Source organism: Gorilla gorilla, chromosome 20 (genome assembly GCF_029281585.2).
Source record: "Gorilla gorilla gorilla isolate KB3781 chromosome 20, NHGRI_mGorGor1-v2.1_pri, whole genome shotgun sequence".
Taxonomy (NCBI): Eukaryota; Metazoa; Chordata; class Mammalia; order Primates; family Hominidae; genus Gorilla; species Gorilla gorilla.
Window position 1 is genome coordinate 42,996,584 of NC_073244.2, and position 69,615 is coordinate 43,066,198.

At 56.5% G+C, this 69,615-nt stretch overlaps 11 pseudogenes; 5 read left to right on the forward strand and 6 right to left on the reverse strand.

The window, feature by feature from the left end:
• The first annotated feature begins 401 nt into the window (after positions 1–401).
• LOC129528762 (neurotrophin-4-like) lies at positions 402–1,267 on the forward strand (annotated as a pseudogene).
• Positions 1,268–6,562: 5,295 nt separating this feature from the next.
• On the forward strand, positions 6,563–7,428 carry LOC129528727 (neurotrophin-4-like; annotated as a pseudogene).
• Positions 7,429–12,729: 5,301 nt separating this feature from the next.
• LOC129528757 (neurotrophin-4-like) lies at positions 12,730–13,595 on the forward strand (annotated as a pseudogene).
• A 5,295-nt stretch (positions 13,596–18,890) lies between these two features.
• LOC129528758 (neurotrophin-4-like) lies at positions 18,891–19,756 on the forward strand (annotated as a pseudogene).
• Positions 19,757–25,051: 5,295 nt separating this feature from the next.
• On the forward strand, positions 25,052–25,917 carry LOC129528763 (neurotrophin-4-like; annotated as a pseudogene).
• A 6,911-nt stretch (positions 25,918–32,828) lies between these two features.
• LOC129528772 (neurotrophin-4-like) lies at positions 32,829–33,437 on the reverse strand (annotated as a pseudogene).
• A 5,301-nt stretch (positions 33,438–38,738) lies between these two features.
• On the reverse strand, positions 38,739–39,604 carry LOC129528765 (neurotrophin-4-like; annotated as a pseudogene).
• A 5,313-nt stretch (positions 39,605–44,917) lies between these two features.
• Positions 44,918–45,783, reverse strand: LOC129528766 (neurotrophin-4-like; annotated as a pseudogene).
• A 5,284-nt stretch (positions 45,784–51,067) lies between these two features.
• On the reverse strand, positions 51,068–51,933 carry LOC129528768 (neurotrophin-4-like; annotated as a pseudogene).
• A 5,300-nt stretch (positions 51,934–57,233) lies between these two features.
• On the reverse strand, positions 57,234–58,099 carry LOC129528767 (neurotrophin-4-like; annotated as a pseudogene).
• Positions 58,100–63,411: 5,312 nt separating this feature from the next.
• On the reverse strand, positions 63,412–64,277 carry LOC129528770 (neurotrophin-4-like; annotated as a pseudogene).
• Between the last annotated feature and the right edge of the window lie 5,338 nt (positions 64,278–69,615).

Consider the following 69,615-nt stretch of genomic DNA (forward strand, 5'->3'; position numbering starts at 1 on the left):
GGGATTACAGGAGCGCAGCACCACGCCCAGCTAATTTTGGTATTATCAGTAGAGATGTGATTTCACAGTGTTGGCCAGGCTGCTCTCGAACTCCTGACCTCAAGTCATCCACCCGCCTCAGCCTCCCAAAGTGCTGGGACTACAGGTGTGAGCCATAGTGCCTGACCTGTAGTTGTTGAATATTTATTCTTAATCTACAAGTTGGGTGTGATGCAAGTCCTGTACATGGAGTCCCCCAAACTTCTAGAGCAAGGGCTTCCCCATAATCCTGGCAGGCAGGCCTCCCCTGGGGTTCCAAACTTCTGTCCCCACTGAAGTGTTTATCCTCTTCTCTAATCCCAGCCTCCTTTTCCCTGTTTCCATGTGCTCTGAGAGATGCTCCCGCTCCCCCAGGCTCCCTCTGCATCCCCCTCATTTTCTTCCTCCCCGCTGTGTCAATGGAGTCCTAACCCCCACCCTTGACATTGTCCCCTTTTCCTACTACAAAGTGGGACCTTCTTTTCCCCCGAGTGGTCCTGTCTAGGGGTGCCGCTGCCGGGCCCCCTCTGCTCTTCCTGCTGGAGACTGGGGCCTTTCGGGAGTCAGCAGGCACCCGGGCCAACCGCAGCCAGCGAGGGGTCAGCGATACTTCGCCGGCGAGTCATCAGGGTGAGCTGGCCGTGTGCGATGCAGTCACTGGCTGGGTGACAGACCCCCGGACCGCTGTGGACTTGGTTGTGCTCGAGGTGGAGGTGTTGGGCGAGGTGCCTGCAGCTGGCGGCAGTTCCCTCCGCCAACACTTCTTTGTCACCTGCTTCGAGGCCGATAACTCTGAAGAAGGTGGCCCAGGGGTAGGTGGAGAGGCTGCCGCCGGGGTGTGGACCGGGGGGCACTGGGTGTCTGAGTGCAAGGCCAAGCAGTCCTATGTGCGGGCATTGACCGCTGATGCCCAGGGCCGTGTGGACTGGCGATGGATTCAAACTGGCACTGCCTGTGTCTGCACACTCCTCAGCCGGACTGGCCGGGCCTGAGACTTATACCCAGGAACTGGTCAGGCAGAAAAAGAACAGAGCTGGATGCTGAGAGACGTCAGGGTTGGCCCAGCTGCTCTACGGACGGACCCCAGTTGGGGAACTCATCAAATCATGGCAAAATCACAACTCTCTGAATTTGAGCTCAATCTCTGTAGGATGGGTGCACCAACGTGGGGTTTTGAAGGTTGAATAGGAGCTCTCCCGGGGGAACTTGAGGGTAATCATGATGATGATGATAATAATAATAATAGCCACTATTTACTGAGTGTTTACTCTTTCGTAGCCCTAATACATAACTCCTCGGATCAACTCTCATGGATTTGATCATTGGTGACCTTTGGTGTTAAGTTGCTGACTGCTCTGTCACAGAGGACACCACCTTGCTCATCCTGGGGAGTGGGAGGGCACATTTCACGATGTGCATGGGGGAGGAGAGAAACTGGAACATGCAAGCAGATGGCCAGGGGACCTTGAGGACATGGTCTACGGAAGGCCTTTAAGTATCTGGGAGCTGGGGTTCAAATGAGAAATCTTACTTGGTGAGAGCAGGCAGGGGTTGGCTTCGAATATTCTGTTTTGAGATAAAGAGCTACCGATCACACGGGGAGTATAAGCAAGGTTGAATGAGAAGCGATCAGGATGCTGGAGAGTTCAGCCCTGGGCGGGGAGCTCAAGTCAGGTTTCTAGCCCTCTTCCCTGTGCCAACCTATACCCTACATTGGGAAAGAAACAGACCTTAAAATTGTCCAGCTTGATGGCATCGCGGGAAAGGGACTAAGTCCAGATAATGTCCTCCGAGGCTGCGGCCTCGGGGGCAGGACACACCTCCTGCGGGCCTATTCAATGATCAGTTAAATCACCTGAAGCACACGCATTTCCGGGGAGCGCTCCGGGCATCCTGGCTTGAGGGTAGAGTGGGCGGAGGTCCCTAAGGGAGAGGTGGGGCTCGGGCTGAATCCCTCGTTGGGGGCACCAGGGTCAAGTGGCTAACCTGGCAGCACAGTCACGGGGAGGCCCTCTCTCATTGGGCAGAAACTAAGTCCGAAGCCGCGCCCCTCCTGGGCGAGGAGGTTCCACCTCCTAGGTTCCTGTGATTCTCCTGCCTCAGCCCGAGTAGTGGGACATCCCACTTGCTCCCGCCATTCTGTTTACCACAGGTGACAACCGCCATGGCTGAGAGGCAGGGAGGTCCCCCGAGGACCGAGCGAGGCTCGGTCTCCCAAAAAAAAAAAAAGATACATTGAAGTAATTTAAAAACACTTAGGAAGATGTCATTTCTTCCTATCAAGGCGTCCTCCCTTTATGGTTTGTTGTTATATAGGGAACGATAAAAAGAAAGTTTTTTTGGAGGAGGTCGGCCTCGAACTCGAGGCTCTCGCACCCTCGCCTCCCTGAGGGCCCGAAGGCCGGCACAATGGGCCAGAGCCACAGTGGCTCCTGGGGTCGGGGGTTGTCCTTTCTTCCCTTTGACCTTACGCAGGGTGAGGGAGCCAATCACAAGAGGCTCACCCCTGACGTCACCCAGTCCCCAGGGCCAGTGAGGGCCCTGTGTTCCCTGGCGCCCCCTGGAGGGAGGAAGGGGAACTGTATCTGAGAGAGAGCAGCCCATTGGGTCCGCTGACTCCGGCCGGGTTCCCGTGCCGCGTCCAACACCCCTCACTCCCTGTCTCACTCCCCCACGGAGACTCAATTTACTTTCCATGTCCACATTCCCAGTGCTTGCGGAAGATATCCCGCTAAGAGAGAGACATGTCAAAGGTAGGGTAGATCCACATTTCCAGGCACCAAAGATGGAGATGTTCCAGGAAAGACTGCAGGGCCCCTGGGCACCTTCCACCTCCTTCCAGGCCATCACTGGCATGAGAAGGGGCAGACCAGTGTGAGCTGTGGAAGGAGGCCTCTTTCTGGAGGAGCGTGACCCCCAGTAAGCTTCAGGTGGGGCAGTTCCTGAGGGTGGGGATCTGAAATGTTGGGGTATCTCAGGTCCTCTGGGCTGTGGGGTGGGCTCTGAAAGGCAGGTGTCGGGGTGGTGGGTCCTGAATAGGAGATGCCGGGAAGGGTCTCTGGGTCTTTGTGGGTGGTGTACCACGCGGGATGGGAAGGCCAGGACTCGGGGCTGCGGTCTCAGACCCGGGTGAAGCAGTGTCCTTGCCCCAGGGGCTGCTGCTGTTGCTGCTGCTGAGCATGGGCGGGACATGGGCATCCAAGGAGCCGCTTCGGCCACGGTGCCGCCCCATCAATTGCCACCCTGGCTGTCGAGAAGGAGGGCTGCCCCGTGTGCATCACCGTCAACACCACCATCTGTGCCGGCTACTGCCCCACCATGGTGAGCTGCCCGGAGCCGGGGCAGGTGCTGCCACCTCAGGGCCAGACCCACAGAGGCAGCCGGGGAGGAAGGGTGGTCTGCCTCTCTGGTCAGGGGCTGCGGAATGGGGTGTGGGAGGGCAGGAACAGAGGGCTTCCTGGACTCCTGAGTCTGAGACCTGTGGGGGCAGCTGGGGAGCTCAGCTGAGGCGCCGGCCCCAGGCACAAGCTCATTCCCCCACTCACACGGCTTCCAGACCCGCGTGCTGCAGGGGGTCCTGCCGCCCCTGCCTCAGGTGGTGTGCAACTACCGCGATGTGCGCTTCGAGTCCATCCGGCTCCCTGGCTGCCCGCGCGGCGTGAACCCCGTGGTCTCCTACGCCGTGGCTCTCAGCTGTCAATGTGCACGCTGCCGCCGCGGCACCACTGACTGCGGGGGTCCCAAGGACCACCCCTTGACCTGCGATGACCCCCGCTTCCAGGCCTCCTCTTCCTCAAAGGCCCCTCCCCCCAGCCTTCCAAGCCCATCCCGACTCCCGGGGCCCTCAGACACCCCGATCCTCCCACAACAAAGGCTTCTCAATCCGCACTCTGGAGGTGTCTTTCTGTGGGCTCAGGGCAACCACACACACACAGGGTGGGTCCAGCTTCCAAACCATTTTCTACAGAGTCACAGTACAGAACTCTGGTAGAAAACAGGGTGGACGGCTGGGCGCGGTGGCTCACGCCTGTAATTGTCGGAGGCTGCGGTGGGTGGATCAGCTGAGGTGAGGGGTTCCAGACCAGCCTGACCAACATGGAGAAACCCCATCTCTACTAAAAATACAAAATATCGTCGGGCGTGGTGGTGCATGCCTATACTCCCAGGTACTTGGGAGGCTTAGGCAGGAGAATCTCTTGATCCTAGGAGGCGGAGGTTGCAGTGAGCAAGATCCCGCCATTGCGCTTCAGCCTGGGCAACAAAAACAAAGCTCCATCTCAAAAAGTAATAATAATAATAATAATAATAATAATAATAATAATAATAATATAAACATTAAAAATGTTCGGCCAGGCGCAGTGGCTCATGCCTGCAATCCCAGCACTTTGGGAGGCCGAGGCGGGTGCATCACCTGAGTTCAGGACTTCGAGACCAGCCTGGCCAACATGGTGAAACCCTGTCTCTACTAAAAAAAAAAAAAAAAATTAGCTGGGTGTGGTGGTGCGCGCCTGTAGTCCCAGCTACTCAGGAAGCTGAGGCAGGAGAATCGCTTGAACCCGGGAAGCATAGGTGCAGTGAGCCGAGATCACGCCACTGCACTCCAGCCTGGGTGACAGGGCGAGACTCCGTCTCAAAAAAAAAAAATAAAATAAAATAAAATAAAAATAAAAATAGAAAATAGTCAACTACTATTACTCAATAGCAACAGATGGTAAAATACAGGCTCAGAGAAATTAATGATTTGTGCCTGGTCACACAGCCAACAAATGGCAGAGATGGGACTTCAACTCTGGGCAACTGCACTCTGCCATCCTTCCTGTAGAACTCTGAGGAACTGAGAGTCTTGCATCTTGGAGGATGTTCCAATCAATTTTTTTTTTTTTTTTTTTTTTGAGACGGAGTCTCGCTCTGTTGTTGAGACTGGACTGCAGTGGCGCGATCTCGGCTCACTGCAAGATCCGCCTCCCGGGTTCCTGCCATTCTCCTGCCTCGGCCTCCCAAGTAGCTGGGACTACAGGCGCCCACCAGGACGCCTGGCTAATTTGTTGTACTTTTTAGTAGAGACGGGGTTTCCCCGTGTTAGCCAGGATAGTCTTGATCTCCTGACTTTGTGATCCGCCCGTCTCGGCTTCCCAAAGTGCTGGGATTACAGGCATGAACCACTGCGCCAGGCCCAATTTTGTTTGTTTGTTTTGTTTTGTTTTGTTGTTTTGGGAAAGGGTGGCGTGGAGAAGACTGGGAAACAACCAGTGGTCACCAGAGCTGTAGCACCTCCTTCACCTCTGAGCTCTGGGGCTGGGAACCCCAGGCTTCGGGGACCACTGTGGAGGACGCAGGTGGCCCCCTCTTTCCTGACATCTCAGGAGAGGGAGCGGCAACCGGTTAGGGGAAGAAAAGAACAGGAAGGTTATACAGCCAGGTGGGGAAGGGGCCAACTCCCTGAAAAACCCCTTCCCAGAGTTCTTCTTCAAGCGCAGGGTACCCAAGAGTCAAGGCCCCGCCCCCTTTCCAGTGGCCCCTTTTCTACTTAGGTGACCGCTCCTGGCTGGGATGGGAGGTAGATGGACCGGGGGGTGGGGGTGGGTGGGGGGAGGAGGGGAAGGGAGAGGCAGTGGATGAAGGAGAATGGAAGAGATGACATCCCCCTTGGCCCATTCATCCCATTCAGGTCCCCAAGCCGCGCCCCCCTCCGCCCCACCTGCACTGCCAGTGCCAACGTCAGAGGGAGGAAGAGGGAGCTCGGCTTAGAAGGCTGAGGCCCTGCCACCTGGGCCACACAGATCATGTGGCCTTCCTTCTCCCCACAGAAGGCCAGACCATGGACACCCCCTGAGCTGGAGGTCATCCTCCATCTCCACCCTGTTTTCTTTTTCTTTCTTTTTTTTTTTTTTTTTGCGATGGAGTCTCGCTCTGTCGTGGAGGCTGGAGTGCAGTGGCGCAATCTCTGCTCACTGCAAGCTCCCCCTCCTAGGTTCACTCCATTCTCCTGTCTCAGCCTCCCAAGTAGCTTGGACTACAGGGGCCCGCGACCAAGCCCAGATAAGTTTTTGTATTTTTAGTAGAGACGGGGTTTCACCGTGTTAGCCAGGAAGGTCTCGATCCCCTGACCACATGATCCGCCCGCCTCGGCCTCCCAAAGTGGTGGGATTACAGGAGCGCAGCACCACGCCCAGCTAATTTTGGTATTATCAGTAGAGATGTGATTTCACAGTGTTGGCCAGGCTGCTCTCGAACTCCTGACCTCAAGTCATCCACCCGCCTCAGCCTCCCAAAGTGCTGGGACTACAGGTGTGAGCCATAGTGCCTGACCTGTAGTTGTTGAATATTTATTCTTAATCTACAAGTTGGGTGTGATGCAAGTCCTGTACATGGAGTCCCCCAAACTTCTAGAGCAAGGGCTTCCCCATAATCCTGGCAGGCAGGCCTCCCCTGGGGTTCCAAACTTCTGTCCCCACTGAAGTGTTTATCCTCTTCTCTAATCCCAGCCTCCTTTTCCCTGTTTCCATGTGCTCTGAGAGATGCTCCCGCTCCCCCAGGCTCCCTCTGCATCCCCCTCATTTTCTTCCTCCCCGCTGTGTCAATGGAGTCCTAACCCCCACCCTTGACATTGTCCCCTTTTCCTACTACAAAGTGGGACCTTCTTTTCCCCCGAGTGGTCCTGTCTAGGGGTGCCGCTGCCGGGCCCCCTCTGCTCTTCCTGCTGGAGACTGGGGCCTTTCGGGAGTCAGCAGGCACCCGGGCCAACCGCAGCCAGCGAGGGGTCAGCGATACTTCGCCGGCGAGTCATCAGGGTGAGCTGGCCGTGTGCGATGCAGTCACTGGCTGGGTGACAGACCCCCGGACCGCTGTGGACTTGGTTGTGCTCGAGGTGGAGGTGTTGGGCGAGGTGCCTGCAGCTGGCGGCAGTTCCCTCCGCCAACACTTCTTTGTCACCTGCTTCGAGGCCGATAACTCTGAAGAAGGTGGCCCAGGGGTAGGTGGAGAGGCTGCCGCCGGGGTGTGGACCGGGGGGCACTGGGTGTCTGAGTGCAAGGCCAAGCAGTCCTATGTGCGGGCATTGACCGCTGATGCCCAGGGCCGTGTGGACTGGCGATGGATTCAAACTGGCACTGCCTGTGTCTGCACACTCCTCAGCCGGACTGGCCGGGCCTGAGACTTATACCCAGGAACTGGTCAGGCAGAAAAAGAACAGAGCTGGATGCTGAGAGACGTCAGGGTTGGCCCAGCTGCTCTACGGACGGACCCCAGTTGGGGAACTCATCAAATCATGGCAAAATCACAACTCTCTGAATTTGAGCTCAATCTCTGTAGGATGGGTGCACCAACGTGGGGTTTTGAAGGTTGAATAGGAGCTCTCCCGGGGGAACTTGAGGGTAATCATGATGATGATGATAATAATAATAATAGCCACTATTTACTGAGTGTTTACTCTTTCGTAGCCCTAATACATAACTCCTCGGATCAACTCTCATGGATTTGATCATTGGTGACCTTTGGTGTTAAGTTGCTGACTGCTCTGTCACAGAGGACACCACCTTGCTCATCCTGGGGAGTGGGAGGGCACATTTCACGATGTGCATGGGGGAGGAGAGAAACTGGAACATGCAAGCAGATGGCCAGGGGACCTTGAGGACATGGTCTACGGAAGGCCTTTAAGTATCTGGGAGCTGGGGTTCAAATGAGAAATCTTACTTGGTGAGAGCAGGCAGGGGTTGGCTTCGAATATTCTGTTTTGAGATAAAGAGCTACCGATCACACGGGGAGTATAAGCAAGGTTGAATGAGAAGCGATCAGGATGCTGGAGAGTTCAGCCCTGGGCGGGGAGCTCAAGTCAGGTTTCTAGCCCTCTTCCCTGTGCCAACCTATACCCTACATTGGGAAAGAAACAGACCTTAAAATTGTCCAGCTTGATGGCATCGCGGGAAAGGGACTAAGTCCAGATAATGTCCTCCGAGGCTGCGGCCTCGGGGGCAGGACACACCTCCTGCGGGCCTATTCAATGATCAGTTAAATCACCTGAAGCACACGCATTTCCGGGGAGCGCTCCGGGCATCCTGGCTTGAGGGTAGAGTGGGCGGAGGTCCCTAAGGGAGAGGTGGGGCTCGGGCTGAATCCCTCGTTGGGGGCACCAGGGTCAAGTGGCTAACCTGGCAGCACAGTCACGGGGAGGCCCTCTCTCATTGGGCAGAAACTAAGTCCGAAGCCGCGCCCCTCCTGGGCGAGGAGGTTCCACCTCCTAGGTTCCTGTGATTCTCCTGCCTCAGCCCGAGTAGTGGGACATCCCACTTGCTCCCGCCATTCTGTTTACCACAGGTGACAACCGCCATGGCTGAGAGGCAGGGAGGTCCCCCGAGGACCGAGCGAGGCTCGGTCTCCCAAAAAAAAAAAAAAGATACATTGAAGTAATTTAAAAACACTTAGGAAGATGTCATTTCTTCCTATCAAGGCGTCCTCCCTTTATGGTTTGTTGTTATATAGGGAACGATAAAAAGAAAGTTTTTTTGGAGGAGGTCGGCCTCGAACTCGAGGCTCTCGCACCCTCGCCTCCCTGAGGGCCCGAAGGCCGGCGCAATGGGCCAGAGCCACAGTGGCTCCTGGGGTCGGGGGTTGTCCTTTCTTCCCTTTGACCTTACGCAGGGTGAGGGAGCCAATCACAAGAGGCTCACCCCTGACGTCACCCAGTCCCCAGGGCCAGTGAGGGCCCTGTGTTCCCTGGCGCCCCCTGGAGGGAGGAAGGGGAACTGTATCTGAGAGAGAGCAGCCCATTGGGTCCGCTGACTCCGGCCGGGTTCCCGTGCCGCGTCCAACACCCCTCACTCCCTGTCTCACTCCCCCACGGAGACTCAATTTACTTTCCATGTCCACATTCCCAGTGCTTGCGGAAGATATCCCGCTAAGAGAGAGACATGTCAAAGGTAGGGTAGATCCACATTTCCAGGCACCAAAGATGGAGATGTTCCAGGAAAGACTGCAGGGCCCCTGGGCACCTTCCACCTCCTTCCAGGCCATCACTGGCATGAGAAGGGGCAGACCAGTGTGAGCTGTGGAAGGAGGCCTCTTTCTGGAGGAGCGTGACCCCCAGTAAGCTTCAGGTGGGGCAGTTCCTGAGGGTGGGGATCTGAAATGTTGGGGTATCTCAGGTCCTCTGGGCTGTGGGGTGGGCTCTGAAAGGCAGGTGTCGGGGTGGTGGGTCCTGAATAGGAGATGCCGGGAAGGGTCTCTGGGTCTTTGTGGGTGGTGTACCACGCGGGATGGGAAGGCCAGGACTCGGGGCTGCGGTCTCAGACCCGGGTGAAGCAGTGTCCTTGCCCCAGGGGCTGCTGCTGTTGCTGCTGCTGAGCATGGGCGGGACATGGGCATCCAAGGAGCCGCTTCGGCCACGGTGCCGCCCCATCAATTGCCACCCTGGCTGTCGAGAAGGAGGGCTGCCCCGTGTGCATCACCGTCAACACCACCATCTGTGCCGGCTACTGCCCCACCATGGTGAGCTGCCCGGAGCCGGGGCAGGTGCTGCCACCTCAGGGCCAGACCCACAGAGGCAGCCGGGGAGGAAGGGTGGTCTGCCTCTCTGGTCAGGGGCTGCGGAATGGGGTGTGGGAGGGCAGGAACAGAGGGCTTCCTGGACTCCTGAGTCTGAGACCTGTGGGGGCAGCTGGGGAGCTCAGCTGAGGCGCCGGCCCCAGGCACAAGCTCATTCCCCCACTCACACGGCTTCCAGACCCGCGTGCTGCAGGGGGTCCTGCCGCCCCTGCCTCAGGTGGTGTGCAACTACCGCGATGTGCGCTTCGAGTCCATCCGGCTCCCTGGCTGCCCGCGCGGCGTGAACCCCGTGGTCTCCTACGCCGTGGCTCTCAGCTGTCAATGTGCACGCTGCCGCCGCGGCACCACTGACTGCGGGGGTCCCAAGGACCACCCCTTGACCTGCGATGACCCCCGCTTCCAGGCCTCCTCTTCCTCAAAGGCCCCTCCCCCCAGCCTTCCAAGCCCATCCCGACTCCCGGGGCCCTCAGACACCCCGATCCTCCCACAACAAAGGCTTCTCAATCCGCACTCTGGAGGTGTCTTTCTGTGGGCTCAGGGCAACCACACACACACAGGGTGGGTCCAGCTTCCAAACCATTTTCTACAGAGTCACAGTACAGAACTCTGGTAGAAAACAGGGTGGACGGCTGGGCGCGGTGGCTCACGCCTGTAATTGTCGGAGGCTGCGGTGGGTGGATCAGCTGAGGTGAGGGGTTCCAGACCAGCCTGACCAACATGGAGAAACCCCATCTCTACTAAAAATACAAAATATCGTCGGGCGTGGTGGTGCATGCCTATACTCCCAGGTACTTGGGAGGCTTAGGCAGGAGAATCTCTTGATCCTAGGAGGCGGAGGTTGCAGTGAGCAAGATCCCGCCATTGCGCTTCAGCCTGGGCAACAAAAACAAAGCTCCATCTCAAAAAGTAATAATAATAATAATAATAATAATAATAATAATAATAATAATATAAACATTAAAAATGTTCGGCCAGGCGCAGTGGCTCATGCCTGCAATCCCAGCACTTTGGGAGGCCGAGGCGGGTGCATCACCTGAGTTCAGGACTTCGAGACCAGCCTGGCCAACATGGTGAAACCCTGTCTCTACTAAAAAAAAAAAAAAAAATTAGCTGGGTGTGGTGGTGCGCGCCTGTAGTCCCAGCTACTCAGGAAGCTGAGGCAGGAGAATCGCTTGAACCCGGGAAGCATAGGTGCAGTGAGCCGAGATCACGCCACTGCACTCCAGCCTGGGTGACAGGGCGAGACTCCGTCTCAAAAAAAAAAAATAAATAAATAAAAATAAAAATAAAAATAGAAAATAGTCAACTACTATTACTCAATAGCAACAGATGGTAAAATACAGGCTCAGAGAAATTAATGATTTGTGCCTGGTCACACAGCCAACAAATGGCAGAGATGGGACTTCAACTCTGGGCAACTGCACTCTGCCATCCTTCCTGTAGAACTCTGAGGAACTGAGAGTCTTGCATCTTGGAGGATGTTCCAATCAATTTTTTTTTTTTTTTTTTTTTTTTGAGACGGAGTCTCGCTCTGTTGTTGAGACTGGACTGCAGTGGCGCGATCTCGGCTCACTGCAAGATCCGCCTCCCGGGTTCCTGCCATTCTCCTGCCTCGGCCTCCCAAGTAGCTGGGACTACAGGCGCCCACCAGGACGCCTGGCTAATTTGTTGTATTTTTTAGTAGAGACGGGGTTTCCCCGTGTTAGCCAGGATAGTCTTGATCTCCTGACTTTGTGATCCGCCCGTCTCGGCTTCCCAAAGTGCTGGGATTACAGGCATGAACCACTGCGCCAGGCCCAATTTTGTTTGTTTGTTTTGTTTTGTTTTGTTGTTTTGGGAAAGGGTGGCGTGGAGAAGACTGGGAAACAACCAGTGGTCACCAGAGCTGTAGCACCTCCTTCACCTCTGAGCTCTGGGGCTGGGAACCCCAGGCTTCGGGGACCACTGTGGAGGACGCAGGTGGCCCCCTCTTTCCTGACATCTCAGGAGAGGGAGCGGCAACCGGTTAGGGGAAGAAAAGAACAGGAAGGTTATACAGCCAGGTGGGGAAGGGGCCAACTCCCTGAAAAACCCCTTCCCAGAGTTCTTCTTCAAGCGCAGGGTACCCAAGAGTCAAGGCCCCGCCCCCTTTCCAGTGGCCCCTTTTCTACTTAGGTGACCGCTCCTGGCTGGGATGGGAGGTAGATGGACCGGGGGGTGGGGGTGGGGGGGGGGGGAGGAGGGGAAGGGAGAGGCAGTGGATGAAGGAGAATGGAAGAGATGACATCCCCCTTGGCCCATTCATCCCATTCAGGTCCCCAAGCCGCGCCCCCCTCCGCCCCACCTGCACTGCCAGTGCCAACGTCAGAGGGAGGAAGAGGGAGCTCGGCTTAGAAGGCTGAGGCCCTGCCACCTGGGCCACACAGATCATGTGGCCTTCCTTCTCCCCACAGAAGGCCAGACCATGGACACCCCCTGAGCTGGAGGTCATCCTCCATCTCCACCCTGTTTTCTTTTTCTTTCTTTTTTTTTTTTTTTTTTTGCGATGGAGTCTCGCTCTGTCGTGGAGGCTGGAGTGCAGTGGCGCAATCTCTGCTCACTGCAAGCTCCCCCTCCTAGGTTCACTCCATTCTCCTGTCTCAGCCTCCCAAGTAGCTTGGACTACAGGGGCCCGCGACCAAGCCCAGATAAGTTTTTGTATTTTTAGTAGAGACGGGGTTTCACCGTGTTAGCCAGGAAGGTCTCGATCCCCTGACCACATGATCCGCCCGCCTCGGCCTCCCAAAGTGGTGGGATTACAGGAGCGCAGCACCACGCCCAGCTAATTTTGGTATTATCAGTAGAGATGTGATTTCACAGTGTTGGCCAGGCTGCTCTCGAACTCCTGACCTCAAGTCATCCACCCGCCTCAGCCTCCCAAAGTGCTGGGACTACAGGTGTGAGCCATAGTGCCTGACCTGTAGTTGTTGAATATTTATTCTTAATCTACAAGTTGGGTGTGATGCAAGTCCTGTACATGGAGTCCCCCAAACTTCTAGAGCAAGGGCTTCCCCATAATCCTGGCAGGCAGGCCTCCCCTGGGGTTCCAAACTTCTGTCCCCACTGAAGTGTTTATCCTCTTCTCTAATCCCAGCCTCCTTTTCCCTGTTTCCATGTGCTCTGAGAGATGCTCCCGCTCCCCCAGGCTCCCTCTGCATCCCCCTCATTTTCTTCCTCCCCGCTGTGTCAATGGAGTCCTAACCCCCACCCTTGACATTGTCCCCTTTTCCTACTACAAAGTGGGACCTTCTTTTCCCCCGAGTGGTCCTGTCTAGGGGTGCCGCTGCCGGGCCCCCTCTGCTCTTCCTGCTGGAGACTGGGGCCTTTCGGGAGTCAGCAGGCACCCGGGCCAACCGCAGCCAGCGAGGGGTCAGCGATACTTCGCCGGCGAGTCATCAGGGTGAGCTGGCCGTGTGCGATGCAGTCACTGGCTGGGTGACAGACCCCCGGACCGCTGTGGACTTGGTTGTGCTCGAGGTGGAGGTGTTGGGCGAGGTGCCTGCAGCTGGCGGCAGTTCCCTCCGCCAACACTTCTTTGTCACCTGCTTCGAGGCCGATAACTCTGAAGAAGGTGGCCCAGGGGTAGGTGGAGAGGCTGCCGCCGGGGTGTGGACCGGGGGGCACTGGGTGTCTGAGTGCAAGGCCAAGCAGTCCTATGTGCGGGCATTGACCGCTGATGCCCAGGGCCGTGTGGACTGGCGATGGATTCAAACTGGCACTGCCTGTGTCTGCACACTCCTCAGCCGGACTGGCCGGGCCTGAGACTTATACCCAGGAACTGGTCAGGCAGAAAAAGAACAGAGCTGGATGCTGAGAGACGTCAGGGTTGGCCCAGCTGCTCTACGGACGGACCCCAGTTGGGGAACTCATCAAATCATGGCAAAATCACAACTCTCTGAATTTGAGCTCAATCTCTGTAGGATGGGTGCACCAACGTGGGGTTTTGAAGGTTGAATAGGAGCTCTCCCGGGGGAACTTGAGGGTAATCATGATGATGATGATAATAATAATAATAGCCACTATTTACTGAGTGTTTACTCTTTCGTAGCCCTAATACATAACTCCTCGGATCAACTCTCATGGATTTGATCATTGGTGACCTTTGGTGTTAAGTTGCTGACTGCTCTGTCACAGAGGACACCACCTTGCTCATCCTGGGGAGTGGGAGGGCACATTTCACGATGTGCATGGGGGAGGAGAGAAACTGGAACATGCAAGCAGATGGCCAGGGGACCTTGAGGACATGGTCTACGGAAGGCCTTTAAGTATCTGGGAGCTGGGGTTCAAATGAGAAATCTTACTTGGTGAGAGCAGGCAGGGGTTGGCTTCGAATATTCTGTTTTGAGATAAAGAGCTACCGATCACACGGGGAGTATAAGCAAGGTTGAATGAGAAGCGATCAGGATGCTGGAGAGTTCAGCCCTGGGCGGGGAGCTCAAGTCAGGTTTCTAGCCCTCTTCCCTGTGCCAACCTATACCCTACATTGGGAAAGAAACAGACCTTAAAATTGTCCAGCTTGATGGCATCGCGGGAAAGGGACTAAGTCCAGATAATGTCCTCCGAGGCTGCGGCCTCGGGGGCAGGACACACCTCCTGCGGGCCTATTCAATGATCAGTTAAATCACCTGAAGCACACGCATTTCCGGGGAGCGCTCCGGGCATCCTGGCTTGAGGGTAGAGTGGGCGGAGGTCCCTAAGGGAGAGGTGGGGCTCGGGCTGAATCCCTCGTTGGGGGCACCAGGGTCAAGTGGCTAACCTGGCAGCACAGTCACGGGGAGGCCCTCTCTCATTGGGCAGAAACTAAGTCCGAAGCCGCGCCCCTCCTGGGCGAGGAGGTTCCACCTCCTAGGTTCCTGTGATTCTCCTGCCTCAGCCCGAGTAGTGGGACATCCCACTTGCTCCCGCCATTCTGTTTACCACAGGTGACAACCGCCATGGCTGAGAGGCAGGGAGGTCCCCCGAGGACCGAGCGAGGCTCGGTCTCCCAAAAAAAAAAAAAAGATACATTGAAGTAATTTAAAAACACTTAGGAAGATGTCATTTCTTCCTATCAAGGCGTCCTCCCTTTATGGTTTGTTGTTATATAGGGAACGATAAAAAGAAAGTTTTTTTGGAGGAGGTCGGCCTCGAACTCGAGGCTCTCGCACCCTCGCCTCCCTGAGGGCCCGAAGGCCGGCACAATGGGCCAGAGCCACAGTGGCTCCTGGGGTCGGGGGTTGTCCTTTCTTCCCTTTGACCTTACGCAGGGTGAGGGAGCCAATCACAAGAGGCTCACCCCTGACGTCACCCAGTCCCCAGGGCCAGTGAGGGCCCTGTGTTCCCTGGCGCCCCCTGGAGGGAGGAAGGGGAACTGTATCTGAGAGAGAGCAGCCCATTGGGTCCGCTGACTCCGGCCGGGTTCCCGTGCCGCGTCCAACACCCCTCACTCCCTGTCTCACTCCCCCACGGAGACTCAATTTACTTTCCATGTCCACATTCCCAGTGCTTGCGGAAGATATCCCGCTAAGAGAGAGACATGTCAAAGGTAGGGTAGATCCACATTTCCAGGCACCAAAGATGGAGATGTTCCAGGAAAGACTGCAGGGCCCCTGGGCACCTTCCACCTCCTTCCAGGCCATCACTGGCATGAGAAGGGGCAGACCAGTGTGAGCTGTGGAAGGAGGCCTCTTTCTGGAGGAGCGTGACCCCCAGTAAGCTTCAGGTGGGGCAGTTCCTGAGGGTGGGGATCTGAAATGTTGGGGTATCTCAGGTCCTCTGGGCTGTGGGGTGGGCTCTGAAAGGCAGGTGTCGGGGTGGTGGGTCCTGAATAGGAGATGCCGGGAAGGGTCTCTGGGTCTTTGTGGGTGGTGTACCACGCGGGATGGGAAGGCCAGGACTCGGGGCTGCGGTCTCAGACCCGGGTGAAGCAGTGTCCTTGCCCCAGGGGCTGCTGCTGTTGCTGCTGCTGAGCATGGGCGGGACATGGGCATCCAAGGAGCCGCTTCGGCCACGGTGCCGCCCCATCAATTGCCACCCTGGCTGTCGAGAAGGAGGGCTGCCCCGTGTGCATCACCGTCAACACCACCATCTGTGCCGGCTACTGCCCCACCATGGTGAGCTGCCCGGAGCCGGGGCAGGTGCTGCCACCTCAGGGCCAGACCCACAGAGGCAGCCGGGGAGGAAGGGTGGTCTGCCTCTCTGGTCAGGGGCTGCGGAATGGGGTGTGGGAGGGCAGGAACAGAGGGCTTCCTGGACTCCTGAGTCTGAGACCTGTGGGGGCAGCTGGGGAGCTCAGCTGAGGCGCCGGCCCCAGGCACAAGCTCATTCCCCCACTCACACGGCTTCCAGACCCGCGTGCTGCAGGGGGTCCTGCCGCCCCTGCCTCAGGTGGTGTGCAACTACCGCGATGTGCGCTTCGAGTCCATCCGGCTCCCTGGCTGCCCGCGCGGCGTGAACCCCGTGGTCTCCTACGCCGTGGCTCTCAGCTGTCAATGTGCACGCTGCCGCCGCGGCACCACTGACTGCGGGGGTCCCAAGGACCACCCCTTGACCTGCGATGACCCCCGCTTCCAGGCCTCCTCTTCCTCAAAGGCCCCTCCCCCCAGCCTTCCAAGCCCATCCCGACTCCCGGGGCCCTCAGACACCCCGATCCTCCCACAACAAAGGCTTCTCAATCCGCACTCTGGAGGTGTCTTTCTGTGGGCTCAGGGCAACCACACACACACAGGGTGGGTCCAGCTTCCAAACCATTTTCTACAGAGTCACAGTACAGAACTCTGGTAGAAAACAGGGTGGACGGCTGGGCGCGGTGGCTCACGCCTGTAATTGTCGGAGGCTGCGGTGGGTGGATCAGCTGAGGTGAGGGGTTCCAGACCAGCCTGACCAACATGGAGAAACCCCATCTCTACTAAAAATACAAAATATCGTCGGGCGTGGTGGTGCATGCCTATACTCCCAGGTACTTGGGAGGCTTAGGCAGGAGAATCTCTTGATCCTAGGAGGCGGAGGTTGCAGTGAGCAAGATCCCGCCATTGCGCTTCAGCCTGGGCAACAAAAACAAAGCTCCATCTCAAAAAGTAATAATAATAATAATAATAATAATAATAATAATAATAATAATATAAACATTAAAAATGTTCGGCCAGGCGCAGTGGCTCATGCCTGCAATCCCAGCACTTTGGGAGGCCGAGGCGGGTGCATCACCTGAGTTCAGGACTTCGAGACCAGCCTGGCCAACATGGTGAAACCCTGTCTCTACTAAAAAAAAAAAAAAAAATTAGCTGGGTGTGGTGGTGCGCGCCTGTAGTCCCAGCTACTCAGGAAGCTGAGGCAGGAGAATCGCTTGAACCCGGGAAGCATAGGTGCAGTGAGCCGAGATCACGCCACTGCACTCCAGCCTGGGTGACAGGGCGAGACTCCGTCTCAAAAAAAAAAAATAAAATAAAATAAAATAAAAATAAAAATAGAAAATAGTCAACTACTATTACTCAATAGCAACAGATGGTAAAATACAGGCTCAGAGAAATTAATGATTTGTGCCTGGTCACACAGCCAACAAATGGCAGAGATGGGACTTCAACTCTGGGCAACTGCACTCTGCCATCCTTCCTGTAGAACTCTGAGGAACTGAGAGTCTTGCATCTTGGAGGATGTTCCAATCAATTTTTTTTTTTTTTTTTTTTTTGAGACGGAGTCTCGCTCTGTTGTTGAGACTGGACTGCAGTGGCGCGATCTCGGCTCACTGCAAGATCCGCCTCCCGGGTTCCTGCCATTCTCCTGCCTCGGCCTCCCAAGTAGCTGGGACTACAGGCGCCCACCAGGACGCCTGGCTAATTTGTTGTACTTTTTAGTAGAGACGGGGTTTCCCCGTGTTAGCCAGGATAGTCTTGATCTCCTGACTTTGTGATCCGCCCGTCTCGGCTTCCCAAAGTGCTGGGATTACAGGCATGAACCACTGCGCCAGGCCCAATTTTGTTTGTTTGTTTTGTTTTGTTTTGTTGTTTTGGGAAAGGGTGGCGTGGAGAAGACTGGGAAACAACCAGTGGTCACCAGAGCTGTAGCACCTCCTTCACCTCTGAGCTCTGGGGCTGGGAACCCCAGGCTTCGGGGACCACTGTGGAGGACGCAGGTGGCCCCCTCTTTCCTGACATCTCAGGAGAGGGAGCGGCAACCGGTTAGGGGAAGAAAAGAACAGGAAGGTTATACAGCCAGGTGGGGAAGGGGCCAACTCCCTGAAAAACCCCTTCCCAGAGTTCTTCTTCAAGCGCAGGGTACCCAAGAGTCAAGGCCCCGCCCCCTTTCCAGTGGCCCCTTTTCTACTTAGGTGACCGCTCCTGGCTGGGATGGGAGGTAGATGGACCGGGGGGTGGGGGTGGGGGGGGGGAGGAGGGGAAGGGAGAGGCAGTGGATGAAGGAGAATGGAAGAGATGACATCCCCCTTGGCCCATTCATCCCATTCAGGTCCCCAAGCCGCGCCCCCCTCCGCCCCACCTGCACTGCCAGTGCCAACGTCAGAGGGAGGAAGAGGGAGCTCGGCTTAGAAGGCTGAGGCCCTGCCACCTGGGCCACACAGATCATGTGGCCTTCCTTCTCCCCACAGAAGGCCAGACCATGGACACCCCCTGAGCTGGAGGTCATCCTCCATCTCCACCCTGTTTTCTTTTTCTTTCTTTTTTTTTTTTTTTTGCGATGGAGTCTCGCTCTGTCGTGGAGGCTGGAGTGCAGTGGCGCAATCTCTGCTCACTGCAAGCTCCCCCTCCTAGGTTCACTCCATTCTCCTGTCTCAGCCTCCCAAGTAGCTTGGACTACAGGGGCCCGCGACCAAGCCCAGATAAGTTTTTGTATTTTTAGTAGAGACGGGGTTTCACCGTGTTAGCCAGGAAGGTCTCGATCCCCTGACCACATGATCCGCCCGCCTCGGCCTCCCAAAGTGGTGGGATTACAGGAGCGCAGCACCACGCCCAGCTAATTTTGGTATTATCAGTAGAGATGTGATTTCACAGTGTTGGCCAGGCTGCTCTCGAACTCCTGACCTCAAGTCATCCACCCGCCTCAGCCTCCCAAAGTGCTGGGACTACAGGTGTGAGCCATAGTGCCTGACCTGTAGTTGTTGAATATTTATTCTTAATCTACAAGTTGGGTGTGATGCAAGTCCTGTACATGGAGTCCCCCAAACTTCTAGAGCAAGGGCTTCCCCATAATCCTGGCAGGCAGGCCTCCCCTGGGGTTCCAAACTTCTGTCCCCACTGAAGTGTTTATCCTCTTCTCTAATCCCAGCCTCCTTTTCCCTGTTTCCATGTGCTCTGAGAGATGCTCCCGCTCCCCCAGGCTCCCTCTGCATCCCCCTCATTTTCTTCCTCCCCGCTGTGTCAATGGAGTCCTAACCCCCACCCTTGACATTGTCCCCTTTTCCTACTACAAAGTGGGACCTTCTTTTCCCCCGAGTGGTCCTGTCTAGGGGTGCCGCTGCCGGGCCCCCTCTGCTCTTCCTGCTGGAGACTGGGGCCTTTCGGGAGTCAGCAGGCACCCGGGCCAACCGCAGCCAGCGAGGGGTCAGCGATACTTCGCCGGCGAGTCATCAGGGTGAGCTGGCCGTGTGCGATGCAGTCACTGGCTGGGTGACAGACCCCCGGACCGCTGTGGACTTGGTTGTGCTCGAGGTGGAGGTGTTGGGCGAGGTGCCTGCAGCTGGCGGCAGTTCCCTCCGCCAACACTTCTTTGTCACCTGCTTCGAGGCCGATAACTCTGAAGAAGGTGGCCCAGGGGTAGGTGGAGAGGCTGCCGCCGGGGTGTGGACCGGGGGGCACTGGGTGTCTGAGTGCAAGGCCAAGCAGTCCTATGTGCGGGCATTGACCGCTGATGCCCAGGGCCGTGTGGACTGGCGATGGATTCAAACTGGCACTGCCTGTGTCTGCACACTCCTCAGCCGGACTGGCCGGGCCTGAGACTTATACCCAGGAACTGGTCAGGCAGAAAAAGAACAGAGCTGGATGCTGAGAGACGTCAGGGTTGGCCCAGCTGCTCTACGGACGGACCCCAGTTGGGGAACTCATCAAATCATGGCAAAATCACAACTCTCTGAATTTGAGCTCAATCTCTGTAGGATGGGTGCACCAACGTGGGGTTTTGAAGGTTGAATAGGAGCTCTCCCGGGGGAACTTGAGGGTAATCATGATGATGATGATAATAATAATAATAGCCACTATTTACTGAGTGTTTACTCTTTCGTAGCCCTAATACATAACTCCTCGGATCAACTCTCATGGATTTGATCATTGGTGACCTTTGGTGTTAAGTTGCTGACTGCTCTGTCACAGAGGACACCACCTTGCTCATCCTGGGGAGTGGGAGGGCACATTTCACGATGTGCATGGGGGAGGAGAGAAACTGGAACATGCAAGCAGATGGCCAGGGGACCTTGAGGACATGGTCTACGGAAGGCCTTTAAGTATCTGGGAGCTGGGGTTCAAATGAGAAATCTTACTTGGTGAGAGCAGGCAGGGGTTGGCTTCGAATATTCTGTTTTGAGATAAAGAGCTACCGATCACACGGGGAGTATAAGCAAGGTTGAATGAGAAGCGATCAGGATGCTGGAGAGTTCAGCCCTGGGCGGGGAGCTCAAGTCAGGTTTCTAGCCCTCTTCCCTGTGCCAACCTATACCCTACATTGGGAAAGAAACAGACCTTAAAATTGTCCAGCTTGATGGCATCGCGGGAAAGGGACTAAGTCCAGATAATGTCCTCCGAGGCTGCGGCCTCGGGGGCAGGACACACCTCCTGCGGGCCTATTCAATGATCAGTTAAATCACCTGAAGCACACGCATTTCCGGGGAGCGCTCCGGGCATCCTGGCTTGAGGGTAGAGTGGGCGGAGGTCCCTAAGGGAGAGGTGGGGCTCGGGCTGAATCCCTCGTTGGGGGCACCAGGGTCAAGTGGCTAACCTGGCAGCACAGTCACGGGGAGGCCCTCTCTCATTGGGCAGAAACTAAGTCCGAAGCCGCGCCCCTCCTGGGCGAGGAGGTTCCACCTCCTAGGTTCCTGTGATTCTCCTGCCTCAGCCCGAGTAGTGGGACATCCCACTTGCTCCCGCCATTCTGTTTACCACAGGTGACAACCGCCATGGCTGAGAGGCAGGGAGGTCCCCCGAGGACCGAGCGAGGCTCGGTCTCCCAAAAAAAAAAAAAGATACATTGAAGTAATTTAAAAACACTTAGGAAGATGTCATTTCTTCCTATCAAGGCGTCCTCCCTTTATGGTTTGTTGTTATATAGGGAACGATAAAAAGAAAGTTTTTTTGGAGGAGGTCGGCCTCGAACTCGAGGCTCTCGCACCCTCGCCTCCCTGAGGGCCCGAAGGCCGGCGCAATGGGCCAGAGCCACAGTGGCTCCTGGGGTCGGGGGTTGTCCTTTCTTCCCTTTGACCTTACGCAGGGTGAGGGAGCCAATCACAAGAGGCTCACCCCTGACGTCACCCAGTCCCCAGGGCCAGTGAGGGCCCTGTGTTCCCTGGCGCCCCCTGGAGGGAGGAAGGGGAACTGTATCTGAGAGAGAGCAGCCCATTGGGTCCGCTGACTCCGGCCGGGTTCCCGTGCCGCGTCCAACACCCCTCACTCCCTGTCTCACTCCCCCACGGAGACTCAATTTACTTTCCATGTCCACATTCCCAGTGCTTGCGGAAGATATCCCGCTAAGAGAGAGACATGTCAAAGGTAGGGTAGATCCACATTTCCAGGCACCAAAGATGGAGATGTTCCAGGAAAGACTGCAGGGCCCCTGGGCACCTTCCACCTCCTTCCAGGCCATCACTGGCATGAGAAGGGGCAGACCAGTGTGAGCTGTGGAAGGAGGCCTCTTTCTGGAGGAGCGTGACCCCCAGTAAGCTTCAGGTGGGGCAGTTCCTGAGGGTGGGGATCTGAAATGTTGGGGTATCTCAGGTCCTCTGGGCTGTGGGGTGGGCTCTGAAAGGCAGGTGTCGGGGTGGTGGGTCCTGAATAGGAGATGCCGGGAAGGGTCTCTGGGTCTTTGTGGGTGGTGTACCACGCGGGATGGGAAGGCCAGGACTCGGGGCTGCGGTCTCAGACCCGGGTGAAGCAGTGTCCTTGCCCCAGGGGCTGCTGCTGTTGCTGCTGCTGAGCATGGGCGGGACATGGGCATCCAAGGAGCCGCTTCGGCCACGGTGCCGCCCCATCAATTGCCACCCTGGCTGTCGAGAAGGAGGGCTGCCCCGTGTGCATCACCGTCAACACCACCATCTGTGCCGGCTACTGCCCCACCATGGTGAGCTGCCCGGAGCCGGGGCAGGTGCTGCCACCTCAGGGCCAGACCCACAGAGGCAGCCGGGGAGGAAGGGTGGTCTGCCTCTCTGGTCAGGGGCTGCGGAATGGGGTGTGGGAGGGCAGGAACAGAGGGCTTCCTGGACTCCTGAGTCTGAGACCTGTGGGGGCAGCTGGGGAGCTCAGCTGAGGCGCCGGCCCCAGGCACAAGCTCATTCCCCCACTCACACGGCTTCCAGACCCGCGTGCTGCAGGGGGTCCTGCCGCCCCTGCCTCAGGTGGTGTGCAACTACCGCGATGTGCGCTTCGAGTCCATCCGGCTCCCTGGCTGCCCGCGCGGCGTGAACCCCGTGGTCTCCTACGCCGTGGCTCTCAGCTGTCAATGTGCACGCTGCCGCCGCGGCACCACTGACTGCGGGGGTCCCAAGGACCACCCCTTGACCTGCGATGACCCCCGCTTCCAGGCCTCCTCTTCCTCAAAGGCCCCTCCCCCCAGCCTTCCAAGCCCATCCCGACTCCCGGGGCCCTCAGACACCCCGATCCTCCCACAACAAAGGCTTCTCAATCCGCACTCTGGAGGTGTCTTTCTGTGGGCTCAGGGCAACCACACACACACAGGGTGGGTCCAGCTTCCAAACCATTTTCTACAGAGTCACAGTACAGAACTCTGGTAGAAAACAGGGTGGACGGCTGGGCGCGGTGGCTCACGCCTGTAATTGTCGGAGGCTGCGGTGGGTGGATCAGCTGAGGTGAGGGGTTCCAGACCAGCCTGACCAACATGGAGAAACCCCATCTCTACTAAAAATACAAAATATCGTCGGGCGTGGTGGTGCATGCCTATACTCCCAGGTACTTGGGAGGCTTAGGCAGGAGAATCTCTTGATCCTAGGAGGCGGAGGTTGCAGTGAGCAAGATCCCGCCATTGCGCTTCAGCCTGGGCAACAAAAACAAAGCTCCATCTCAAAAAGTAATAATAATAATAATAATAATAATAATAATATAAACATTAAAAATGTTCGGCCAGGCGCAGTGGCTCATGCCTGCAATCCCAGCACTTTGGGAGGCCGAGGCGGGTGCATCACCTGAGTTCAGGACTTCGAGACCAGCCTGGCCAACATGGTGAAACCCTGTCTCTACTAAAAAAAAAAAAAAAATTAGCTGGGTGTGGTGGTGCGCGCCTGTAGTCCCAGCTACTCAGGAAGCTGAGGCAGGAGAATCGCTTGAACCCGGGAAGCATAGGTGCAGTGAGCCGAGATCACGCCACTGCACTCCAGCCTGGGTGACAGGGCGAGACTCCGTCTCAAAAAAAAAAAAAAAATGAAATAAAATAAAATAAAAATAAAAATAGAAAATAGTCAACTACTATTACTCAATAGCAACAGATGGTAAAATACAGGCTCAGAGAAATTAATGATTTGTGCCTGGTCACACAGCCAACAAATGGCAGAGATGGGACTTCAACTCTGGGCAACTGCACTCTGCCATCCTTCCTGTAGAACTCTGAGGAACTGAGAGTCTTGCATCTTGGAGGATGTTCCAATCAATTTTTTTTTTTTTTTTTTTTTTTTTTGAGACGGAGTCTCGCTCTGTTGTTGAGACTGGACTGCAGTGGCGCGATCTCGGCTCACTGCAAGATCCGCCTCCCGGGTTCCTGCCATTCTCCTGCCTCGGCCTCCCAAGTAGCTGGGACTACAGGCGCCCACCAGGACGCCTGGCTAATTTGTTGTATTTTTTAGTAGAGACGGGGTTTCCCCGTGTTAGCCAGGATAGTCTTGATCTCCTGACTTTGTGATCCGCCCGTCTCGGCTTCCCAAAGTGCTGGGATTACAGGCATGAACCACTGCGCCAGGCCCAATTTTGTTTGTTTGTTTTGTTTTGTTTTGTTGTTTTGGGAAAGGGTGGCGTGGAGAAGACTGGGAAACAACCAGTGGTCACCAGAGCTGTAGCACCTCCTTCACCTCTGAGCTCTGGGGCTGGGAACCCCAGGCTTCGGGGACCACTGTGGAGGACGCAGGTGGCCCCCTCTTTCCTGACATCTCAGGAGAGGGAGCGGCAACCGGTTAGGGGAAGAAAAGAACAGGAAGGTTATACAGCCAGGTGGGGAAGGGGCCAACTCCCTGAAAAACCCCTTCCCAGAGTTCTTCTTCAAGCGCAGGGTACCCAAGAGTCAAGGCCCCGCCCCCTTTCCAGTGGCCCCTTTTCTACTTAGGTGACCGCTCCTGGCTGGGATGGGAGGTAGATGGACCGGGGGGTGGGGGTGGGGGGGGGGGGGAGGAGGGGAAGGGAGAGGCAGTGGATGAAGGAGAATGGAAGAGATGACATCCCCCTTGGCCCATTCATCCCATTCAGGTCCCCAAGCCGCGCCCCCCTCCGCCCCACCTGCACTGCCAGTGCCAACGTCAGAGGGAGGAAGAGGGAGCTCGGCTTAGAAGGCTGAGGCCCTGCCACCTGGGCCACACAGATCATGTGGCCTTCCTTCTCCCCACAGAAGGCCAGACCATGGACACCCCCTGAGCTGGAGGTCATCCTCCATCTCCACCCTGTTTTCTTTTTCTTTCTTTTTTTTTTTTTTTTTTTGCGATGGAGTCTCGCTCTGTCGTGGAGGCTGGAGTGCAGTGGCGCAATCTCTGCTCACTGCAAGCTCCCCCTCCTAGGTTCACTCCATTCTCCTGTCTCAGCCTCCCAAGTAGCTTGGACTACAGGGGCCCGCGACCAAGCCCAGATAAGTTTTTGTATTTTTAGTAGAGACGGGGTTTCACCGTGTTAGCCAGGAAGGTCTCGATCCCCTGACCACATGATCCGCCCGCCTCGGCCTCCCAAAGTGGTGGGATTACAGGAGCGCAGCACCACGCCCAGCTAATTTTGGTATTATCAGTAGAGATGTGATTTCACAGTGTTGGCCAGGCTGCTCTCGAACTCCTGACCTCAAGTCATCCACCCGCCTCAGCCTCCCAAAGTGCTGGGACTACAGGTGTGAGCCATAGTGCCTGACCTGTAGTTGTTGAATATTTATTCTTAATCTACAAGTTGGGTGTGATGCAAGTCCTGTACATGGAGTCCCCCAAACTTCTAGAGCAAGGGCTTCCCCATAATCCTGGCAGGCAGGCCTCCCCTGGGGTTCCAAACTTCTGTCCCCACTGAAGTGTTTATCCTCTTCTCTAATCCCAGCCTCCTTTTCCCTGTTTCCATGTGCTCTGAGAGATGCTCCCGCTCCCCCAGGCTCCCTCTGCATCCCCCTCATTTTCTTCCTCCCCGCTGTGTCAATGGAGTCCTAACCCCCACCCTTGACATTGTCCCCTTTTCCTACTACAAAGTGGGACCTTCTTTTCCCCCGAGTGGTCCTGTCTAGGGGTGCCGCTGCCGGGCCCCCTCTGCTCTTCCTGCTGGAGACTGGGGCCTTTCGGGAGTCAGCAGGCACCCGGGCCAACCGCAGCCAGCGAGGGGTCAGCGATACTTCGCCGGCGAGTCATCAGGGTGAGCTGGCCGTGTGCGATGCAGTCACTGGCTGGGTGACAGACCCCCGGACCGCTGTGGACTTGGTTGTGCTCGAGGTGGAGGTGTTGGGCGAGGTGCCTGCAGCTGGCGGCAGTTCCCTCCGCCAACACTTCTTTGTCACCTGCTTCGAGGCCGATAACTCTGAAGAAGGTGGCCCAGGGGTAGGTGGAGAGGCTGCCGCCGGGGTGTGGACCGGGGGGCACTGGGTGTCTGAGTGCAAGGCCAAGCAGTCCTATGTGCGGGCATTGACCGCTGATGCCCAGGGCCGTGTGGACTGGCGATGGATTCAAACTGGCACTGCCTGTGTCTGCACACTCCTCAGCCGGACTGGCCGGGCCTGAGACTTATACCCAGGAACTGGTCAGGCAGAAAAAGAACAGAGCTGGATGCTGAGAGACGTCAGGGTTGGCCCAGCTGCTCTACGGACGGACCCCAGTTGGGGAACTCATCAAATCATGGCAAAATCACAACTCTCTGAATTTGAGCTCAATCTCTGTAGGATGGGTGCACCAACGTGGGGTTTTGAAGGTTGAATAGGAGCTCTCCCGGGGGAACTTGAGGGTAATCATGATGATGATGATAATAATAATAATAGCCACTATTTACTGAGTGTTTACTCTTTCGTAGCCCTAATACATAACTCCTCGGATCAACTCTCATGGATTTGATCATTGGTGACCTTTGGTGTTAAGTTGCTGACTGCTCTGTCACAGAGGACACCACCTTGCTCATCCTGGGGAGTGGGAGGGCACATTTCACGATGTGCATGGGGGAGGAGAGAAACTGGAACATGCAAGCAGATGGCCAGGGGACCTTGAGGACATGGTCTACGGAAGGCCTTTAAGTATCTGGGAGCTGGGGTTCAAATGAGAAATCTTACTTGGTGAGAGCAGGCAGGGGTTGGCTTCGAATATTCTGTTTTGAGATAAAGAGCTACCGATCACACGGGGAGTATAAGCAAGGTTGAATGAGAAGCGATCAGGATGCTGGAGAGTTCAGCCCTGGGCGGGGAGCTCAAGTCAGGTTTCTAGCCCTCTTCCCTGTGCCAACCTATACCCTACATTGGGAAAGAAACAGACCTTAAAATTGTCCAGCTTGATGGCATCGCGGGAAAGGGACTAAGTCCAGATAATGTCCTCCGAGGCTGCGGCCTCGGGGGCAGGACACACCTCCTGCGGGCCTATTCAATGATCAGTTAAATCACCTGAAGCACACGCATTTCCGGGGAGCGCTCCGGGCATCCTGGCTTGAGGGTAGAGTGGGCGGAGGTCCCTAAGGGAGAGGTGGGGCTCGGGCTGAATCCCTCGTTGGGGGCACCAGGGTCAAGTGGCTAACCTGGCAGCACAGTCACGGGGAGGCCCTCTCTCATTGGGCAGAAACTAAGTCCGAAGCCACGCCCCTCCTGGGCGAGGAGGTTCCACCTCCTAGGTTCCTGTGATTCTCCTGCCTCAGCCCGAGTAGTGGGACATCCCACTTGCTCCCGCCATTCTGTTTACCACAGGTGACAACCGCCATGGCTGAGAGGCAGGGAGGTCCCCCGAGGACCGAGCGAGGCTCGGTCTCCCAAAAAAAAAAAAAAGATACATTGAAGTAATTTAAAAACACTTAGGAAGATGTCATTTCTTCCTATCAAGGCGTCCTCCCTTTATGGTTTGTTGTTATATAGGGAACGATAAAAAGAAAGTTTTTTTGGAGGAGGTCGGCCTCGAACTCGAGGCTCTCGCACCCTCGCCTCCCTGAGGGCCCGAAGGCCGGCACAATGGGCCAGAGCCACAGTGGCTCCTGGGGTCGGGGGTTGTCCTTTCTTCCCTTTGACCTTACGCAGGGTGAGGGAGCCAATCACAAGAGGCTCACCCCTGACGTCACCCAGTCCCCAGGGCCAGTGAGGGCCCTGTGTTCCCTGGCGCCCCCTGGAGGGAGGAAGGGGAACTGTATCTGAGAGAGAGCAGCCCATTGGGTCCGCTGACTCCGGCCGGGTTCCCGTGCCGCGTCCAACACCCCTCACTCCCTGTCTCACTCCCCCACGGAGACTCAATTTACTTTCCATGTCCACATTCCCAGTGCTTGCGGAAGATATCCCGCTAAGAGAGAGACATGTCAAAGGTAGGGTAGATCCACATTTCCAGGCACCAAAGATGGAGATGTTCCAGGAAAGACTGCAGGGCCCCTGGGCACCTTCCACCTCCTTCCAGGCCATCACTGGCATGAGAAGGGGCAGACCAGTGTGAGCTGTGGAAGGAGGCCTCTTTCTGGAGGAGCGTGACCCCCAGTAAGCTTCAGGTGGGGCAGTTCCTGAGGGTGGGGATCTGAAATGTTGGGGTATCTCAGGTCCTCTGGGCTGTGGGGTGGGCTCTGAAAGGCAGGTGTCGGGGTGGTGGGTCCTGAATAGGAGATGCCGGGAAGGGTCTCTGGGTCTTTGTGGGTGGTGTACCACGCGGGATGGGAAGGCCAGGACTCGGGGCTGCGGTCTCAGACCCGGGTGAAGCAGTGTCCTTGCCCCAGGGGCTGCTGCTGTTGCTGCTGCTGAGCATGGGCGGGACATGGGCATCCAAGGAGCCGCTTCGGCCACGGTGCCGCCCCATCAATTGCCACCCTGGCTGTCGAGAAGGAGGGCTGCCCCGTGTGCATCACCGTCAACACCACCATCTGTGCCGGCTACTGCCCCACCATGGTGAGCTGCCCGGAGCCGGGGCAGGTGCTGCCACCTCAGGGCCAGACCCACAGAGGCAGCCGGGGAGGAAGGGTGGTCTGCCTCTCTGGTCAGGGGCTGCGGAATGGGGTGTGGGAGGGCAGGAACAGAGGGCTTCCTGGATTCCTGAGTCTGAGACCTGTGGGGGCAGCTGGGGAGCTCAGCTGAGGCGCCGGCCCCAGGCACAAGCTCATTCCCCCACTCACACGGCTTCCAGACCCGCGTGCTGCAGGGGGTCCTGCCGCCCCTGCCTCAGGTGGTGTGCAACTACCGCGATGTGCGCTTCGAGTCCATCCGGCTCCCTGGCTGCCCGCGCGGCGTGAACCCCGTGGTCTCCTACGCCGTGGCTCTCAGCTGTCAATGTGCACGCTGCCGCCGCGGCACCACTGACTGCGGGGGTCCCAAGGACCACCCCTTGACCTGCGATGACCCCCGCTTCCAGGCCTCCTCTTCCTCAAAGGCCCCTCCCCCCAGCCTTCCAAGCCCATCCCGACTCCCGGGGCCCTCAGACACCCCGATCCTCCCACAACAAAGGCTTCTCAATCCGCACTCTGGAGGTGTCTTTCTGTGGGCTCAGGGCAACCACACACACACAGGGTGGGTCCAGCTTCCAAACCATTTTCTACAGAGTCACAGTACAGAACTCTGGTAGAAAACAGGGTGGACGGCTGGGCGCGGTGGCTCACGCCTGTAATCCCGCCAATTTGGGAGGCCGAGGCAGTCGGATCATGAGGTCAGGAGATCGAGAACATCCTGGATAATACGGTGAAACCCCGTCTCTACTAAAAATACGAAAAGTTATCCCGGCTTGTTGGCGGGCGCTTGAAGGAGAATGCAGTGAACCTGGGAGCGGGAGGTTGCAGTGAGCAGAGATCACGCCACTGCATTCCAGTCTCAACAACAGAGCGAGACTCCGTCTCAAAAAAAAAAAAAAAAAAAAAAAAAAAATTGATTGGAACATCCTCCAAGATGCAAGACTCTCAGTTCCTCAGAGTTCTACAGGAAGGATGGCAGAGTGCAGTTGCCCAGAGTTGAAGTCCCATCTCTGCCATTTGTTGGCTGTGTGACCAGGCACAAATCATTAATTTCTCTGAGCCTGTATTTTACCATCTGTTGCTATTGAGTAATAGTAGTTGACTATTTTCTATTTTTATTTTTATTTTTATTTATTTATTTATTTATTTTGAGACGGAGTCTCGCCCTGTCACCCAGGCTGGAGTGCAGTGGCGTGATCTCGGCTCACTGCACCTATGCTTCCCGGGTTCAAGCGATTCTCCTGCCTCAGCTTCCTGAGTAGCTGGGACTACAGGCGCGCACCACCACACCCAGCTAATTTTTTTTTTTTTTTTTAGTAGAGACAGGGTTTCACCATGTTGGCCAGGCTGGTCTCGAAGTCCTGAACTCAGGTGATGCACCCGCCTCGGCCTCCCAAAGTGCTGGGATTGCAGGCATGAGCCACTGCGCCTGGCCGAACATTTTTAATGTTTATATTATTATTATTATTATTATTATTATTATTATTATTACTTTTTGAGATGGAGCTTTGTTTTTGTTGCCCAGGCTGAAGCGCAATGGCGGGATCTTGCTCACTGCAACCTCCGCCTCCTAGGATCAAGAGATTCTCCTGCCTAAGCCTCCCAAGTACCTGGGAGTATAGGCATGCACCACCACGCCCGACGATATTTTGTATTTTTAGTAGAGATGGGGTTTCTCCATGTTGGTCAGGCTGGTCTGGAACCCCTCACCTCAGCTGATCCACCCACCGCAGCCTCCGACAATTACAGGCGTGAGCCACCGCGCCCAGCCGTCCACCCTGTTTTCTACCAGAGTTCTGTACTGTGACTCTGTAGAAAATGGTTTGGAAGCTGGACCCACCCTGTGTGTGTGTGGTTGCCCTGAGCCCACAGAAAGACACCTCCAGAGTGCGGATTGAGAAGCCTTTGTTGTGGGAGGATCGGGGTGTCTGAGGGCCCCGGGAGTCGGGATGGGCTTGGAAGGCTGGGGGGAGGGGCCTTTGAGGAAGAGGAGGCCTGGAAGCGGGGGTCATCGCAGGTCAAGGGGTGGTCCTTGGGACCCCCGCAGTCAGTGGTGCCGCGGCGGCAGCGTGCACATTGACAGCTGAGAGCCACGGCGTAGGAGACCACGGGGTTCACGCCGCGCGGGCAGCCAGGGAGCCGGATGGACTCGAAGCGCACATCGCGGTAGTTGCACACCACCTGAGGCAGGGGCGGCAGGACCCCCTGCAGCACGCGGGTCTGGAAGCCGTGTGAGTGGGGGAATGAGCTTGTGCCTGGGGCCGGCGCCTCAGCTGAGCTCCCCAGCTGCCCCCACAGGTCTCAGACTCAGGAGTCCAGGAAGCCCTCTGTTCCTGCCCTCCCACACCCCATTCCGCAGCCCCTGACCAGAGAGGCAGACCACCCTTCCTCCCCGGCTGCCTCTGTGGGTCTGGCCCTGAGGTGGCAGCACCTGCCCCGGCTCCGGGCAGCTCACCATGGTGGGGCAGTAGCCGGCACAGATGGTGGTGTTGACGGTGATGCACACGGGGCAGCCCTCCTTCTCGACAGCCAGGGTGGCAATTGATGGGGCGGCACCGTGGCCGAAGCGGCTCCTTGGATGCCCATGTCCCGCCCATGCTCAGCAGCAGCAACAGCAGCAGCCCCTGGGGCAAGGACACTGCTTCACCCGGGTCTGAGACCGCAGCCCCGAGTCCTGGCCTTCCCATCCCGCGTGGTACACCACCCACAAAGACCCAGAGACCCTTCCCGGCATCTCCTATTCAGGACCCACCACCCCGACACCTGCCTTTCAGAGCCCACCCCACAGCCCAGAGGACCTGAGATACCCCAACATTTCAGATCCCCACCCTCAGGAACTGCCCCACCTGAAGCTTACTGGGGGTCACGCTCCTCCAGAAAGAGGCCTCCTTCCACAGCTCACACTGGTCTGCCCCTTCTCATGCCAGTGATGGCCTGGAAGGAGGTGGAAGGTGCCCAGGGGCCCTGCAGTCTTTCCTGGAACATCTCCATCTTTGGTGCCTGGAAATGTGGATCTACCCTACCTTTGACATGTCTCTCTCTTAGCGGGATATCTTCCGCAAGCACTGGGAATGTGGACATGGAAAGTAAATTGAGTCTCCGTGGGGGAGTGAGACAGGGAGTGAGGGGTGTTGGACGCGGCACGGGAACCCGGCCGGAGTCAGCGGACCCAATGGGCTGCTCTCTCTCAGATACAGTTCCCCTTCCTCCCTCCAGGGGGCGCCAGGGAACACAGGGCCCTCACTGGCCCTGGGGACTGGGTGACGTCAGGGGTGAGCCTCTTGTGATTGGCTCCCTCACCCTGCGTAAGGTCAAAGGGAAGAAAGGACAACCCCCGACCCCAGGAGCCACTGTGGCTCTGGCCCATTGTGCCGGCCTTCGGGCCCTCAGGGAGGCGAGGGTGCGAGAGCCTCGAGTTCGAGGCCGACCTCCTCCAAAAAAACTTTCTTTTTATCGTTCCCTATATAACAACAAACCATAAAGGGAGGACGCCTTGATAGGAAGAAATGACATCTTCCTAAGTGTTTTTAAATTACTTCAATGTATCTTTTTTTTTTTTTTGGGAGACCGAGCCTCGCTCGGTCCTCGGGGGACCTCCCTGCCTCTCAGCCATGGCGGTTGTCACCTGTGGTAAACAGAATGGCGGGAGCAAGTGGGATGTCCCACTACTCGGGCTGAGGCAGGAGAATCACAGGAACCTAGGAGGTGGAACCTCCTCGCCCAGGAGGGGCGCGGCTTCGGACTTAGTTTCTGCCCAATGAGAGAGGGCCTCCCCGTGACTGTGCTGCCAGGTTAGCCACTTGACCCTGGTGCCCCCAACGAGGGATTCAGCCCGAGCCCCACCTCTCCCTTAGGGACCTCCGCCCACTCTACCCTCAAGCCAGGATGCCCGGAGCGCTCCCCGGAAATGCGTGTGCTTCAGGTGATTTAACTGATCATTGAATAGGCCCGCAGGAGGTGTGTCCTGCCCCCGAGGCCGCAGCCTCGGAGGACATTATCTGGACTTAGTCCCTTTCCCGCGATGCCATCAAGCTGGACAATTTTAAGGTCTGTTTCTTTCCCAATGTAGGGTATAGGTTGGCACAGGGAAGAGGGCTAGAAACCTGACTTGAGCTCCCCGCCCAGGGCTGAACTCTCCAGCATCCTGATCGCTTCTCATTCAACCTTGCTTATACTCCCCGTGTGATCGGTAGCTCTTTATCTCAAAACAGAATATTCGAAGCCAACCCCTGCCTGCTCTCACCAAGTAAGATTTCTCATTTGAACCCCAGCTCCCAGATACTTAAAGGCCTTCCGTAGACCATGTCCTCAAGGTCCCCTGGCCATCTGCTTGCATGTTCCAGTTTCTCTCCTCCCCCATGCACATCGTGAAATGTGCCCTCCCACTCCCCAGGATGAGCAAGGTGGTGTCCTCTGTGACAGAGCAGTCAGCAACTTAACACCAAAGGTCACCAATGATCAAATCCATGAGAGTTGATCCGAGGAGTTATGTATTAGGGCTACGAAAGAGTAAACACTCAGTAAATAGTGGCTATTATTATTATTATCATCATCATCATGATTACCCTCAAGTTCCCCCGGGAGAGCTCCTATTCAACCTTCAAAACCCCACGTTGGTGCACCCATCCTACAGAGATTGAGCTCAAATTCAGAGAGTTGTGATTTTGCCATGATTTGATGAGTTCCCCAACTGGGGTCCGTCCGTAGAGCAGCTGGGCCAACCCTGACGTCTCTCAGCATCCAGCTCTGTTCTTTTTCTGCCTGACCAGTTCCTGGGTATAAGTCTCAGGCCCGGCCAGTCCGGCTGAGGAGTGTGCAGACGCAGGCAGTGCCAGTTTGAATCCATCGCCAGTCCACACGGCCCTGGGCATCAGCGGTCAATGCCCGCACATAGGACTGCTTGGCCTTGCACTCAGACACCCAGTGCCCCCCGGTCCACACCCCGGCGGCAGCCTCTCCACCTACCCCTGGGCCACCTTCTTCAGAGTTATCGGCCTCGAAGCAGGTGACAAAGAAGTGTTGGCGGAGGGAACTGCCGCCAGCTGCAGGCACCTCGCCCAACACCTCCACCTCGAGCACAACCAAGTCCACAGCGGTCCGGGGGTCTGTCACCCAGCCAGTGACTGCATCGCACACGGCCAGCTCACCCTGATGACTCGCCGGCGAAGTATCGCTGACCCCTCGCTGGCTGCGGTTGGCCCGGGTGCCTGCTGACTCCCGAAAGGCCCCAGTCTCCAGCAGGAAGAGCAGAGGGGGCCCGGCAGCGGCACCCCTAGACAGGACCACTCGGGGGAAAAGAAGGTCCCACTTTGTAGTAGGAAAAGGGGACAATGTCAAGGGTGGGGGTTAGGACTCCATTGACACAGCGGGGAGGAAGAAAATGAGGGGGATGCAGAGGGAGCCTGGGGGAGCGGGAGCATCTCTCAGAGCACATGGAAACAGGGAAAAGGAGGCTGGGATTAGAGAAGAGGATAAACACTTCAGTGGGGACAGAAGTTTGGAACCCCAGGGGAGGCCTGCCTGCCAGGATTATGGGGAAGCCCTTGCTCTAGAAGTTTGGGGGACTCCATGTACAGGACTTGCATCACACCCAACTTGTAGATTAAGAATAAATATTCAACAACTACAGGTCAGGCACTATGGCTCACACCTGTAGTCCCAGCACTTTGGGAGGCTGAGGCGGGTGGATGACTTGAGGTCAGGAGTTCGAGAGCAGCCTGGCCAACACTGTGAAATCACATCTCTACTGATAATACCAAAATTAGCTGGGCGTGGTGCTGCGCTCCTGTAATCCCACCACTTTGGGAGGCCGAGGCGGGCGGATCATGTGGTCAGGGGATCGAGACCTTCCTGGCTAACACGGTGAAACCCCGTCTCTACTAAAAATACAAAAACTTATCTGGGCTTGGTCGCGGGCCCCTGTAGTCCAAGCTACTTGGGAGGCTGAGACAGGAGAATGGAGTGAACCTAGGAGGGGGAGCTTGCAGTGAGCAGAGATTGCGCCACTGCACTCCAGCCTCCACGACAGAGCGAGACTCCATCGCAAAAAAAAAAAAAAAAGAAAGAAAAAGAAAACAGGGTGGAGATGGAGGATGACCTCCAGCTCAGGGGGTGTCCATGGTCTGGCCTTCTGTGGGGAGAAGGAAGGCCACATGATCTGTGTGGCCCAGGTGGCAGGGCCTCAGCCTTCTAAGCCGAGCTCCCTCTTCCTCCCTCTGACGTTGGCACTGGCAGTGCAGGTGGGGCGGAGGGGGGCGCGGCTTGGGGACCTGAATGGGATGAATGGGCCAAGGGGGATGTCATCTCTTCCATTCTCCTTCATCCACTGCCTCTCCCTTCCCCCCCACCCCCCCACCCCCACCCCCCGGTCCATCTACCTCCCATCCCAGCCAGGAGCGGTCACCTAAGTAGAAAAGGGGCCACTGGAAAGGGGGCGGGGCCTTGACTCTTGGGTACCCTGCGCTTGAAGAAGAACTCTGGGAAGGGGTTTTTCAGGGAGTTGGCCCCTTCCCCACCTGGCTGTATAACCTTCCTGTTCTTTTCTTCCCCTAACCGGTTGCCGCTCCCTCTCCTGAGATGTCAGGAAAGAGGGGGCCACCTGCGTCCTCCACAGTGGTCCCCGAAGCCTGGGGTTCCCAGCCCCAGAGCTCAGAGGTGAAGGAGGTGCTACAGCTCTGGTGACCACTGGTTGTTTCCCAGTCTTCTCCACGCCACCCTTTCCCAAAACAACAAAACAAAACAAAACAAACAAACAAAATTGGGCCTGGCGCAGTGGTTCATGCCTGTAATCCCAGCACTTTGGGAAGCCGAGACGGGCGGATCACAAAGTCAGGAGATCAAGACTATCCTGGCTAACACGGGGAAACCCCGTCTCTACTAAAAAATACAACAAATTAGCCAGGCGTCCTGGTGGGCGCCTGTAGTCCCAGCTACTTGGGAGGCCGAGGCAGGAGAATGGCAGGAACCCGGGAGGCGGATCTTGCAGTGAGCCGAGATCGCGCCACTGCAGTCCAGTCTCAACAACAGAGCGAGACTCCGTCTCAAAAAAAAAAAAAAAAAAAAAATTGATTGGAACATCCTCCAAGATGCAAGACTCTCAGTTCCTCAGAGTTCTACAGGAAGGATGGCAGAGTGCAGTTGCCCAGAGTTGAAGTCCCATCTCTGCCATTTGTTGGCTGTGTGACCAGGCACAAATCATTAATTTCTCTGAGCCTGTATTTTACCATCTGTTGCTATTGAGTAATAGTAGTTGACTATTTTCTATTTTTATTTTTATTTTATTTTATTTTTTTTTTTTTTTTTTTGAGACGGAGTCTCGCCCTGTCACCCAGGCTGGAGTGCAGTGGCGTGATCTCGGCTCACTGCACCTATGCTTCCCGGGTTCAAGCGATTCTCCTGCCTCAGCTTCCTGAGTAGCTGGGACTACAGGCGCGCACCACCACACCCAGCTAATTTTTTTTTTTTTTTTAGTAGAGACAGGGTTTCACCATGTTGGCCAGGCTGGTCTCGAAGTCCTGAACTCAGGTGATGCACCCGCCTCGGCCTCCCAAAGTGCTGGGATTGCAGGCATGAGCCACTGCGCCTGGCCGAACATTTTTAATGTTTATATTATTATTATTATTATTATTATTATTATTATTATTATTATTATTATTATTACTTTTTGAGATGGAGCTTTGTTTTTGTTGCCCAGGCTGAAGCGCAATGGCGGGATCTTGCTCACTGCAACCTCCGCCTCCTAGGATCAAGAGATTCTCCTGCCTAAGCCTCCCAAGTACCTGGGAGTATAGGCATGCACCACCACGCCCGACGATATTTTGTATTTTTAGTAGAGATGGGGTTTCTCCATGTTGGTCAGGCTGGTCTGGAACCCCTCACCTCAGCTGATCCACCCACCGCAGCCTCCGACAATTACAGGCGTGAGCCACCGCGCCCAGCCGTCCACCCTGTTTTCTACCAGAGTTCTGTACTGTGACTCTGTAGAAAATGGTTTGGAAGCTGGACCCACCCTGTGTGTGTGTGGTTGCCCTGAGCCCACAGAAAGACACCTCCAGAGTGCGGATTGAGAAGCCTTTGTTGTGGGAGGATCGGGGTGTCTGAGGGCCCCGGGAGTCGGGATGGGCTTGGAAGGCTGGGGGGAGGGGCCTTTGAGGAAGAGGAGGCCTGGAAGCGGGGGTCATCGCAGGTCAAGGGGTGGTCCTTGGGACCCCCGCAGTCAGTGGTGCCGCGGCGGCAGCGTGCACATTGACAGCTGAGAGCCACGGCGTAGGAGACCACGGGGTTCACGCCGCGCGGGCAGCCAGGGAGCCGGATGGACTCGAAGCGCACATCGCGGTAGTTGCACACCACCTGAGGCAGGGGCGGCAGGACCCCCTGCAGCACGCGGGTCTGGAAGCCGTGTGAGTGGGGGAATGAGCTTGTGCCTGGGGCCGGCGCCTCAGCTGAGCTCCCCAGCTGCCCCCACAGGTCTCAGACTCAGGAGTCCAGGAAGCCCTCTGTTCCTGCCCTCCCACACCCCATTCCGCAGCCCCTGACCAGAGAGGCAGACCACCCTTCCTCCCCGGCTGCCTCTGTGGGTCTGGCCCTGAGGTGGCAGCACCTGCCCCGGCTCCGGGCAGCTCACCATGGTGGGGCAGTAGCCGGCACAGATGGTGGTGTTGACGGTGATGCACACGGGGCAGCCCTCCTTCTCGACAGCCAGGGTGGCAATTGATGGGGCGGCACCGTGGCCGAAGCGGCTCCTTGGATGCCCATGTCCCGCCCATGCTCAGCAGCAGCAACAGCAGCAGCCCCTGGGGCAAGGACACTGCTTCACCCGGGTCTGAGACCGCAGCCCCGAGTCCTGGCCTTCCCATCCCGCGTGGTACACCACCCACAAAGACCCAGAGACCCTTCCCGGCATCTCCTATTCAGGACCCACCACCCCGACACCTGCCTTTCAGAGCCCACCCCACAGCCCAGAGGACCTGAGATACCCCAACATTTCAGATCCCCACCCTCAGGAACTGCCCCACCTGAAGCTTACTGGGGGTCACGCTCCTCCAGAAAGAGGCCTCCTTCCACAGCTCACACTGGTCTGCCCCTTCTCATGCCAGTGATGGCCTGGAAGGAGGTGGAAGGTGCCCAGGGGCCCTGCAGTCTTTCCTGGAACATCTCCATCTTTGGTGCCTGGAAATGTGGATCTACCCTACCTTTGACATGTCTCTCTCTTAGCGGGATATCTTCCGCAAGCACTGGGAATGTGGACATGGAAAGTAAATTGAGTCTCCGTGGGGGAGTGAGACAGGGAGTGAGGGGTGTTGGACGCGGCACGGGAACCCGGCCGGAGTCAGCGGACCCAATGGGCTGCTCTCTCTCAGATACAGTTCCCCTTCCTCCCTCCAGGGGGCGCCAGGGAACACAGGGCCCTCACTGGCCCTGGGGACTGGGTGACGTCAGGGGTGAGCCTCTTGTGATTGGCTCCCTCACCCTGCGTAAGGTCAAAGGGAAGAAAGGACAACCCCCGACCCCAGGAGCCACTGTGGCTCTGGCCCATTGTGCCGGCCTTCGGGCCCTCAGGGAGGCGAGGGTGCGAGAGCCTCGAGTTCGAGGCCGACCTCCTCCAAAAAAACTTTCTTTTTATCGTTCCCTATATAACAACAAACCATAAAGGGAGGACGCCTTGATAGGAAGAAATGACATCTTCCTAAGTGTTTTTAAATTACTTCAATGTATCTTTTTTTTTTTTTGGGAGACCGAGCCTCGCTCGGTCCTCGGGGGACCTCCCTGCCTCTCAGCCATGGCGGTTGTCACCTGTGGTAAACAGAATGGCGGGAGCAAGTGGGATGTCCCACTACTCGGGCTGAGGCAGGAGAATCACAGGAACCTAGGAGGTGGAACCTCCTCGCCCAGGAGGGGCGCGGCTTCGGACTTAGTTTCTGCCCAATGAGAGAGGGCCTCCCCGTGACTGTGCTGCCAGGTTAGCCACTTGACCCTGGTGCCCCCAACGAGGGATTCAGCCCGAGCCCCACCTCTCCCTTAGGGACCTCCGCCCACTCTACCCTCAAGCCAGGATGCCCGGAGCGCTCCCCGGAAATGCGTGTGCTTCAGGTGATTTAACTGATCATTGAATAGGCCCGCAGGAGGTGTGTCCTGCCCCCGAGGCCGCAGCCTCGGAGGACATTATCTGGACTTAGTCCCTTTCCCGCGATGCCATCAAGCTGGACAATTTTAAGGTCTGTTTCTTTCCCAATGTAGGGTATAGGTTGGCACAGGGAAGAGGGCTAGAAACCTGACTTGAGCTCCCCGCCCAGGGCTGAACTCTCCAGCATCCTGATCGCTTCTCATTCAACCTTGCTTATACTCCCCGTGTGATCGGTAGCTCTTTATCTCAAAACAGAATATTCGAAGCCAACCCCTGCCTGCTCTCACCAAGTAAGATTTCTCATTTGAACCCCAGCTCCCAGATACTTAAAGGCCTTCCGTAGACCATGTCCTCAAGGTCCCCTGGCCATCTGCTTGCATGTTCCAGTTTCTCTCCTCCCCCATGCACATCGTGAAATGTGCCCTCCCACTCCCCAGGATGAGCAAGGTGGTGTCCTCTGTGACAGAGCAGTCAGCAACTTAACACCAAAGGTCACCAATGATCAAATCCATGAGAGTTGATCCGAGGAGTTATGTATTAGGGCTACGAAAGAGTAAACACTCAGTAAATAGTGGCTATTATTATTATTATCATCATCATCATGATTACCCTCAAGTTCCCCCGGGAGAGCTCCTATTCAACCTTCAAAACCCCACGTTGGTGCACCCATCCTACAGAGATTGAGCTCAAATTCAGAGAGTTGTGATTTTGCCATGATTTGATGAGTTCCCCAACTGGGGTCCGTCCGTAGAGCAGCTGGGCCAACCCTGACGTCTCTCAGCATCCAGCTCTGTTCTTTTTCTGCCTGACCAGTTCCTGGGTATAAGTCTCAGGCCCGGCCAGTCCGGCTGAGGAGTGTGCAGACACAGGCAGTGCCAGTTTGAATCCATCGCCAGTCCACACGGCCCTGGGCATCAGCGGTCAATGCCCGCACATAGGACTGCTTGGCCTTGCACTCAGACACCCAGTGCCCCCCGGTCCACACCCCGGCGGCAGCCTCTCCACCTACCCCTGGGCCACCTTCTTCAGAGTTATCGGCCTCGAAGCAGGTGACAAAGAAGTGTTGGCGGAGGGAACTGCCGCCAGCTGCAGGCACCTCGCCCAACACCTCCACCTCGAGCACAACCAAGTCCACAGCGGTCCGGGGGTCTGTCACCCAGCCAGTGACTGCATCGCACACGGCCAGCTCACCCTGATGACTCGCCGGCGAAGTATCGCTGACCCCTCGCTGGCTGCGGTTGGCCCGGGTGCCTGCTGACTCCCGAAAGGCCCCAGTCTCCAGCAGGAAGAGCAGAGGGGGCCCGGCAGCGGCACCCCTAGACAGGACCACTCGGGGGAAAAGAAGGTCCCACTTTGTAGTAGGAAAAGGGGACAATGTCAAGGGTGGGGGTTAGGACTCCATTGACACAGCGGGGAGGAAGAAAATGAGGGGGATGCAGAGGGAGCCTGGGGGAGCGGGAGCATCTCTCAGAGCACATGGAAACAGGGAAAAGGAGGCTGGGATTAGAGAAGAGGATAAACACTTCAGTGGGGACAGAAGTTTGGAACCCCAGGGGAGGCCTGCCTGCCAGGATTATGGGGAAGCCCTTGCTCTAGAAGTTTGGGGGACTCCATGTACAGGACTTGCATCACACCCAACTTGTAGATTAAGAATAAATATTCAACAACTACAGGTCAGGCACTATGGCTCACACCTGTAGTCCCAGCACTTTGGGAGGCTGAGGCGGGTGGATGACTTGAGGTCAGGAGTTCGAGAGCAGCCTGGCCAACACTGTGAAATCACATCTCTACTGATAATACCAAAATTAGCTGGGCGTGGTGCTGCGCTCCTGTAATCCCACCACTTTGGGAGGCCGAGGCGGGCGGATCATGTGGTCAGGGGATCGAGACCTTCCTGGCTAACACGGTGAAACCCCGTCTCTACTAAAAATACAAAAACTTATCTGGGCTTGGTCGCGGGCCCCTGTAGTCCAAGCTACTTGGGAGGCTGAGACAGGAGAATGGAGTGAACCTAGGAGGGGGAGCTTGCAGTGAGCAGAGATTGCGCCACTGCACTCCAGCCTCCACGACAGAGCGAGACTCCATCGCAAAAAAAAAAAAAAAAGAAAGAAAAAGAAAACAGGGTGGAGATGGAGGATGACCTCCAGCTCAGGGGGTGTCCATGGTCTGGCCTTCTGTGGGGAGAAGGAAGGCCACATGATCTGTGTGGCCCAGGTGGCAGGGCCTCAGCCTTCTAAGCCGAGCTCCCTCTTCCTCCCTCTGACGTTGGCACTGGCAGTGCAGGTGGGGCGGAGGGGGGCGCGGCTTGGGGACCTGAATGGGATGAATGGGCCAAGGGGGATGTCATCTCTTCCATTCTCCTTCATCCACTGCCTCTCCCTTCCCCTCCTCCCCCCCCCCACCCCCCCCCCCCCCACCCCCCGGTCCATCTACCTCCCATCCCAGCCAGGAGCGGTCACCTAAGTAGAAAAGGGGCCACTGGAAAGGGGGCGGGGCCTTGACTCTTGGGTACCCTGCGCTTGAAGAAGAACTCTGGGAAGGGGTTTTTCAGGGAGTTGGCCCCTTCCCCACCTGGCTGTATAACCTTCCTGTTCTTTTCTTCCCCTAACCGGTTGCCGCTCCCTCTCCTGAGATGTCAGGAAAGAGGGGGCCACCTGCGTCCTCCACAGTGGTCCCCGAAGCCTGGGGTTCCCAGCCCCAGAGCTCAGAGGTGAAGGAGGTGCTACAGCTCTGGTGACCACTGGTTGTTTCCCAGTCTTCTCCACGCCACCCTTTCCCAAAACAACAAAACAAAACAAAACAAACAAACAAAATTGGGCCTGGCGCAGTGGTTCATGCCTGTAATCCCAGCACTTTGGGAAGCCGAGACGGGCGGATCACAAAGTCAGGAGATCAAGACTATCCTGGCTAACACGGGGAAACCCCGTCTCTACTAAAAAATACAACAAATTAGCCAGGCGTCCTGGTGGGCGCCTGTAGTCCCAGCTACTTGGGAGGCCGAGGCAGGAGAATGGCAGGAACCCGGGAGGCGGATCTTGCAGTGAGCCGAGATCGCGCCACTGCAGTCCAGTCTCAACAACAGAGCGAGACTCCGTCTCAAAAAAAAAAAAAAAAAAAAAAAATTGATTGGAACATCCTCCAAGATGCAAGACTCTCAGTTCCTCAGAGTTCTACAGGAAGGATGGCAGAGTGCAGTTGCCCAGAGTTGAAGTCCCATCTCTGCCATTTGTTGGCTGTGTGACCAGGCACAAATCATTAATTTCTCTGAGCCTGTATTTTACCATCTGTTGCTATTGAGTAATAGTAGTTGACTATTTTCTATTTTTATTTTTATTTTTATTTTTATTTTTTTTTTTTTTTGAGACGGAGTCTCGCCCTGTCACCCAGGCTGGAGTGCAGTGGCGTGATCTCGGCTCACTGCACCTATGCTTCCCGGGTTCAAGCGATTCTCCTGCCTCAGCTTCCTGAGTAGCTGGGACTACAGGCGCGCACCACCACACCCAGCTAATTTTTTTTTTTTTTTTAGTAGAGACAGGGTTTCACCATGTTGGCCAGGCTGGTCTCGAAGTCCTGAACTCAGGTGATGCACCCGCCTCGGCCTCCCAAAGTGCTGGGATTGCAGGCATGAGCCACTGCGCCTGGCCGAACATTTTTAATGTTTATATTATTATTATTATTATTATTATTATTATTATTATTATTATTATTATTATTACTTTTTGAGATGGAGCTTTGTTTTTGTTGCCCAGGCTGAAGCGCAATGGCGGGATCTTGCTCACTGCAACCTCCGCCTCCTAGGATCAAGAGATTCTCCTGCCTAAGCCTCCCAAGTACCTGGGAGTATAGGCATGCACCACCACGCCCGACGATATTTTGTATTTTTAGTAGAGATGGGGTTTCTCCATGTTGGTCAGGCTGGTCTGGAACCCCTCACCTCAGCTGATCCACCCACCGCAGCCTCCGACAATTACAGGCGTGAGCCACCGCGCCCAGCCGTCCACCCTGTTTTCTACCAGAGTTCTGTACTGTGACTCTGTAGAAAATGGTTTGGAAGCTGGACCCACCCTGTGTGTGTGTGGTTGCCCTGAGCCCACAGAAAGACACCTCCAGAGTGCGGATTGAGAAGCCTTTGTTGTGGGAGGATCGGGGTGTCTGAGGGCCCCGGGAGTCGGGATGGGCTTGGAAGGCTGGGGGGAGGGGCCTTTGAGGAAGAGGAGGCCTGGAAGCGGGGGTCATCGCAGGTCAAGGGGTGGTCCTTGGGACCCCCGCAGTCAGTGGTGCCGCGGCGGCAGCGTGCACATTGACAGCTGAGAGCCACGGCGTAGGAGACCACGGGGTTCACGCCGCGCGGGCAGCCAGGGAGCCGGATGGACTCGAAGCGCACATCGCGGTAGTTGCACACCACCTGAGGCAGGGGCGGCAGGACCCCCTGCAGCACGCGGGTCTGGAAGCCGTGTGAGTGGGGGAATGAGCTTGTGCCTGGGGCCGGCGCCTCAGCTGAGCTCCCCAGCTGCCCCCACAGGTCTCAGACTCAGGAGTCCAGGAAGCCCTCTGTTCCTGCCCTCCCACACCCCATTCCGCAGCCCCTGACCAGAGAGGCAGACCACCCTTCCTCCCCGGCTGCCTCTGTGGGTCTGGCCCTGAGGTGGCAGCACCTGCCCCGGCTCCGGGCAGCTCACCATGGTGGGGCAGTAGCCGGCACAGATGGTGGTGTTGACGGTGATGCACACGGGGCAGCCCTCCTTCTCGACAGCCAGGGTGGCAATTGATGGGGCGGCACCGTGGCCGAAGCGGCTCCTTGGATGCCCATGTCCCGCCCATGCTCAGCAGCAGCAACAGCAGCAGCCCCTGGGGCAAGGACACTGCTTCACCCGGGTCTGAGACCGCAGCCCCGAGTCCTGGCCTTCCCATCCCGCGTGGTACACCACCCACAAAGACCCAGAGACCCTTCCCGGCATCTCCTATTCAGGACCCACCACCCCGACACCTGCCTTTCAGAGCCCACCCCACAGCCCAGAGGACCTGAGATACCCCAACATTTCAGATCCCCACCCTCAGGAACTGCCCCACCTGAAGCTTACTGGGGGTCACGCTCCTCCAGAAAGAGGCCTCCTTCCACAGCTCACACTGGTCTGCCCCTTCTCATGCCAGTGATGGCCTGGAAGGAGGTGGAAGGTGCCCAGGGGCCCTGCAGTCTTTCCTGGAACATCTCCATCTTTGGTGCCTGGAAATGTGGATCTACCCTACCTTTGACATGTCTCTCTCTTAGCGGGATATCTTCCGCAAGCACTGGGAATGTGGACATGGAAAGTAAATTGAGTCTCCGTGGGGGAGTGAGACAGGGAGTGAGGGGTGTTGGACGCGGCACGGGAACCCGGCCGGAGTCAGCGGACCCAATGGGCTGCTCTCTCTCAGATACAGTTCCCCTTCCTCCCTCCAGGGGGCGCCAGGGAACACAGGGCCCTCACTGGCCCTGGGGACTGGGTGACGTCAGGGGTGAGCCTCTTGTGATTGGCTCCCTCACCCTGCGTAAGGTCAAAGGGAAGAAAGGACAACCCCCGACCCCAGGAGCCACTGTGGCTCTGGCCCATTGTGCCGGCCTTCGGGCCCTCAGGGAGGCGAGGGTGCGAGAGCCTCGAGTTCGAGGCCGACCTCCTCCAAAAAAACTTTCTTTTTATCGTTCCCTATATAACAACAAACCATAAAGGGAGGACGCCTTGATAGGAAGAAATGACATCTTCCTAAGTGTTTTTAAATTACTTCAATGTATCTTTTTTTTTTTTTGGGAGACCGAGCCTCGCTCGGTCCTCGGGGGACCTCCCTGCCTCTCAGCCATGGCGGTTGTCACCTGTGGTAAACAGAATGGCGGGAGCAAGTGGGATGTCCCACTACTCGGGCTGAGGCAGGAGAATCACAGGAACCTAGGAGGTGGAACCTCCTCGCCCAGGAGGGGCGCGGCTTCGGACTTAGTTTCTGCCCAATGAGAGAGGGCCTCCCCGTGACTGTGCTGCCAGGTTAGCCACTTGACCCTGGTGCCCCCAACGAGGGATTCAGCCCGAGCCCCACCTCTCCCTTAGGGACCTCCGCCCACTCTACCCTCAAGCCAGGATGCCCGGAGCGCTCCCCGGAAATGCGTGTGCTTCAGGTGATTTAACTGATCATTGAATAGGCCCGCAGGAGGTGTGTCCTGCCCCCGAGGCCGCAGCCTCGGAGGACATTATCTGGACTTAGTCCCTTTCCCGCGATGCCATCAAGCTGGACAATTTTAAGGTCTGTTTCTTTCCCAATGTAGGGTATAGGTTGGCACAGGGAAGAGGGCTAGAAACCTGACTTGAGCTCCCCGCCCAGGGCTGAACTCTCCAGCATCCTGATCGCTTCTCATTCAACCTTGCTTATACTCCCCGTGTGATCGGTAGCTCTTTATCTCAAAACAGAATATTCGAAGCCAACCCCTGCCTGCTCTCACCAAGTAAGATTTCTCATTTGAACCCCAGCTCCCAGATACTTAAAGGCCTTCCGTAGACCATGTCCTCAAGGTCCCCTGGCCATCTGCTTGCATGTTCCAGTTTCTCTCCTCCCCCATGCACATCGTGAAATGTGCCCTCCCACTCCCCAGGATGAGCAAGGTGGTGTCCTCTGTGACAGAGCAGTCAGCAACTTAACACCAAAGGTCACCAATGATCAAATCCATGAGAGTTGATCCGAGGAGTTATGTATTAGGGCTACGAAAGAGTAAACACTCAGTAAATAGTGGCTATTATTATTATTATCATCATCATCATGATTACCCTCAAGTTCCCCCGGGAGAGCTCCTATTCAACCTTCAAAACCCCACGTTGGTGCACCCATCCTACAGAGATTGAGCTCAAATTCAGAGAGTTGTGATTTTGCCATGATTTGATGAGTTCCCCAACTGGGGTCCGTCCGTAGAGCAGCTGGGCCAACCCTGACGTCTCTCAGCATCCAGCTCTGTTCTTTTTCTGCCTGACCAGTTCCTGGGTATAAGTCTCAGGCCCGGCCAGTCCGGCTGAGGAGTGTGCAGACACAGGCAGTGCCAGTTTGAATCCATCGCCAGTCCACACGGCCCTGGGCATCAGCGGTCAATGCCCGCACATAGGACTGCTTGGCCTTGCACTCAGACACCCAGTGCCCCCCGGTCCACACCCCGGCGGCAGCCTCTCCACCTACCCCTGGGCCACCTTCTTCAGAGTTATCGGCCTCGAAGCAGGTGACAAAGAAGTGTTGGCGGAGGGAACTGCCGCCAGCTGCAGGCACCTCGCCCAACACCTCCACCTCGAGCACAACCAAGTCCACAGCGGTCCGGGGGTCTGTCACCCAGCCAGTGACTGCATCGCACACGGCCAGCTCACCCTGATGACTCGCCGGCGAAGTATCGCTGACCCCTCGCTGGCTGCGGTTGGCCCGGGTGCCTGCTGACTCCCGAAAGGCCCCAGTCTCCAGCAGGAAGAGCAGAGGGGGCCCGGCAGCGGCACCCCTAGACAGGACCACTCGGGGGAAAAGAAGGTCCCACTTTGTAGTAGGAAAAGGGGACAATGTCAAGGGTGGGGGTTAGGACTCCATTGACACAGCGGGGAGGAAGAAAATGAGGGGGATGCAGAGGGAGCCTGGGGGAGCGGGAGCATCTCTCAGAGCACATGGAAACAGGGAAAAGGAGGCTGGGATTAGAGAAGAGGATAAACACTTCAGTGGGGACAGAAGTTTGGAACCCCAGGGGAGGCCTGCCTGCCAGGATTATGGGGAAGCCCTTGCTCTAGAAGTTTGGGGGACTCCATGTACAGGACTTGCATCACACCCAACTTGTAGATTAAGAATAAATATTCAACAACTACAGGTCAGGCACTATGGCTCACACCTGTAGTCCCAGCACTTTGGGAGGCTGAGGCGGGTGGATGACTTGAGGTCAGGAGTTCGAGAGCAGCCTGGCCAACACTGTGAAATCACATCTCTACTGATAATACCAAAATTAGCTGGGCGTGGTGCTGCGCTCCTGTAATCCCACCACTTTGGGAGGCCGAGGCGGGCGGATCATGTGGTCAGGGGATCGAGACCTTCCTGGCTAACACGGTGAAACCCCGTCTCTACTAAAAATACAAAAACTTATCTGGGCTTGGTCGCGGGCCCCTGTAGTCCAAGCTACTTGGGAGGCTGAGACAGGAGAATGGAGTGAACCTAGGAGGGGGAGCTTGCAGTGAGCAGAGATTGCGCCACTGCACTCCAGCCTCCACGACAGAGCGAGACTCCATCGCAAAAAAAAAAAAAAAAGAAAGAAAAAGAAAACAGGGTGGAGATGGAGGATGACCTCCAGCTCAGGGGGTGTCCATGGTCTGGCCTTCTGTGGGGAGAAGGAAGGCCACATGATCTGTGTGGCCCAGGTGGCAGGGCCTCAGCCTTCTAAGCCGAGCTCCCTCTTCCTCCCTCTGACGTTGGCACTGGCAGTGCAGGTGGGGCGGAGGGGGGCGCGGCTTGGGGACCTGAATGGGATGAATGGGCCAAGGGGGATGTCATCTCTTCCATTCTCCTTCATCCACTGCCTCTCCCTTCCCCCCACCCCCCCACCCCCACCCCCCGGTCCATCTACCTCCCATCCCAGCCAGGAGCGGTCACCTAAGTAGAAAAGGGGCCACTGGAAAGGGGGCGGGGCCTTGACTCTTGGGTACCCTGCGCTTGAAGAAGAACTCTGGGAAGGGGTTTTTCAGGGAGTTGGCCCCTTCCCCACCTGGCTGTATAACCTTCCTGTTCTTTTCTTCCCCTAACCGGTTGCCGCTCCCTCTCCTGAGATGTCAGGAAAGAGGGGGCCACCTGCGTCCTCCACAGTGGTCCCCGAAGCCTGGGGTTCCCAGCCCCAGAGCTCAGAGGTGAAGGAGGTGCTACAGCTCTGGTGACCACTGGTTGTTTCCCAGTCTTCTCCACGCCACCCTTTCCCAAAACAACAAAACAAAACAAAACAAACAAACAAAATTGGGCCTGGCGCAGTGGTTCATGCCTGTAATCCCAGCACTTTGGGAAGCCGAGACGGGCGGATCACAAAGTCAGGAGATCAAGACTATCCTGGCTAACACGGGGAAACCCCGTCTCTACTAAAAAATACAACAAATTAGCCAGGCGTCCTGGTGGGCGCCTGTAGTCCCAGCTACTTGGGAGGCCGAGGCAGGAGAATGGCAGGAACCCGGGAGGCGGATCTTGCAGTGAGCCGAGATCGCGCCACTGCAGTCCAGTCTCAACAACAGAGCGAGGCTCCGTCTCAAAAAAAAAAAAAAAAAAAAAAAAAATTGATTGGAACATCCTCCAAGATGCAAGACTCTCAGTTCCTCAGAGTTCTACAGGAAGGATGGCAGAGTGCAGTTGCCCAGAGTTGAAGTCCCATCTCTGCCATTTGTTGGCTGTGTGACCAGGCACAAATCATTAATTTCTCTGAGCCTGTATTTTACCATCTGTTGCTATTGAGTAATAGTAGTTGACTATTTTCTATTTTTATTTTTATTTTATTTTATTTATTTTTTTTTTTTTTTGAGACGGAGTCTCGCCCTGTCACCCAGGCTGGAGTGCAGTGGCGTGATCTCGGCTCACTGCACCTATGCTTCCCGGGTTCAAGCGATTCTCCTGCCTCAGCTTCCTGAGTAGCTGGGACTACAGGCGCGCACCACCACACCCAGCTAATTTTTTTTTTTTTTTTAGTAGAGACAGGGTTTCACCATGTTGGCCAGGCTGGTCTCGAAGTCCTGAACTCAGGTGATGCACCCGCCTCGGCCTCCCAAAGTGCTGGGATTGCAGGCATGAGCCACTGCGCCTGGCCGAACATTTTTAATGTTTATATTATTATTATTATTATTATTATTATTATTACTTTTTGAGATGGAGCTTTGTTTTTGTTGCCCAGGCTGAAGCGCAATGGCGGGATCTTGCTCACTGCAACCTCCGCCTCCTAGGATCAAGAGATTCTCCTGCCTAAGCCTCCCAAGTACCTGGGAGTATAGGCATGCACCACCACGCCCGACGATATTTTGTATTTTTAGTAGAGATGGGGTTTCTCCATGTTGGTCAGGCTGGTCTGGAACCCCTCACCTCAGCTGATCCACCCACCGCAGCCTCCGACAATTACAGGCGTGAGCCACCGCGCCCAGCCGTCCACCCTGTTTTCTACCAGAGTTCTGTACTGTGACTCTGTAGAAAATGGTTTGGAAGCTGGACCCACCCTGTGTGTGTGTGGTTGCCCTGAGCCCACAGAAAGACACCTCCAGAGTGCGGATTGAGAAGCCTTTGTTGTGGGAGGATCGGGGTGTCTGAGGGCCCCGGGAGTCGGGATGGGCTTGGAAGGCTGGGGGGAGGGGCCTTTGAGGAAGAGGAGGCCTGGAAGCGGGGGTCATCGCAGGTCAAGGGGTGGTCCTTGGGACCCCCGCAGTCAGTGGTGCCGCGGCGGCAGCGTGCACATTGACAGCTGAGAGCCACGGCGTAGGAGACCACGGGGTTCACGCCGCGCGGGCAGCCAGGGAGCCGGATGGACTCGAAGCGCACATCGCGGTAGTTGCACACCACCTGAGGCAGGAGCGGCAGGACCCCCTGCAGCACGCGGGTCTGGAAGCCGTGTGAGTGGGGGAATGAGCTTGTGCCTGGGGCCGGCGCCTCAGCTGAGCTCCCCAGCTGCCCCCACAGGTCTCAGACTCAGGAGTCCAGGAAGCCCTCTGTTCCTGCCCTCCCACACCCCATTCCGCAGCCCCTGACCAGAGAGGCAGACCACCCTTCCTCCCCGGCTGCCTCTGTGGGTCTGGCCCTGAGGTGGCAGCACCTGCCCCGGCTCCGGGCAGCTCACCATGGTGGGGCAGTAGCCGGCACAGATGGTGGTGTTGACGGTGATGCACACGGGGCAGCCCTCCTTCTCGACAGCCAGGGTGGCAATTGATGGGGCGGCACCGTGGCCGAAGCGGCTCCTTGGATGCCCATGTCCCGCCCATGCTCAGCAGCAGCAACAGCAGCAGCCCCTGGGGCAAGGACACTGCTTCACCCGGGTCTGAGACCGCAGCCCCGAGTCCTGGCCTTCCCATCCCGCGTGGTACACCACCCACAAAGACCCAGAGACCCTTCCCGGCATCTCCTATTCAGGACCCACCACCCCGACACCTGCCTTTCAGAGCCCACCCCACAGCCCAGAGGACCTGAGATACCCCAACATTTCAGATCCCCACCCTCAGGAACTGCCCCACCTGAAGCTTACTGGGGGTCACGCTCCTCCAGAAAGAGGCCTCCTTCCACAGCTCACACTGGTCTGCCCCTTCTCATGCCAGTGATGGCCTGGAAGGAGGTGGAAGGTGCCCAGGGGCCCTGCAGTCTTTCCTGGAACATCTCCATCTTTGGTGCCTGGAAATGTGGATCTACCCTACCTTTGACATGTCTCTCTCTTAGCGGGATATCTTCCGCAAGCACTGGGAATGTGGACATGGAAAGTAAATTGAGTCTCCGTGGGGGAGTGAGACAGGGAGTGAGGGGTGTTGGACGCGGCACGGGAACCCGGCCGGAGTCAGCGGACCCAATGGGCTGCTCTCTCTCAGATACAGTTCCCCTTCCTCCCTCCAGGGGGCGCCAGGGAACACAGGGCCCTCACTGGCCCTGGGGACTGGGTGACGTCAGGGGTGAGCCTCTTGTGATTGGCTCCCTCACCCTGCGTAAGGTCAAAGGGAAGAAAGGACAACCCCCGACCCCAGGAGCCACTGTGGCTCTGGCCCATTGTGCCGGCCTTCGGGCCCTCAGGGAGGCGAGGGTGCGAGAGCCTCGAGTTCGAGGCCGACCTCCTCCAAAAAAACTTTCTTTTTATCGTTCCCTATATAACAACAAACCATAAAGGGAGGACGCCTTGATAGGAAGAAATGACATCTTCCTAAGTGTTTTTAAATTACTTCAATGTATCTTTTTTTTTTTTTTGGGAGACCGAGCCTCGCTCGGTCCTCGGGGGACCTCCCTGCCTCTCAGCCATGGCGGTTGTCACCTGTGGTAAACAGAATGGCGGGAGCAAGTGGGATGTCCCACTACTCGGGCTGAGGCAGGAGAATCACAGGAACCTAGGAGGTGGAACCTCCTCGCCCAGGAGGGGCGCGGCTTCGGACTTAGTTTCTGCCCAATGAGAGAGGGCCTCCCCGTGACTGTGCTGCCAGGTTAGCCACTTGACCCTGGTGCCCCCAACGAGGGATTCAGCCCGAGCCCCACCTCTCCCTTAGGGACCTCCGCCCACTCTACCCTCAAGCCAGGATGCCCGGAGCGCTCCCCGGAAATGCGTGTGCTTCAGGTGATTTAACTGATCATTGAATAGGCCCGCAGGAGGTGTGTCCTGCCCCCGAGGCCGCAGCCTCGGAGGACATTATCTGGACTTAGTCCCTTTCCCGCGATGCCATCAAGCTGGACAATTTTAAGGTCTGTTTCTTTCCCAATGTAGGGTATAGGTTGGCACAGGGAAGAGGGCTAGAAACCTGACTTGAGCTCCCCGCCCAGGGCTGAACTCTCCAGCATCCTGATCGCTTCTCATTCAACCTTGCTTATACTCCCCGTGTGATCGGTAGCTCTTTATCTCAAAACAGAATATTCGAAGCCAACCCCTGCCTGCTCTCACCAAGTAAGATTTCTCATTTGAACCCCAGCTCCCAGATACTTAAAGGCCTTCCGTAGACCATGTCCTCAAGGTCCCCTGGCCATCTGCTTGCATGTTCCAGTTTCTCTCCTCCCCCATGCACATCGTGAAATGTGCCCTCCCACTCCCCAGGATGAGCAAGGTGGTGTCCTCTGTGACAGAGCAGTCAGCAACTTAACACCAAAGGTCACCAATGATCAAATCCATGAGAGTTGATCCGAGGAGTTATGTATTAGGGCTACGAAAGAGTAAACACTCAGTAAATAGTGGCTATTATTATTATTATCATCATCATCATGATTACCCTCAAGTTCCCCCGGGAGAGCTCCTATTCAACCTTCAAAACCCCACGTTGGTGCACCCATCCTACAGAGATTGAGCTCAAATTCAGAGAGTTGTGATTTTGCCATGATTTGATGAGTTCCCCAACTGGGGTCCGTCCGTAGAGCAGCTGGGCCAACCCTGACGTCTCTCAGCATCCAGCTCTGTTCTTTTTCTGCCTGACCAGTTCCTGGGTATAAGTCTCAGGCCCGGCCAGTCCGGCTGAGGAGTGTGCAGACACAGGCAGTGCCAGTTTGAATCCATCGCCAGTCCACACGGCCCTGGGCATCAGCGGTCAATGCCCGCACATAGGACTGCTTGGCCTTGCACTCAGACACCCAGTGCCCCCCGGTCCACACCCCGGCGGCAGCCTCTCCACCTACCCCTGGGCCACCTTCTTCAGAGTTATCGGCCTCGAAGCAGGTGACAAAGAAGTGTTGGCGGAGGGAACTGCCGCCAGCTGCAGGCACCTCGCCCAACACCTCCACCTCGAGCACAACCAAGTCCACAGCGGTCCGGGGGTCTGTCACCCAGCCAGTGACTGCATCGCACACGGCCAGCTCACCCTGATGACTCGCCGGCGAAGTATCGCTGACCCCTCGCTGGCTGCGGTTGGCCCGGGTGCCTGCTGACTCCCGAAAGGCCCCAGTCTCCAGCAGGAAGAGCAGAGGGGGCCCGGCAGCGGCACCCCTAGACAGGACCACTCGGGGGAAAAGAAGGTCCCACTTTGTAGTAGGAAAAGGGGACAATGTCAAGGGTGGGGGTTAGGACTCCATTGACACAGCGGGGAGGAAGAAAATGAGGGGGATGCAGAGGGAGCCTGGGGGAGCGGGAGCATCTCTCAGAGCACATGGAAACAGGGAAAAGGAGGCTGGGATTAGAGAAGAGGATAAACACTTCAGTGGGGACAGAAGTTTGGAACCCCAGGGGAGGCCTGCCTGCCAGGATTATGGGGAAGCCCTTGCTCTAGAAGTTTGGGGGACTCCATGTACAGGACTTGCATCACACCCAACTTGTAGATTAAGAATAAATATTCAACAACTACAGGTCAGGCACTATGGCTCACACCTGTAGTCCCAGCACTTTGGGAGGCTGAGGCGGGTGGATGACTTGAGGTCAGGAGTTCGAGAGCAGCCTGGCCAACACTGTGAAATCACATCTCTACTGATAATACCAAAATTAGCTGGGCGTGGTGCTGCGCTCCTGTAATCCCACCACTTTGGGAGGCCGAGGCGGGCGGATCATGTGGTCAGGGGATCGAGACCTTCCTGGCTAACACGGTGAAACCCCGTCTCTACTAAAAATACAAAAACTTATCTGGGCTTGGTCGCGGGCCCCTGTAGTCCAAGCTACTTGGGAGGCTGAGACAGGAGAATGGAGTGAACCTAGGAGGGGGAGCTTGCAGTGAGCAGAGATTGCGCCACTGCACTCCAGCCTCCACGACAGAGCGAGACTCCATCGCAAAAAAAAAAAAAAAAAAAGAAAGAAAAAGAAAACAGGGTGGAGATGGAGGATGACCTCCAGCTCAGGGGGTGTCCATGGTCTGGCCTTCTGTGGGGAGAAGGAAGGCCACATGATCTGTGTGGCCCAGGTGGCAGGGCCTCAGCCTTCTAAGCCGAGCTCCCTCTTCCTCCCTCTGACGTTGGCACTGGCAGTGCAGGTGGGGCGGAGGGGGGCGCGGCTTGGGGACCTGAATGGGATGAATGGGCCAAGGGGGATGTCATCTCTTCCATTCTCCTTCATCCACTGCCTCTCCCTTCCCCTCCTCCCCCCCCCCCACCCTCCCCCACCCCCCGGTCCATCTACCTCCCATCCCAGCCAGGAGCGGTCACCTAAGTAGAAAAGGGGCCACTGGAAAGGGGGCGGGGCCTTGACTCTTGGGTACCCTGCGCTTGAAGAAGAACTCTGGGAAGGGGTTTTTCAGGGAGTTGGCCCCTTCCCCACCTGGCTGTATAACCTTCCTGTTCTTTTCTTCCCCTAACCGGTTGCCGCTCCCTCTCCTGAGATGTCAGGAAAGAGGGGGCCACCTGCGTCCTCCACAGTGGTCCCCGAAGCCTGGGGTTCCCAGCCCCAGAGCTCAGAGGTGAAGGAGGTGCTACAGCTCTGGTGACCACTGGTTGTTTCCCAGTCTTCTCCACGCCACCCTTTCCCAAAACAACAAAACAAAACAAAACAAACAAACAAAATTGGGCCTGGCGCAGTGGTTCATGCCTGTAATCCCAGCACTTTGGGAAGCCGAGACGGGCGGATCACAAAGTCAGGAGATCAAGACTATCCTGGCTAACACGGGGAAACCCCGTCTCTACTAAAAAATACAACAAATTAGCCAGGCGTCCTGGTGGGCCCCTGTAGTCCCAGCTACTTGGGAGGCCGAGGCAGGAGAATGGCAGGAACCCGGGAGGCGGATCTTGCAGTGAGCCGAGATCGCGCCACTGCAGTCCAGTCTCAACAACAGAGCGAGACTCCGTCTCAAAAAAAAAAAAAAAAAAAAAAAATTGATTGGAACATCCTCCAAGATGCAAGACTCTCAGTTCCTCAGAGTTCTACAGGAAGGATGGCAGAGTGCAGTTGCCCAGAGTTGAAGTCCCATCTCTGCCATTTGTTGGCTGTGTGACCAGGCACAAATCATTAATTTCTCTGAGCCTGTATTTTACCATCTGTTGCTATTGAGTAATAGTAGTTGACTATTTTCTATTTTTATTTTTATTTTTATTTTTATTTTTTTTTTTTTTGAGACGGAGTCTCGCCCTGTCACCCAGGCTGGAGTGCAGTGGCGTGATCTCGGCTCACTGCACCTATGCTTCCCGGGTTCAAGCGATTCTCCTGCCTCAGCTTCCTGAGTAGCTGGGACTACAGGCGCGCACCACCACACCCAGCTAATTTTTTTTTTTTTTTTAGTAGAGACAGGGTTTCACCATGTTGGCCAGGCTGGTCTCGAAGTCCTGAACTCAGGTGATGCACCCGCCTCGGCCTCCCAAAGTGCTGGGATTGCAGGCATGAGCCACTGCGCCTGGCCGAACATTTTTAATGTTTATATTATTATTATTATTATTATTATTATTATTATTATTATTACTTTTTGAGATGGAGCTTTGTTTTTGTTGCCCAGGCTGAAGCGCAATGGCGGGATCTTGCTCACTGCAACCTCCGCCTCCTAGGATCAAGAGATTCTCCTGCCTAAGCCTCCCAAGTACCTGGGAGTATAGGCATGCACCACCACGCCCGACGATATTTTGTATTTTTAGTAGAGATGGGGTTTCTCCATGTTGGTCAGGCTGGTCTGGAACCCCTCACCTCAGCTGATCCACCCACCGCAGCCTCCGACAATTACAGGCGTGAGCCACCGCGCCCAGCCGTCCACCCTGTTTTCTACCAGAGTTCTGTACTGTGACTCTGTAGAAAATGGTTTGGAAGCTGGACCCACCCTGTGTGTGTGTGGTTGCCCTGAGCCCACAGAAAGACACCTCCAGAGTGCGGATTGAGAAGCCTTTGTTGTGGGAGGATCGGGGTGTCTGAGGGCCCCGGGAGTCGGGATGGGCTTGGAAGGCTGGGGGGAGGGGCCTTTGAGGAAGAGGAGGCCTGGAAGCGGGGGTCATCGCAGGTCAAGGGGTGGTCCTTGGGACCCCCGCAGTCAGTGGTGCCGCGGCGGCAGCGTGCACATTGACAGCTGAGAGCCACGGCGTAGGAGACCACGGGGTTCACGCCGCGCGGGCAGCCAGGGAGCCGGATGGACTCGAAGCGCACATCGCGGTAGTTGCACACCACCTGAGGCAGGGGCGGCAGGACCCCCTGCAGCACGCGGGTCTGGAAGCCGTGTGAGTGGGGGAATGAGCTTGTGCCTGGGGCCGGCGCCTCAGCTGAGCTCCCCAGCTGCCCCCACAGGTCTCAGACTCAGGAGTCCAGGAAGCCCTCTGTTCCTGCCCTCCCACACCCCATTCCGCAGCCCCTGACCAGAGAGGCAGACCACCCTTCCTCCCCGGCTGCCTCTGTGGGTCTGGCCCTGAGGTGGCAGCACCTGCCCCGGCTCCGGGCAGCTCACCATGGTGGGGCAGTAGCCGGCACAGATGGTGGTGTTGACGGTGATGCACACGGGGCAGCCCTCCTTCTCGACAGCCAGGGTGGCAATTGATGGGGCGGCACCGTGGCCGAAGCGGCTCCTTGGATGCCCATGTCCCGCCCATGCTCAGCAGCAGCAACAGCAGCAGCCCCTGGGGCAAGGACACTGCTTCACCCGGGTCTGAGACCGCAGCCCCGAGTCCTGGCCTTCCCATCCCGCGTGGTACACCACCCACAAAGACCCAGAGACCCTTCCCGGCATCTCCTATTCAGGACCCACCACCCCGACACCTGCCTTTCAGAGCCCACCCCACAGCCCAGAGGACCTGAGATACCCCAACATTTCAGATCCCCACCCTCAGGAACTGCCCCACCTGAAGCTTACTGGGGGTCACGCTCCTCCAGAAAGAGGCCTCCTTCCACAGCTCACACTGGTCTGCCCCTTCTCATGCCAGTGATGGCCTGGAAGGAGGTGGAAGGTGCCCAGGGGCCCTGCAGTCTTTCCTGGAACATCTCCATCTTTGGTGCCTGGAAATGTGGATCTACCCTACCTTTGACATGTCTCTCTCTTAGCGGGATATCTTCCGCAAGCACTGGGAATGTGGACATGGAAAGTAAATTGAGTCTCCGTGGGGGAGTGAGACAGGGAGTGAGGGGTGTTGGACGCGGCACGGGAACCCGGCCGGAGTCAGCGGACCCAATGGGCTGCTCTCTCTCAGATACAGTTCCCCTTCCTCCCTCCAGGGGGCGCCAGGGAACACAGGGCCCTCACTGGCCCTGGGGACTGGGTGACGTCAGGGGTGAGCCTCTTGTGATTGGCTCCCTCACCCTGCGTAAGGTCAAAGGGAAGAAAGGACAACCCCCGACCCCAGGAGCCACTGTGGCTCTGGCCCATTGTGCCGGCCTTCGGGCCCTCAGGGAGGCGAGGGTGCGAGAGCCTCGAGTTCGAGGCCGACCTCCTCCAAAAAAACTTTCTTTTTATCGTTCCCTATATAACAACAAACCATAAAGGGAGGACGCCTTGATAGGAAGAAATGACATCTTCCTAAGTGTTTTTAAATTACTTCAATGTATCTTTTTTTTTTTTTTGGGAGACCGAGCCTCGCTCGGTCCTCGGGGGACCTCCCTGCCTCTCAGCCATGGCGGTTGTCACCTGTGGTAAACAGAATGGCGGGAGCAAGTGGGATGTCCCACTACTCGGGCTGAGGCAGGAGAATCACAGGAACCTAGGAGGTGGAACCTCCTCGCCCAGGAGGGGCGCGGCTTCGGACTTAGTTTCTGCCCAATGAGAGAGGGCCTCCCCGTGACTGTGCTGCCAGGTTAGCCACTTGACCCTGGTGCCCCCAACGAGGGATTCAGCCCGAGCCCCACCTCTCCCTTAGGGACCTCCGCCCACTCTACCCTCAAGCCAGGATGCCCGGAGCGCTCCCCGGAAATGCGTGTGCTTCAGGTGATTTAACTGATCATTGAATAGGCCCGCAGGAGGTGTGTCCTGCCCCCGAGGCCGCAGCCTCGGAGGACATTATCTGGACTTAGTCCCTTTCCCGCGATGCCATCAAGCTGGACAATTTTAAGGTCTGTTTCTTTCCCAATGTAGGGTATAGGTTGGCACAGGGAAGAGGGCTAGAAACCTGACTTGAGCTCCCCGCCCAGGGCTGAACTCTCCAGCATCCTGATCGCTTCTCATTCAACCTTGCTTATACTCCCCGTGTGATCGGTAGCTCTTTATCTCAAAACAGAATATTCGAAGCCAACCCCTGCCTGCTCTCACCAAGTAAGATTTCTCATTTGAACCCCAGCTCCCAGATACTTAAAGGCCTTCCGTAGACCATGTCCTCAAGGTCCCCTGGCCATCTGCTTGCATGTTCCAGTTTCTCTCCTCCCCCATGCACATCGTGAAATGTGCCCTCCCACTCCCCAGGATGAGCAAGGTGGTGTCCTCTGTGACAGAGCAGTCAGCAACTTAACACCAAAGGTCACCAATGATCAAATCCATGAGAGTTGATCCGAGGAGTTATGTATTAGGGCTACGAAAGAGTAAACACTCAGTAAATAGTGGCTATTATTATTATTATCATCATCATCATGATTACCCTCAAGTTCCCCCGGGAGAGCTCCTATTCAACCTTCAAAACCCCACGTTGGTGCACCCATCCTACAGAGATTGAGCTCAAATTCAGAGAGTTGTGATTTTGCCATGATTTGATGAGTTCCCCAACTGGGGTCCGTCCGTAGAGCAGCTGGGCCAACCCTGACGTCTCTCAGCATCCAGCTCTGTTCTTTTTCTGCCTGACCAGTTCCTGGGTATAAGTCTCAGGCCCGGCCAGTCCGGCTGAGGAGTGTGCAGACACAGGCAGTGCCAGTTTGAATCCATCGCCAGTCCACACGGCCCTGGGCATCAGCGGTCAATGCCCGCACATAGGACTGCTTGGCCTTGCACTCAGACACCCAGTGCCCCCCGGTCCACACCCCGGCGGCAGCCTCTCCACCTACCCCTGGGCCACCTTCTTCAGAGTTATCGGCCTCGAAGCAGGTGACAAAGAAGTGTTGGCGGAGGGAACTGCCGCCAGCTGCAGGCACCTCGCCCAACACCTCCACCTCGAGCACAACCAAGTCCACAGCGGTCCGGGGGTCTGTCACCCAGCCAGTGACTGCATCGCACACGGCCAGCTCACCCTGATGACTCGCCGGCGAAGTATCGCTGACCCCTCGCTGGCTGCGGTTGGCCCGGGTGCCTGCTGACTCCCGAAAGGCCCCAGTCTCCAGCAGGAAGAGCAGAGGGGGCCCGGCAGCGGCACCCCTAGACAGGACCACTCGGGGGAAAAGAAGGTCCCACTTTGTAGTAGGAAAAGGGGACAATGTCAAGGGTGGGGGTTAGGACTCCATTGACACAGCGGGGAGGAAGAAAATGAGGGGGATGCAGAGGGAGCCTGGGGGAGCGGGAGCATCTCTCAGAGCACATGGAAACAGGGAAAAGGAGGCTGGGATTAGAGAAGAGGATAAACACTTCAGTGGGGACAGAAGTTTGGAACCCCAGGGGAGGCCTGCCTGCCAGGATTATGGGGAAGCCCTTGCTCTAGAAGTTTGGGGGACTCCATGTACAGGACTTGCATCACACCCAACTTGTAGATTAAGAATAAATATTCAACAACTACAGGTCAGGCACTATGGCTCACACCTGTAGTCCCAGCACTTTGGGAGGCTGAGGCGGGTGGATGACTTGAGGTCAGGAGTTCGAGAGCAGCCTGGCCAACACTGTGAAATCACATCTCTACTGATAATACCAAAATTAGCTGGGCGTGGTGCTGCGCTCCTGTAATCCCACCACTTTGGGAGGCCGAGGCGGGCGGATCATGTGGTCAGGGGATCGAGACCTTCCTGGCTAACACGGTGAAACCCCGTCTCTACTAAAAATACAAAAACTTATCTGGGCTTGGTCGCGGGCCCCTGTAGTCCAAGCTACTTGGGAGGCTGAGACAGGAGAATGGAGTGAACCTAGGAGGGGGAGCTTGCAGTGAGCAGAGATTGCGCCACTGCACTCCAGCCTCCACGACAGAGCGAGACTCCATCGCAAAAAAAAAAAAAAAAAAAGAAAGAAAAAGAAAACAGGGTGGAGATGGAGGATGACCTCCAGCTCAGGGGGTGTCCATGGTCTGGCCTTCTGTGGGGAGAAGGAAGGCCACATGATCTGTGTGGCCCAGGTGGCAGGGCCTCAGCCTTCTAAGCCGAGCTCCCTCTTCCTCCCTCTGACGTTGGCACTGGCAGTGCAGGTGGGGCGGAGGGGGGCGCGGCTTGGGGACCTGAATGGGATGAATGGGCCAAGGGGGATGTCATCTCTTCCATTCTCCTTCATCCACTGCCTCTCCCTTCCCCTCCTCCCCCCCCCCCCACCCTCCCCCACCCCCCGGTCCATCTACCTCCCATCCCAGCCAGGAGCGGTCACCTAAGTAGAAAAGGGGCCACTGGAAAGGGGGCGGGGCCTTGACTCTTGGGTACCCTGCGCTTGAAGAAGAACTCTGGGAAGGGGTTTTTCAGGGAGTTGGCCCCTTCCCCACCTGGCTGTATAACCTTCCTGTTCTTTTCTTCCCCTAACCGGTTGCCGCTCCCTCTCCTGAGATGTCAGGAAAGAGGGGGCCACCTGCGTCCTCCACAGTGGTCCCCGAAGCCTGGGGTTCCCAGCCCCAGAGCTCAGAGGTGAAGGAGGTGCTACAGCTCTGGTGACCACTGGTTGTTTCCCAGTCTTCTCCACGCCACCCTTTCCCAAAACAACAAAACAAAACAAAACAAACAAACAAAATTGGGCCTGGCGCAGTGGTTCATGCCTGTAATCCCAGCACTTTGGGAAGCCGAGACGGGCGGATCACAAAGTCAGGAGATCAAGACTATCCTGGCTAACACGGGGAAACCCCGTCTCTACTAAAAAATACAACAAATTAGCCAGGCGTCCTGGTGGGCCCCTGTAGTCCCAGCTACTTGGGAGGCCGAGGCAGGAGAATGGCAGGAACCCGGGAGGCGGATCTTGCAGTGAGCCGAGATCGCGCCACTGCAGTCCAGTCTCAACAACAGAGCGAGACTCCGTCTCAAAAAAAAAAAAAAAAAAAAAAAAATTGATTGGAACATCCTCCAAGATGCAAGACTCTCAGTTCCTCAGAGTTCTACAGGAAGGATGGCAGAGTGCAGTTGCCCAGAGTTGAAGTCCCATCTCTGCCATTTGTTGGCTGTGTGACCAGGCACAAATCATTAATTTCTCTGAGCCTGTATTTTACCATCTGTTGCTATTGAGTAATAGTAGTTGACTATTTTCTATTTTTATTTTTATTTTTATTTTTATTTTTTTTTTTTTTTGAGACGGAGTCTCGCCCTGTCACCCAGGCTGGAGTGCAGTGGCGTGATCTCGGCTCACTGCACCTATGCTTCCCGGGTTCAAGCGATTCTCCTGCCTCAGCTTCCTGAGTAGCTGGGACTACAGGCGCGCACCACCACACCCAGCTAATTTTTTTTTTTTTTTTAGTAGAGACAGGGTTTCACCATGTTGGCCAGGCTGGTCTCGAAGTCCTGAACTCAGGTGATGCACCCGCCTCGGCCTCCCAAAGTGCTGGGATTGCAGGCATGAGCCACTGCGCCTGGCCGAACATTTTTAATGTTTATATTATTATTATTATTATTATTATTATTATTATTATTATTATTATTATTACTTTTTGAGATGGAGCTTTGTTTTTGTTGCCCAGGCTGAAGCGCAATGGCGGGATCTTGCTCACTGCAACCTCCGCCTCCTAGGATCAAGAGATTCTCCTGCCTAAGCCTCCCAAGTACCTGGGAGTATAGGCATGCACCACCACGCCCGACGATATTTTGTATTTTTAGTAGAGATGGGGTTTCTCCATGTTGGTCAGGCTGGTCTGGAACCCCTCACCTCAGCTGATCCACCCACCGCAGCCTCCGACAATTACAGGCGTGAGCCACCGCGCCCAGCCGTCCACCCTGTTTTCTACCAGAGTTCTGTACTGTGACTCTGTAGAAAATGGTTTGGAAGCTGGACCCACCCTGTGTGTGTGTGGTTGCCCTGAGCCCACAGAAAGACACCTCCAGAGTGCGGATTGAGAAGCCTTTGTTGTGGGAGGATCGGGGTGTCTGAGGGCCCCGGGAGTCGGGATGGGCTTGGAAGGCTGGGGGGAGGGGCCTTTGAGGAAGAGGAGGCCTGGAAGCGGGGGTCATCGCAGGTCAAGGGGTGGTCCTTGGGACCCCCGCAGTCAGTGGTGCCGCGGCGGCAGCGTGCACATTGACAGCTGAGAGCCACGGCGTAGGAGACCACGGGGTTCACGCCGCGCGGGCAGCCAGGGAGCCGGATGGACTCGAAGCGCACATCGCGGTAGTTGCACACCACCTGAGGCAGGGGCGGCAGGACCCCCTGCAGCACGCGGGTCTGGAAGCCGTGTGAGTGGGGGAATGAGCTTGTGCCTGGGGCCGGCGCCTCAGCTGAGCTCCCCAGCTGCCCCCACAGGTCTCAGACTCAGGAGTCCAGGAAGCCCTCTGTTCCTGCCCTCCCACACCCCATTCCGCAGCCCCTGACCAGAGAGGCAGACCACCCTTCCTCCCCGGCTGCCTCTGTGGGTCTGGCCCTGAGGTGGCAGCACCTGCCCCGGCTCCGGGCAGCTCACCATGGTGGGGCAGTAGCCGGCACAGATGGTGGTGTTGACGGTGATGCACACGGGGCAGCCCTCCTTCTCGACAGCCAGGGTGGCAATTGATGGGGCGGCACCGTGGCCGAAGCGGCTCCTTGGATGCCCATGTCCCGCCCATGCTCAGCAGCAGCAACAGCAGCAGCCCCTGGGGCAAGGACACTGCTTCACCCGGGTCTGAGACCGCAGCCCCGAGTCCTGGCCTTCCCATCCCGCGTGGTACACCACCCACAAAGACCCAGAGACCCTTCCCGGCATCTCCTATTCAGGACCCACCACCCCGACACCTGCCTTTCAGAGCCCACCCCACAGCCCAGAGGACCTGAGATACCCCAACATTTCAGATCCCCACCCTCAGGAACTGCCCCACCTGAAGCTTACTGGGGGTCACGCTCCTCCAGAAAGAGGCCTCCTTCCACAGCTCACACTGGTCTGCCCCTTCTCATGCCAGTGATGGCCTGGAAGGAGGTGGAAGGTGCCCAGGGGCCCTGCAGTCTTTCCTGGAACATCTCCATCTTTGGTGCCTGGAAATGTGGATCTACCCTACCTTTGACATGTCTCTCTCTTAGCGGGATATCTTCCGCAAGCACTGGGAATGTGGACATGGAAAGTAAATTGAGTCTCCGTGGGGGAGTGAGACAGGGAGTGAGGGGTGTTGGACGCGGCACGGGAACCCGGCCGGAGTCAGCGGACCCAATGGGCTGCTCTCTCTCAGATACAGTTCCCCTTCCTCCCTCCAGGGGGCGCCAGGGAACACAGGGCCCTCACTGGCCCTGGGGACTGGGTGACGTCAGGGGTGAGCCTCTTGTGATTGGCTCCCTCACCCTGCGTAAGGTCAAAGGGAAGAAAGGACAACCCCCGACCCCAGGAGCCACTGTGGCTCTGGCCCATTGTGCCGGCCTTCGGGCCCTCAGGGAGGCGAGGGTGCGAGAGCCTCGAGTTCGAGGCCGACCTCCTCCAAAAAAACTTTCTTTTTATCGTTCCCTATATAACAACAAACCATAAAGGGAGGACGCCTTGATAGGAAGAAATGACATCTTCCTAAGTGTTTTTAAATTACTTCAATGTATCTTTTTTTTTTTTTTGGGAGACCGAGCCTCGCTCGGTCCTCGGGGGACCTCCCTGCCTCTCAGCCATGGCGGTTGTCACCTGTGGTAAACAGAATGGCGGGAGCAAGTGGGATGTCCCACTACTCGGGCTGAGGCAGGAGAATCACAGGAACCTAGGAGGTGGAACCTCCTCGCCCAGGAGGGGCGCGGCTTCGGACTTAGTTTCTGCCCAATGAGAGAGGGCCTCCCCGTGACTGTGCTGCCAGGTTAGCCACTTGACCCTGGTGCCCCCAACGAGGGATTCAGCCCGAGCCCCACCTCTCCCTTAGGGACCTCCGCCCACTCTACCCTCAAGCCAGGATGCCCGGAGCGCTCCCCGGAAATGCGTGTGCTTCAGGTGATTTAACTGATCATTGAATAGGCCCGCAGGAGGTGTGTCCTGCCCCCGAGGCCGCAGCCTCGGAGGACATTATCTGGACTTAGTCCCTTTCCCGCGATGCCATCAAGCTGGACAATTTTAAGGTCTGTTTCTTTCCCAATGTAGGGTATAGGTTGGCACAGGGAAGAGGGCTAGAAACCTGACTTGAGCTCCCCGCCCAGGGCTGAACTCTCCAGCATCCTGATCGCTTCTCATTCAACCTTGCTTATACTCCCCGTGTGATCGGTAGCTCTTTATCTCAAAACAGAATATTCGAAGCCAACCCCTGCCTGCTCTCACCAAGTAAGATTTCTCATTTGAACCCCAGCTCCCAGATACTTAAAGGCCTTCCGTAGACCATGTCCTCAAGGTCCCCTGGCCATCTGCTTGCATGTTCCAGTTTCTCTCCTCCCCCATGCACATCGTGAAATGTGCCCTCCCACTCCCCAGGATGAGCAAGGTGGTGTCCTCTGTGACAGAGCAGTCAGCAACTTAACACCAAAGGTCACCAATGATCAAATCCATGAGAGTTGATCCGAGGAGTTATGTATTAGGGCTACGAAAGAGTAAACACTCAGTAAATAGTGGCTATTATTATTATTATCATCATCATCATGATTACCCTCAAGTTCCCCCGGGAGAGCTCCTATTCAACCTTCAAAACCCCACGTTGGTGCACCCATCCTACAGAGATTGAGCTCAAATTCAGAGAGTTGTGATTTTGCCATGATTTGATGAGTTCCCCAACTGGGGTCCGTCCGTAGAGCAGCTGGGCCAACCCTGACGTCTCTCAGCATCCAGCTCTGTTCTTTTTCTGCCTGACCAGTTCCTGGGTATAAGTCTCAGGCCCGGCCAGTCCGGCTGAGGAGTGTGCAGACACAGGCAGTGCCAGTTTGAATCCATCGCCAGTCCACACGGCCCTGGGCATCAGCGGTCAATGCCCGCACATAGGACTGCTTGGCCTTGCACTCAGACACCCAGTGCCCCCCGGTCCACACCCCGGCGGCAGCCTCTCCACCTACCCCTGGGCCACCTTCTTCAGAGTTATCGGCCTCGAAGCAGGTGACAAAGAAGTGTTGGCGGAGGGAACTGCCGCCAGCTGCAGGCACCTCGCCCAACACCTCCACCTCGAGCACAACCAAGTCCACAGCGGTCCGGGGGTCTGTCACCCAGCCAGTGACTGCATCGCACACGGCCAGCTCACCCTGATGACTCGCCGGCGAAGTATCGCTGACCCCTCGCTGGCTGCGGTTGGCCCGGGTGCCTGCTGACTCCCGAAAGGCCCCAGTCTCCAGCAGGAAGAGCAGAGGGGGCCCGGCAGCGGCACCCCTAGACAGGACCACTCGGGGGAAAAGAAGGTCCCACTTTGTAGTAGGAAAAGGGGACAATGTCAAGGGTGGGGGTTAGGACTCCATTGACACAGCGGGGAGGAAGAAAATGAGGGGGATGCAGAGGGAGCCTGGGGGAGCGGGAGCATCTCTCAGAGCACATGGAAACAGGGAAAAGGAGGCTGGGATTAGAGAAGAGGATAAACACTTCAGTGGGGACAGAAGTTTGGAACCCCAGGGGAGGCCTGCCTGCCAGGATTATGGGGAAGCCCTTGCTCTAGAAGTTTGGGGGACTCCATGTACAGGACTTGCATCACACCCAACTTGTAGATTAAGAATAAATATTCAACAACTACAGGTCAGGCACTATGGCTCACACCTGTAGTCCCAGCACTTTGGGAGGCTGAGGCGGGTGGATGACTTGAGGTCAGGAGTTCGAGAGCAGCCTGGCCAACACTGTGAAATCACATCTCTACTGATAATACCAAAATTAGCTGGGCGTGGTGCTGCGCTCCTGTAATCCCACCACTTTGGGAGGCCGAGGCGGGCGGATCATGTGGTCAGGGGATCGAGACCTTCCTGGCTAACACGGTGAAACCCCGTCTCTACTAAAAATACAAAAACTTATCTGGGCTTGGTCGCGGGCCCCTGTAGTCCAAGCTACTTGGGAGGCTGAGACAGGAGAATGGAGTGAACCTAGGAGGGGGAGCTTGCAGTGAGCAGAGATTGCGCCACTGCACTCCAGCCTCCACGACAGAGCGAGACTCCATCGCAAAAAAAAAAAAAAAGAAAGAAAGAAAAAGAAAACAGGGTGGAGATGGAGGATGACCTCCAGCTCAGGGGGTGTCCATGGTCTGGCCTTCTGTGGGGAGAAGGAAGGCCACATGATCTGTGTGGCCCAGGTGGCAGGGCCTCAGCCTTCTAAGCCGAGCTCCCTCTTCCTCCCTCTGACGTTGGCACTGGCAGTGCAGGTGGGGCGGAGGGGGGCGCGGCTTGGGGACCTGAATGGGATGAATGGGCCAAGGGGGATGTCATCTCTTCCATTCTCCTTCATCCACTGCCTCTCCCTTCCCCTCCTCCCCCCCCCCCCCCCCACCCCCACCCCCCGGTCCATCTACCTCCCATCCCAGCCAGGAGCGGTCACCTAAGTAGAAAAGGGGCCACTGGAAAGGGGGCGGGGCCTTGACTCTTGGGTACCCTGCGCTTGAAGAAGAACTCTGGGAAGGGGTTTTTCAGGGAGTTGGCCCCTTCCCCACCTGGCTGTATAACCTTCCTGTTCTTTTCTTCCCCTAACCGGTTGCCGCTCCCTCTCCTGAGATGTCAGGAAAGAGGGGGCCACCTGCGTCCTCCACAGTGGTCCCCGAAGCCTGGGGTTCCCAGCCCCAGAGCTCAGAGGTGAAGGAGGTGCTACAGCTCTGGTGACCACTGGTTGTTTCCCAGTCTTCTCCACGCCACCCTTTCCCAAAACAACAAAACAAAACAAAACAAACAAACAAAATTGGGCCTGGCGCAGTGGTTCATGCCTGTAATCCCAGCACTTTGGGAAGCCGAGACGGGCGGATCACAAAGTCAGGAGATCAAGACTATCCTGGCTAACACGGGGAAACCCCGTCTCTACTAAAAAATACAACAAATTAGCCAGGCGTCCTGGTGGGCGCCTGTAGTCCCAGCTACTTGGGAGGCCGAGGCAGGAGAATGGCAGGAACCCGGGAGGCGGATCTTGCAGTGAGCCGAGATCGCGCCACTGCAGTCCAGTCTCAACAACAGAGCGAGACTCCGTCTCAAAAAAAAAAAAAAAAAAAAAAAAAAAAAATTGATTGGAACATCCTCCAAGATGCAAGACTCTCAGTTCCTCAGAGTTCTACAGGAAGGATGGCAGAGTGCAGTTGCCCAGAGTTGAAGTCCCATCTCTGCCATTTGTTGGCTGTGTGACCAGGCACAAATCATTAATTTCTCTGAGCCTGTATTTTACCATCTGTTGCTATTGAGTAATAGTAGTTGACTATTTTCTATTTTTATTTTTATTTTATTTTATTTCATTTTTTTTTTTTTTTTGAGACGGAGTCTCGCCCTGTCACCCAGGCTGGAGTGCAGTGGCGTGATCTCGGCTCACTGCACCTATGCTTCCCGGGTTCAAGCGATTCTCCTGCCTCAGCTTCCTGAGTAGCTGGGACTACAGGCGCGCACCACCACACCCAGCTAATTTTTTTTTTTTTTTTAGTAGAGACAGGGTTTCACCATGTTGGCCAGGCTGGTCTCGAAGTCCTGAACTCAGGTGATGCACCCGCCTCGGCCTCCCAAAGTGCTGGGATTGCAGGCATGAGCCACTGCGCCTGGCCGAACATTTTTAATGTTTATATTATTATTATTATTATTATTATTATTATTATTATTATTATTATTATTACTTTTTGAGATGGAGCTTTGTTTTTGTTGCCCAGGCTGAAGCGCAATGGCGGGATCTTGCTCACTGCAACCTCCGCCTCCTAGGATCAAGAGATTCTCCTGCCTAAGCCTCCCAAGTACCTGGGAGTATAGGCATGCACCACCACGCCCGACGATATTTTGTATTTTTAGTAGAGATGGGGTTTCTCCATGTTGGTCAGGCTGGTCTGGAACCCCTCACCTCAGCTGATCCACCCACCGCAGCCTCCGACAATTACAGGCGTGAGCCACCGCGCCCAGCCGTCCACCCTGTTTTCTACCAGAGTTCTGTACTGTGACTCTGTAGAAAATGGTTTGGAAGCTGGACCCACCCTGTGTGTGTGTGGTTGCCCTGAGCCCACAGAAAGACACCTCCAGAGTGCGGATTGAGAAGCCTTTGTTGTGGGAGGATCGGGGTGTCTGAGGGCCCCGGGAGTCGGGATGGGCTTGGAAGGCTGGGGGGAGGGGCCTTTGAGGAAGAGGAGGCCTGGAAGCGGGGGTCATCGCAGGTCAAGGGGTGGTCCTTGGGACCCCCGCAGTCAGTGGTGCCGCGGCGGCAGCGTGCACATTGACAGCTGAGAGCCACGGCGTAGGAGACCACGGGGTTCACGCCGCGCGGGCAGCCAGGGAGCCGGATGGACTCGAAGCGCACATCGCGGTAGTTGCACACCACCTGAGGCAGGGGCGGCAGGACCCCCTGCAGCACGCGGGTCTGGAAGCCGTGTGAGTGGGGGAATGAGCTTGTGCCTGGGGCCGGCGCCTCAGCTGAGCTCCCCAGCTGCCCCCACAGGTCTCAGACTCAGGAGTCCAGGAAGCCCTCTGTTCCTGCCCTCCCACACCCCATTCCGCAGCCCCTGACCAGAGAGGCAGACCACCCTTCCTCCCCGGCTGCCTCTGTGGGTCTGGCCCTGAGGTGGCAGCACCTGCCCCGGCTCCGGGCAGCTCACCATGGTGGGGCAGTAGCCGGCACAGATGGTGGTGTTGACGGTGATGCACACGGGGCAGCCCTCCTTCTCGACAGCCAGGGTGGCAATTGATGGGGCGGCACCGTGGCCGAAGCGGCTCCTTGGATGCCCATGTCCCGCCCATGCTCAGCAGCAGCAACAGCAGCAGCCCCTGGGGCAAGGACACTGCTTCACCCGGGTCTGAGACCGCAGCCCCGAGTCCTGGCCTTCCCATCCCGCGTGGTACACCACCCACAAAGACCCAGAGACCCTTCCCGGCATCTCCTATTCAGGACCCACCACCCCGACACCTGCCTTTCAGAGCCCACCCCACAGCCCAGAGGACCTGAGATACCCCAACATTTCAGATCCCCACCCTCAGGAACTGCCCCACCTGAAGCTTACTGGGGGTCACGCTCCTCCAGAAAGAGGCCTCCTTCCACAGCTCACACTGGTCTGCCCCTTCTCATGCCAGTGATGGCCTGGAAGGAGGTGGAAGGTGCCCAGGGGCCCTGCAGTCTTTCCTGGAACATCTCCATCTTTGGTGCCTGGAAATGTGGATCTACCCTACCTTTGACATGTCTCTCTCTTAGCGGGATATCTTCCGCAAGCACTGGGAATGTGGACATGGAAAGTAAATTGAGTCTCCGTGGGGGAGTGAGACAGGGAGTGAGGGGTGTTGGACGCGGCACGGGAACCCGGCCGGAGTCAGCGGACCCAATGGGCTGCTCTCTCTCAGATACAGTTCCCCTTCCTCCCTCCAGGGGGCGCCAGGGAACACAGGGCCCTCACTGGCCCTGGGGACTGGGTGACGTCAGGGGTGAGCCTCTTGTGATTGGCTCCCTCACCCTGCGTAAGGTCAAAGGGAAGAAAGGACAACCCCCGACCCCAGGAGCCACTGTGGCTCTGGCCCATTGTGCCGGCCTTCGGGCCCTCAGGGAGGCGAGGGTGCGAGAGCCTCGAGTTCGAGGCCGACCTCCTCCAAAAAAACTTTCTTTTTATCGTTCCCTATATAACAACAAACCATAAAGGGAGGACGCCTTGATAGGAAGAAATGACATCTTCCTAAGTGTTTTTAAATTACTTCAATGTATCTTTTTTTTTTTTTGGGAGACCGAGCCTCGCTCGGTCCTCGGGGGACCTCCCTGCCTCTCAGCCATGGCGGTTGTCACCTGTGGTAAACAGAATGGCGGGAGCAAGTGGGATGTCCCACTACTCGGGCTGAGGCAGGAGAATCACAGGAACCTAGGAGGTGGAACCTCCTCGCCCAGGAGGGGCGCGGCTTCGGACTTAGTTTCTGCCCAATGAGAGAGGGCCTCCCCGTGACTGTGCTGCCAGGTTAGCCACTTGACCCTGGTGCCCCCAACGAGGGATTCAGCCCGAGCCCCACCTCTCCCTTAGGGACCTCCGCCCACTCTACCCTCAAGCCAGGATGCCCGGAGCGCTCCCCGGAAATGCGTGTGCTTCAGGTGATTTAACTGATCATTGAATAGGCCCGCAGGAGGTGTGTCCTGCCCCCGAGGCCGCAGCCTCGGAGGACATTATCTGGACTTAGTCCCTTTCCCGCGATGCCATCAAGCTGGACAATTTTAAGGTCTGTTTCTTTCCCAATGTAGGGTATAGGTTGGCACAGGGAAGAGGGCTAGAAACCTGACTTGAGCTCCCCGCCCAGGGCTGAACTCTCCAGCATCCTGATCGCTTCTCATTCAACCTTGCTTATACTCCCCGTGTGATCGGTAGCTCTTTATCTCAAAACAGAATATTCGAAGCCAACCCCTGCCTGCTCTCACCAAGTAAGATTTCTCATTTGAACCCCAGCTCCCAGATACTTAAAGGCCTTCCGTAGACCATGTCCTCAAGGTCCCCTGGCCATCTGCTTGCATGTTCCAGTTTCTCTCCTCCCCCATGCACATCGTGAAATGTGCCCTCCCACTCCCCAGGATGAGCAAGGTGGTGTCCTCTGTGACAGAGCAGTCAGCAACTTAACACCAAAGGTCACCAATGATCAAATCCATGAGAGTTGATCCGAGGAGTTATGTATTAGGGCTACGAAAGAGTAAACACTCAGTAAATAGTGGCTATTATTATTATTA